The sequence below is a fragment of the Scyliorhinus torazame genome, chromosome 1 (assembly GCF_047496885.1).
Source record: "Scyliorhinus torazame isolate Kashiwa2021f chromosome 1, sScyTor2.1, whole genome shotgun sequence".
Lineage (NCBI taxonomy): Eukaryota > Metazoa > Chordata > Chondrichthyes > Carcharhiniformes > Scyliorhinidae > Scyliorhinus > Scyliorhinus torazame.
Genome location: NC_092707.1, coordinates 66,771,636 through 66,843,724, shown reverse-complemented (window position 1 = coordinate 66,843,724; position 72,089 = coordinate 66,771,636). Strand labels below are relative to the sequence as shown.

The following is a 72,089-nucleotide window of genomic DNA, read 5'->3' as shown; positions in this document are numbered from 1 at the left end:
CAGCTCCAACTGTAGGTAGGCGTGACTCATATCTAATTTCGTGAAGGAGAGTCCGCCTGCAAGCTTCGCGTAGAGATCCTCAATGCGAGGCATTGGATATCGGTCGAGTTGGGAAGCCGTATTCACTGTAAGTTTATAGTCGCCGCACAAGCGAACTGTGGCATCTGGCTTCATTACAGGTACAATTGGTGCTGCCCAGTCAGTGAAACGGACGGGCCTGATAATACCCAAGGTCTCCAAATGAGTGAGCTCCCATTTTACCTTCTCAAGCAAGGCGTAAAGCACCGGGCGTGCCCAGAAATAGCGCGGCGTGGCTCCTGGTTCGACTTGGATACAGGCTACGCCCGCTTTTATTTTCCCCAAACCGGACTGGAATACATCTGGGTACCGTCCTCGCACCTCAGTCAACCCTCCAGAACCTGTTTGGAGGATGTGCTGCCACTGCAGCCGCAAATGACACAACCAGTCCCAACCCAACAGGCTGGGCCCGTGGCCGCGCACCACGATAAGTGGGAAACGCCCCTCCTGGCGTCCATAAACAACAGGGGTCATCGTAGTTCTTCAATGTCCGATGGTTCCCCTGTGTAGGTGGCCAACCTGGCCTGTGTGTCGGTTAATGTAAGGGTCTGTGTACCCTGCTTGATGCGGTCGAATGTCCTCTGGGCGATCACGGAAACCGCTGCGCCAGTGTCCAACTCCATCTCAAGCGGTGACCATTGACCAGTACTGTCACCTTAATGGGGAGCTGCCACACAATGCAGCTGCAGGCAGTCATCCTCCGTCTCCATGTCCTCGAGAGTAGTCGCTGCAGGTTCATCCAAATGGAAGGTACGGTCCCTGGGCTGGCCCTAGTTTCTGTCAGAACGTCGGCGCCTCTAGCACCCCCAGGACTGGCATCCGCGACGGGGTCGGTGCCCACAAGTCCAACACGGTCATGGCTCCTCATCCATTGGTTCTGGAGAAGGCTCCCTTCGCGGTCAAAAGTCTGACGGCCACTGGCGTTGGTCCGGACGTCGCCTCACCCAAGGTACCGCAGGGGTGCGGGGAGACGCTTTTGGACGGAAGGGGTTGCACCCAAAGGCGTGCACTTCCATCCCCTGTAGCTCCTGTACTCCCCGTTCTGCGCTCTTTCGGGACAATACTATTTGAATGGCCTGTTGAAAAGTCAATGTTGGCTCAACTAACAACTTTCTCTTTGTGGCCACATTGTTAATACCGCAAACCCAACAGTCGCGGAACATTTCTGATAAGGTCTCACCATAGTCACAGTACTCCACCATAGTCACAGTACAATCCTGTGTAGCCTGGATGGAAATTCTGCAAGGGATTCTCCTGGGATGCTCTCAGCGGTATTAAACCAGTAAGGCTGGACTATCATGGACGGGGTTGGGTTAAAATGTTGCCCCACTAAGTTCACAAGTTCATCAAATGCCTTGGTGTCCGGCGCACCTGGGTACGTAAGGCTCCTAGGGCGTCATTCTCCGCCGGCGGGAGTCTCCGTTTTGCCGGCGCCCGGGGGTTTCCCGACGGCGTGGGGCTGCCCCACAATGGGAAACCCCATTGACCGGCCGGTGTTACGGAGACTCGCGCCAGCCGGTCGGGGCAGAAATGTGGCGGGGCGGGTTGGAGAATTTCGCCCCTAATCACCCCAAACGTATGCGGGCCGCAGGCGGTGAGCAAAATGACCACCTGCCGCTTGTTTTCGGTGATGTTGTTTGCCCGGAAATAGTAACGCATCCGTTGTGCGTGCTAGTTCCAACTTTCCAGCACAGCATCAAAAACACCCAAACGTCCGTACAGAGGCATGGTGTGACAGAAAAACAACTTCCAACCTGTATCCGCCAAAAATCCAGGGAGGTGGCTTCAGCAGCGTAGACAGCTATCCACTTTAACCCTCGTCGCCAGTTTTGTGAGGGCCACGAAGAATCCAGCATGAGTTGAAGGACAGAAAGAAATAACATTTATTTACAATAACATAGATATACAACAGCAGCAGCAACTCCCTTGAAGAACTAGCTAAGGTAGATTGGGAGCAAAGACTTCATGGTGAAGCAGTTGAGGAACAGTGGAGAACCTTCCGAGCGATCTTTCACAGTGTTCAGAAAAGGTTCATACCGACAAAAAAGAAAGACGGTAGAAAGGGGAAAAATCGGCCGTGGATATCAAAGGAGGTGAGGGAGAGTATCAAATTGAAGGAAAAAACATACAAAGTGGCAAAATGTAGTGGGAGACTAGAAGACTGGAAGGTCTTTAGGGGACAACAGAAAGCTACTAAAACAGCTATAAAGAAGAGTAAGGTAGACTATGAAAGTAAACTGGCTCAGAACATAAATATTGGCCCTTTGGAAGATGAGAAGGGAGATTTAATAATAGGAGACGGGGAAATGGCTGAGGAGCTGAACAGGTTTTTTGGGTCAGTCTTCACAGTGGAAGACACAAATAACATACCAGTGACTGATGGAAATAAAGATATGATAGGTGAGGACCCTGAGATGATTGTTATCACAAAGGAGGCAGTATTGGGCAAGCTAATGGGGCTAAAGGTAGACAAGTCTCCTGGCCCTGATGGGATGCATTCCAGAGTGTTAAAAGAGATGGCTAGGGAAATTGCAAACGCACTAGTGATAATTTATCAAAATTCACTAGGCTCTGGGGTGGTCCCAGAGGATTGGAAAGTAGCAAATGTGACACCACTGTTTAAAAAAGGAGGTCGGCAGAAAGCGGGTAATTATAGGCCGGTAAGCTTAACTTCGGTTGCAGGGAAAATGCTGGAATCTATCATTAAGGAGGAAATAACGGGGCACCTGGAGGGAAATTGTCCCATTGGGCAGGAGCAGCATGGGTTCACAAAGGGAAGGTCGTGTCTGACTAATTTGGTAGAATTTTTTGAGGATGTTCCCAGTGCAGTAGATAACGGGGAGCCAATGGATGTGGTATATCTGGATTTCCAGAAAGCTTTTGACAAGGTGCTACACAAAAGGTTGCTGCATAAACTAAAGATGCATGGCATTGAGGGTAAAGTGGTAGCATGGGTAGAGGATTGGTTAACTAACAGAAAGCAGAGAGTGGGGATAAATGGGTGTTTCTCTGGTTGGCAACCTGTAACTAGTGGGGTCCCTCAAGGATCAGTGTTGGGCCCACAGTTGTTCACAATTTCCATAGATGATTTGGAGTTGGGGACCAAGTGCAATGTGTCAAAGTTTGCAGACGACACTAAGATGAGTGGTAAAGCAAAAAGTGCAGAGGATACCGGAAGTCTGCAGAAGGATTTGGATAGGTTAGGTGAATGGGCTTGGGTCTGGCAGATGGAATTCAATGTTGCCAAGTGTGAGGCTATCCATTTTGGGAGGAATAACAGCAGAATGGATTATTATTTAAACGTTAAGATGTTAAAACATGCTGCTGTGCAGAGGGACCTGGGTGTGCTGGTGCACGAGTCGCAAAACTTGGTGTGCAGGTGCAACAGGTGATTAAGAAGGCTAATCGAGTTTTGTCTTTCATTGCTAGAGAGATGGAGTTCAAGACTAGGGAGGTTATGTTGCAATTGTATAGGGTGTTGGTGAGGCCACATCTGGAGTATTGTGTTCAGTTTTGGTCTCCTTACCTGAGAAAGGACATATTGGCACTGGAGGGAGTGCAGAGCAGATTCACTAGGTTGATCCCAGAGTTAAGGGGATTAGATTGTGACGAGAGGTTGAGTAGACTGGGACTGTACTCATTGGAGTTTAGAAGGATGCGGAGGGATCTTATTGAAACATATAAAATTATATGAAGGGAATAGATAGGATAGATGCAGGCAGGTTGTTTCCACTGGTCGGGGAAAGCAGAACTAGGGGGCATAGTCTCAAAATAAGGGGAAGTAGATTTAAGACCGAGTTTAGGAGGAACTTCTTCACCCAAAGGGTTGTGAATCTCTGGAATTCCTTGCCCAGTGAAGCAGTTGAGGCTCCTTCTTTAAACGTTTTTAAGAAAAAGATAGATACCTTTCTAAAGAATAAAGGGATTCGGGGATATGGTGTTCGGGCCGGAGAGTGGAGCTGAGTCCACAAAGATCAGCCATGATATCATTAAATGGCGGAGCAGGCTCGAGGGGCCAGATGGCCTACTCCTGTTCCTAGTTCTTATGTTCTTATGTTCTTATGCTCACTCCTCTCTCTCACTGGTTCCAAACTGGCCAGGGAATCTGCTAAAGATTTATTTGTCCCCCTCTTGGGGAAGCTCATACTCCCAAAGGATTGTGGGATTGCCATTAGTGCCCAGCCAGTGGTAAGCAGGCAGATTATAACAGTTTCCTCATTCAATTTGCCTTTGAAATTATCCTTTTCCTCTTTTTCCCATTCCTTATCTCTACTTTTAAAAATTCCCTCTCATGCTTGAAATGCAACCGAATTCTCTCCAGATTGCTTTCCCCACCAGACAGGCTTCTGATACTGCACTACCCGGACGACGTGCTCGTGGGCTCTTCTGTGTTTCTCACAGACTGAAGCACTCAACTAATATATCATGTGGGCCGGGATTCTGCGACCCCGTGCCGGGTCGGAGAATCCATGGGGAGACGCGAGAATCATGCCCCGACACCGGCTTACCGATTCTGCCCCGCCGATTCTCGGGATTCCCACTGCGCCGGTCGGGGGCCGTTGTAAGCGCTCCCCCACCCCCCCGGCGATTCTCCGGGCCCCAACGGGCCGAGTTCGGCCGATTTGCGCCGATGTGGGTTACTCAGGTCCCACACCGCGGGACCTGTCTGCGGGAGCCATCTGGAGGGGGGGTGGGGGGATCTGATCCTGGGGGGGCCCCCCATGGTGGCCTGACCCGCGATCGGGGCCTACCAATCGGCGGGCAGGCTGTTTCCGTGGGGGCCTATGTTCCTCTGCGCCGGGCCCCTGTAGGGCTCCGCCATATTGCCCGGGGGCCGGCGTGGAGAAGGGAACCCCTGCGCATGCGCAGAATCACGCCGGCATACCGCGCATGCGCAAACTCGTGCCGGCCATCCAAGCTGGCTGAAGCTGCAGGGACCACTCCGGCGCCAACCTAGCCCCCCAGGAAGGGGAGCATTGCTCATTACCGGGGACTGTTGACGCCGGAGTGGTTAGCGTGTTCCGAGGTACAGTGAAAAGTATTGTTCTGCGTGCAGATCAGACAGATCATTCCTTACATGAAAAGAAAGTACATAATAGGGCAAACATAAAATCCACTGTGTAAATACATAGACACACACATCGGGTGAAGCACACAGGAGTGTAGTTCTACTCGGTAGAGAAGGTGTGTGAAGAGATCAGATCAGTCCACAAGAGGGTCGTTAGGTTGAGTTAAATTAACTACAGTTACTAAGTTTGCAAAATGTAAACACAAGTAACCTTTTATTATTAACAGTAATTATAATTAAATTGACAGGAAAACGTAACTATCTAATACCACTTTGTAATCCTCCCCTTTCTAACTCCCCCACTCTCTACACACACACACACACGCTCACAGCCAAACAACACTGAGAGGAAGGGTGGTTGAGAGGTGAAGAAAATATCAGCAAATGAAAGGATAATGATCAAGGATAATTTGACTTCAGATGGTTTTCTCTGGCAAAGTTGTCTACTTTTTCTATTGATTCAGAATCCTTTCACGTTTACAGCATGATGTGCCAGGCACTCCTTGGTTTAGAACAACAAAGCAGTTCTTTCAGCGAGAGAGAGAACATGCTGTTCTTTCTCCTTCCAAGGTCTAAACACTTCTGCCACGCTCTCTCAAAAAGCATCACACAGGAACCAATCACTGACTGTTGTCAGGTAGAACACTGTCCCTGGCCAACCCACAGGTTGCCAGTTAATCAATCAAATTAACTTTCTCCAAAGCTCGTTCCTAAGATTCACTCGGTGCCAACAAGTCTGTTTCTCTTCTCCAAAGTACAAAACCTGCGAACACCTGTCCTGACTAGCAGGCTGCTTCAGCTTGAGCCCTCTGATTAAAGGCATATTCCGATAATGGTCCACGGACCAAAAATAATAAAATTGAATAAAATACTGTGGGAACAAAGGGGATTAAACAGGAAGAACTCTTTACAGCATTTGGACCAAAAATTAACTTGGTACGTTTCAGTGTCAGCTTTGGCTATGTGGCAGTCCTCTGTCTCAGAAGGGACGTGGGTTCTGGCTGACACTTCAGTGCGGCGCTGAAGAAATGCTCTATTGTTCTAATCGCTATCTTTCAGATGGGACACCAAACCAAGACTCCATCTGCTTTCTCAGATCGATGTTGAAGTTCCCATGGCACTATTTGAAGAAGAGCAGGGGAGCTAATCCGGTGTACTGGCTAACATTCATCCATTGACCGAACCCGAAAACAGATGATCTTGTCATTCATCTCAGTGCTATCATGGGAGTGAGGTTGTGCACTAATTGGCCGCTGCATTTCCTGCAGCAGTGGCCACACTTCAAATGTCCTTGGCTGGAAAGCAATTGTGAAAGGCACTAAATGAATGCCATTTAATTCACTCCGTATGATATCAAGAAATAGCCAATCGCCAGCTGAGCAGGATTCTCCGGCGTGCAATTAGGGAAGCGAAAGCGACGGCGTTGGCCCCCTTCCCCATGTGTAACTCTGGCTGCTCCGATACCCCGAAGATTGCCACTATTGTGCATGGCTTCACCCTCACCCCCACAACCTTGGACATTGCCTCGGAGAAGGCTGTCCAGAACCCAGCAAGCTTGGGGCAAGCCCAAAACATGTGGGTGTGGTTGGCCGAGCCCCTCTGACACGGCTCACATTTGTCCTCCACCTCCGGGAAGAACTTGCTCATTCGGGTTCTGGTCAGGTGCGCTCTGTGCACCACCTTCGAGCTGCATTAGGCTTAGCCTTGTGCAGGAGGAGGTGGAGCTCACCCTGCTCAGTGCTTCGCTCCAGAGTCCCCATCCCACCTCTGTCCCCAGTTTGTCCTCCCATTTTTGTCTGGTCTCCGGGATCTGTCCAGTAGCTGTCCGTATATTTTCCCACATAGCCCCCCCTTCTCGTTGCTTGTGCCTATCAGGTCCTCTAGTAGTGTGGCTTCTGAGACCCCGGGGTACCCTACTGTCTCTTTGCGGAGGAAGTGTTTTATTTGGACGTGTTTCATTTCCTGTCCTTTTGCTAGCCTCCACTTCTTCGTCAGTTCGTCTAGTGTCGCCAGTCTGTGCCCTACGTAGAAGTCCCCGACCGTCAATGTGCCCCCGCCCTGTCTCCATCTTTTGAAGGTGGTATCCAGCATGGCTGGGGGGAATCTGTGATTGCCGCATATGGGAGCCATGGGGGACATTTTGGTTATCCTGAAGTGTTGTCTCAGCTGGGTCCACGTTCTCAACGTGACCGCTACCACTGGGCTTGTTGTGTATCTTGTTGAGGGGGATGGGAGTGCTGCTGTGGCCAGGGCCCGGAGGGTTGTTCCTTTACAGGATGCCTCCTCCATTTGTACCCAATCTGTGTCGGGTTCTTGTACCCATCCCCTCACTCTTTCTGCCTTTGCTGCCCAGTGGTAGTATTGTAGGTTTGGTAAGGCCAAGCCCCCTTTGATTTTCCTTCTTTGCAGTGTCTGTTTGGGAATTCTCGGGTTCTTACCGCCCCCCCCCCCCCCCCCCCCCACACACACACACAAACGCCATGATTAGACTGTCTACGTTTTGGAAAAAGGCCTTGGGGATGAAGATCAGAATGGATCTAAACGGGAAGAGGAACCTTGGCAGTACGTTCATCTTGATCGTCTGCTCTCTTCCCGACAGGGAGAGTGGGAGTGAGCCCAACCTTTGAAGGTCTCTTCTTACTTCTTTCTTTTGCGAAGCATGCGGAATCGACGTGGTGCTAGGAATGAAAAATGCTGAATGATTACATTTCTCTATGACTGGTATTTGTTTTTTTTAATTTATTCGCGGGATGTGGGTGTAGTTGTCAGGCTGGTCAGGTTCCACTTGTGGATCTGTGTCCAGTCTCTGGCTATCTGGATCCCCAGGTAGTGGAATCTGTTCTGGGCCGTTTTGAACAGGCGCCCCTCCAGCTCTGTCCCTCCTCCCCCTTATGAGTTCACTGGGAATGCCTCGCTTTTGCCCAGGTTAAGTTTGTAGCCCGAGAAGGTTCTAAACTCTTTCAGTATTGCCTTCAGTCCCTCCTGTGGCTTCGAGACATAGAGGAGCAGGTCACCTGCAGAGAGTGAGACTCTGTGCTCTCTGTCTCCTCTCCGGATTCCCTTCCAGCTTTTCGCATCCCGCAGGGCTATCGCCCCACATCCAAATTATTGACATGCAGCTCGTTGCTGGGAGGTCAAATTCATAACCTTTTATCCTATTGTTGTAATCACAGAGTTGAGAGATTTACTTTCCAATCTGTCCTTTCTTGTATCTTCTAAGCCGGAATCATAAATTACTGTTATTATGTACAAGCAGAGGAAAGTAAAATGAACATAAATACATTTGCTTTAATTCTAAATGTCCCTGCCTAGTTTTATACTGGCTTAGTTTCAGCCAAAATGCACAGAATTTGTCATTCCAGCAACACCGAATTGTAAATTATTATTTCTCGTAGTTTAATCAAATATGTAAGTACACAGGTAACTGGATAGGAATTTATATTAGAAATCGCATAATGAAGTCACTGAACCAGGTGCAGTTTAGCTATAACTGCTCTTGGGTGTTCCCCTGCTTTGGGCTTTGGGCGCAGCGACCAGTGTCCTCTGTCCATTTCTGGTGGGCTGGGAAAGGTTTTCTTCCCCACTAAGTTGCCCAGCATCTCGGTCACGTATGCCGTGGGGTTTCTACCCTCAATCCCCTCTGGTAAGCTCACTATCCTGACATTTTGCCTCCTCGAGCGGTTTTCCTGGTCGTCCACTCTGCCCTTCAGGCTCCCCTGTGTTGTGCCCAGTCACGCCACCTCCCTCTCCAGGGCTGTGATCCGGTCGCTCACGTCAGTCGCTGCTTTCTCCAGCTCCTTGATGGTCGCCTCTTGGGCTTCCAGTTTCTTCCTTGGGCGTCCAATTTCTCCTCTGCTCTGCCCAGGGCCTGCTGCACCTCCGCCAGGGCCTTGGCCATTGCTGCCTGCACTGCGGCCTCTATGTCTGCCCTAGCCTCTGCCTTGTTTACCTGCTGATGTTCCCTCAGCGCATCGGCAAAGGCTGCCTTCCAGTTCCAGCTCCCCACTGGCCCCGGGGGAGACTGCACCTGTCTGCCCAGCTCTTTTTGATGCGGCGATACTTCCGTTCTGCCGCTTTGCTCGCTAATTGGCTCGTCTGAACTGACTCGCCCAGTGCCCCGTCTGCCTTTGGTGCCCCTTCTCCCTCTGCTTTGGCTCCCTTCTGGCATTTCCCCCCCCCTTTTTTTCCCTCCCTCCCCCCCCCCCCCCTCTTATTTATTTATTTATTTTCTCCCCCCCTTCCCTTTTCTTCTCCCCTCCCTTCTATCGTTTACCACTTTATTTTTCTTCTTTTATAAAATTCTTCTCAGGTGAACTTTGGGTGAGAACAAGAAAAGTGCAAAAATAATTTTTTAAAAAAAGTTTAAAAGTTTTCTTTTCAGAGTTTTGTGTTTGCAAAAGTTCTTTTTTCCTTCCTTTTCCCTCACTCACCCAGGTCGAGAGAGAGGGAGAGTGGCTTCTGGTCCGGAGTTCCTCTTTGTTCCTGCCTCGTCATGTTCGCCGCCGGGGGGGTGGGGTGGGGGGTCGGTCAGTCCCCGCTTCGTTCCCCGCTGCTCGGTCCGAGCCGCCGCTCGTCGCACCCTGTGCTCCCCTGCTGGGGGGGGGGGTGGGGGGTGTCGGTCGCTCCTCCGTTCCTTCCTCCCTGCAGGTTCGGCCACAGTTTCGGCCCTGGCCACCGCTTCGGTCCTGGCCACCACTTCGGTCCTGGCCACCGCTTCGGTCCTGGCCACCACTTCGGTCCTGGCCACCGCTTCGGTCCTGGCCGCCGCTTCGGTCCTGGCCACTCGGTCCTGGCCGCCGCTTCGGTCCTGGCCACCGCTTCGGCCCTGGCCGCCGCTCGGTCCTGGCCACCGCTTCGGTCCTGGCCACCGCTTCGGTCCTGGCCACCGCTTCGGTCCTGGCCGCCGCTTCGGTCCTGGCCGCCGCTTCGGTCCTGGCCACCGTTTCGGCCCTGGCCGCCGCTTCGGTCCTGGCCACTCGGTCCTGGCCGCCGCTTCGGTCCTGGCCACTCGGTCCTGGCCGCCGCTTCGGTCCTGGCCACCGTTTCGGCCCTGGCCGCCGCTTCGGTCCTGGCCACTCGGTCCTGGCCGCCGCTTCGGTCCTGGCCACCGCTTCGGTCCTGGCCACCGCTCGGTCCTGGCCACCGCTTCGGTCCTGGCCACCGCTTCGGTCCTGGCCACCGCTTCGGTCCTGGCCACCGCTTCGGTCCTGGCCGCCGCTCGGTCCTGGCCACCGCTTCGGCCCTGGCCGCCGCTTCGGTCCTGGCCACCGCTCGATCCTGGCCGCTCGGTCCTGGCCGCCGCTTCGGTCCTGGCCACTCGGTCCTGGCCGCCGCTTCGGTCCTGGCCACCGCTTCGGTCCTGGCCACCGCTCGGTCCTGGCCACCGCTTCGGTCCTGGCCACCGCTCGGTCCTGGCCACCGCTTCGGTCCTGGCCACCGCTCGGTCCTGGCCACCGCTTCGGTCCTGGCCACCGCTCGGTCCTGGCCACCGCTTCGGTCCTGGCCACCGCTTCGGTCCTGGCCGCCGCTTCGGTCCTGGCCGCCGCTCGGTCCTGGCCACCGCTTCGGTCCTGGCCGCCGCTCGGTCCTGGCCACCGCTTCGGTCCTGGCCACCGCTTCGGTCCTGGCCGCCGCTCGGTCCTGGCCACCGCTCGGTCCTGGCCGCCGCTCGGTCCTGGCCGCCGCTTCGGTCCTGGCCGCCGCTTCGGTCCTGGCCATCGCTTCGGTCCTGGCCACCGCTTCGGTCCTGGCCATCGCTTCGGTCCTGGCCATCGCTTCGGTCCTGGCCACCGCTTCGGTCCTGGCCATCGCTTCGGTCCTGGCCACCGCTTCGGTCCTGGCCATCGCTTCGGTCCTGGCCATCGCTTCGGTCCTGGCCGCCGCTTCGGTCCTGGCCACTCGGTCCTGGCCACTCGGTCCTGGCCACCGCTCGATCCTGGCCGCTCGGTCCTGGCCACCGCTTCGGCCCTGGCCACCGCTTCGGTCCTGGCCACCGCTTCGGTCCTGGCCACCGCTTCGGTCCTGGCCGCCGCTCGGTCCTGGCCGCCGCTCGGTCCTGGCCGCCGCTCGGTCCTGGCCGCCGCTCGGTCCTGGCCGCCGCTTCGGTCCTGGCCACCGCTTCGGTCCTGGCCACCGCTTCGGTCCTGGCCACCGCTTCGGCCCTGGCCGCCGCTTCGGTCCTGGCCGCCGCTTCGGTCCTGGCCGCCGCTTCGGTCCTGGCCACCGCTTCGGTCCTGGCCGCCGCTTCGGTCCTGGCCGCCGCTTGGTCCTGGCCACCGCTTCGGTCCTGGCCACCGCTTCGGTCCTGGCCACCGCTTCGGTCCTGGCCACCGCTTCGGTCCTGGCCGCCGCTTCGGTCCTGGCCGCCGCTTCGGTCCTGGCCGCCGCTTCGGTCCTGGCCACCGCTTCGGTCCTGGCCGCCGCTTCGGTCCTGGCCGCCGCTTCGGTCCTGGCCGCCGCTTCGGTCCTGGCCACCGCTTCGGTCCTGGCCGCCGCTTCGGTCCTGGCCACCGCTTCGGCCCTGGCCGCCGCTTCGGTCCTGGCCGCCGCTTCGGTCCTGGCCACCGCTTCGGTCCTGGCCGCCGCTTCGGTCCTGGCCACCGCTTCGGCCCTGGCCGCCGCTCGGTCCTGGCCGCTCGGTCCTGGCCGCCGCTTCGGTCCTGGCCGCCGCTCGGTCCTGGCCGCCGCTCGGTCCTGGCCGCCGCTCGGTCCTGGCCGCCGCTCGGTCCTGGCCGCCGCTTCGGTCCTGGCCACCGCTCGATCCTGGCTGCTCGGTCCTGGCCGCTGCTCGGTCCTGGCCACCACTTCGGTCCTGGCCGCCGCTTCGGTCCTGGCCGCCGCTTCGGTCCTGGCCGCCGCTTCGGTCCTGGCCGCCGCTTCGGTCCTGGCCACCGCTCGATCCTGGCCGCTCGGTCCTGGCCGCTTCGGTCCTGGCCGCCGCTCGGTCCTGGCCGCCGCTTCGGTCCTGGCCATCGCTTCGGTCCTGGCCACCGCTCGATCCTGGCCGCTCGGTCCTGGCCGCTGCTCGGTCCTGGCCGCTCGGTCCTGGCCGCTGCTCGGTCCTGGCCGCTCGGTCCTGGCCGCCGCTCGGTCCTGGCCGCTCGGTCCTGGCCGCCGCTTCGGTCCTGGCCATCGCTTCGGTCCTGGCCACCGCTCGATCCTGGCCGCTCGGTCCTGGCCGCTGCTCGGTCCTGGCCGCTCGGTCCTGGCCGCTGCTCGGTCCTGGCCGCTCGGTCCTGGCCGCTGCTCGGTCCTGGCCGCTCGGTCCTGGCCGCTCGATCCTGGCCGCTCGGTCCTGGCCGCCGCTCGGTCCTGGCCGCTGCTCGGTCCTGGCCACCGCTCGATCCTGGCCGCTCGGTCCTGGCCGCCGCTCGGTCCTGGCCGCTGCTCGGTCCTGGCCGCTCGGTCCTGGCCGCCGCTCGGTCCTGGCCGCTCGGTCCTGGCCGCTCGATCCTGGCCGCTCGGTCCTGGCCGCTCGGTCCTGGCCGCTCGATCCTGGCCGCTCGGTCCTGGCCGCCGCTTTGGTCCTGGCCACCGTTGTCCTGCCCTGTGCTCTGGAAAATGCAAAACTAAACATGGAACCCTAACAATTCGACAATTATGTGCCACCCATTCAATCATCCCACCCTCCAATCATCTCCTCTGTCTCCAATCACACCTTTCCAACCCACCCTCACCCCTGATTGATACTCCTGGTCATACCCCCCCCACCCCCACCCCACTCCCACCCCACCCCCAGGGCCAGCTACAACTATCAGTGACCGTCTGCCCACTCAACCAAGGCGCAGTTATCAATTCAGCTGAGCCTCCAGGCGGGGAACAGATCACCGACGGCAATAATATGCTGAAAAGTAAAACCTCCACAGGATGAAGGGGGGTGGGGTGTATTCCTATTCCCCGACTTTCTGACTGGTTCACTCCCTGTAAGACAGGTTAGTGATAGTTCTGCCTCATGCTTCTATGAGATCCCACTGCCCTCTGTCTCAAAGCAGGAGACAACCCACCAGTTCCTTGTTCTCTGCACTCTCAGATTCTACTCATTATTGTTGCTACGTGGCAGAATTAACTATCAAGAAACTCAAAACTGGGGATCCATGAAGTGCTGTCGGCCTTCAGCATCAGCAGAATGGCATTCAATCATAATCTGTAACCTCACGGCGACAGAATATCCCCCACTCTACAATTACCAGCAAGCCATGGGATAAATCCTGGTTCAATGACGAGTGCAGGAAGATGTCAGGTGCTAGGATATCAGCACTCCAATAGCTTCCCTTGGTTCCTGAATCTCTCTAAGGAAAGGCATGTTGTCTAATTTATGGATTTTAACACCTGATTGTGTGTATTTTGTACTTTGTGCTTCTTGCTACATGACCTGTAATTAGCCCATCTTTCTATTTCTTTAGCAGGGCAGTTTTCCCATCTGTATTTTTTTCCTGCCATGCCAATTATAGTTAGCTCGGGCAGTTGATGGACGCTCTTCCTGTCTCCCCTGCTTTTTCACAACAGTTTTTCCTTTTTTATAATCGACATATGCTACTGATGTAGCTGTTTTTAAGATTGGGCTCTCCCTGTCACCTCAAACTATAGACTGATTCTGTTTCCAGACCTCAGTTGACTTGCCTTTGTTAAGGCTACATCACCTCTCGATTTCAGGTGGTCAGACCAGGCATCATTCAGCACTCTCTCGATAATTCTAACTCTGATTAGATTAACTTTCAAGCAGCCATACTCACAGTCCTCTGCATTTATGAATGCATCAATACTTTTCCCTTGACATTGGGCACATCTGTTAAATTTAGCCCACTGAACAATGGTATTCTTTCTCAGATCAAGTTCCATGAGTACTTTTTTGGACGTGGCTTTTTCCTCATCGATACCCTACCTCACGAGGATATCGTTCACACAGCCATCCATTGCATATAGAAAGCAGTGTACTGACCTGCTCACTGTTTGCCTTTTCAGGGAAGCCTGACAAGTGCGGCACAGTGGCCCAGTGATTAGCACTGTTGCCTCATAGCACCAGGGACCCAGGTTCGATTCCCACCTTGAGTAACTGTCTGTGTGAAGTTTGCAGTTTCTCCCCGTGCCTGTGCGGGTTTCCTCCGGGTGCTCCGGTTTCCTGCCATAGTCCAAAGATGTGCAGGTCAGATGGATTGGACATGATAAATTATCCCTTAGGGTGAGGTTACAGGGCTGGGATTGGGCCTAGAAAGGCTGGTCTTTCAAAGGGTCGGTGCAGACTCGATGGGCCGAATGGCCCCTTTCTGTATTCTTGAGATTCTATAAATTCCACAAAAAAATTATTGTTCAATATCTGGCAAATCTCCAATACCAAATCAGCCGTGCTTCTGCTTGGCTGAGGCCCTTTGACCCCCTCGAGGCTTTCTGGCAGTGGTAGAGACTTTTCCATAACTATTCTTTCACTCGCTGTCATGTAATGTTTTTGGTATTGTTCAACTAATACAGAATATTTCCTGAGCCTGCAAACAAATATAAAATATGGGCTTTATTGGGACATATCTTACTGCTCTCGTCACATCTTCCACAAGGCTGCACAAGAAAAAGCAAATGATGTGATGTTACATCACTTCATGATGATGTAGACAATATCTAATTAGCATATTAAATAGTTAGGTTAGTCCATTACACTACATGGCGGGCATTTGGATGGGGGCTAATTCGATGAGCGTGCAAGTGCTGCTGATCCCAGAGGGTGGGGGAGCTCAGGTATTGAGGGGGAGAAGGTTGGAATCCTTTGGTGGGGAGATTGGAGTTCTTGGTGGGGGAAGGGAGATCGGACCTCCAGAGGTCCCCAACATCACAGATGCCAGTCTTCAGCCAATACGATTCACTCCATGTGATGTCAAGAAATGGGTATTCTTTATTTCCAAAAAGCCCTCCCTTTAGTCTGCTTACACGTCCTGAGGCACGAGGAACCTTGCACTCCCACAGGATGGAAGCATCATGGGCAACTTCCTGAGAATCTTGTGCACATGTGCAAAGGTATCTTTTTGTAATTTCACTTTACTTGTACACTGATGGAGTGGGAACCTTTGCAATTTCACAAATACCACTGCTTAATCTGAGGGGTGCAATTTGCCACCTGTGTGCAGTCGATAACATGCTGCATACATGGAAAGCTAACCAAAGCTCCAACCCTGAGTGTCTGCTCATTTTAGCAGGCTGCAGATTATCTTACTCACCTCGTGTGTCAGTGAGCCTCCAAGAGCTCTGTTATTCTGACATATAAACAAACCCTGGGGGGGGGGGGGGGTTAGGGGGGGAGGGGCGGTGCGGGGGGAGGCCAGAAAAACCCACACCAACACATTTCACCTGTCAGATCACAATGCGATTTTACATTGTACCGCAGTATGTCTACAATTATTAACTCCGTTTATAACTTAAAGGGGGGGCTGGCAAAAAACAAATAAATGCATAATCCTGCTGTTATGAAATATTTTGATAAAAATCTGCAATAGCCTGTGGAATGGCGGCTAAGTATTTCCACACAGAAAAAAAACACTGCTGTCAGTCTGTGTTTCTCGAAGCAAGTTACAGGCAGCAGAAGAGTGGGTGTCTTGAGTCTTATCTCATTCTGTTGATTCCGCTCCCTGGGGCATGCTTGTCAGTCGTGGATTATCTTAAATTGTTCTTCTCAGCACAGGCCTGTCAGTGCTCTGTCACAAGGCCATAAGTCGAACTGTGCTATTCAAGCAGCTGGGGAAGGAAGATTTCTGCAAATATCCACCACAAAGGTGCAGTTTCCCACATAAAATGTTGTCCTTTATTCCCCCGGTGGGGTTAATAAAGGTTTGCTGAACATTATTTTTTTGTTTTCTCTCTTCCCGTTGACTGCAAGCTCCTGGCGAGGTGTTATGTTATTCAGAAAGATTGGGACGTTCCACCCCAACGAAATGGGACGTATAGAAAGAATGGTCTGCTGCATATTGTGTGCATGTATGGTACCTTTACCTGTACGATTTCCACATTTTCATGATTGAGAGCAGTTTGTTCTCCTGTGGGGTATAATGAACAAAATGCATCGAGCTTGCCTGTCATGGGAATGCAGCTCACTGTATTTCCAGGACGAACTGAAGAGATAAATGTCTGGGGGCACAGAACACGAACGTGCTAACATTCTGTGCTGTTGAGTTTTAGGGTATGATGGTGTGACGGTAATTGAGGACAGGGATGGGAGGGCAGGCTGCTCTTATGTAACTGTACTCGCCGAGCAACACCTGCTGTAAAGAGGTAAAGAGAATAAATAATTATTCAATTTCAAACTGGAAGCATTAAAAAAAATCAAAGTGCATTATTTCAAGAACAATGTTACACCACCAACTGAAATGCTTGTCTCTGGCTGTGTTTTCGCCGTTTAGTTTTAAGGATGGTGATTTCGTGCTCCCCTTGGCTAAATTCAAAAGGGAACCGCATTGACAGGAACTTCATGATGACTTTGCCCTCAAAAAAGGTGGTTGCAACCGTCCACATTTAAATCACCTTTTTGGAAACAATAACTGACACTAGCTGGGAAATAAATGAAGCGGGGGAAGGGCAGTGTAAGTATCGTTGCCAGCATCACTATTTTTAGCAATTATAAATGCTGTCCTATTTTAGAGGCCTGCGATGTAGTGTTCCCATTGCTGATGTAAATGACACTTTCCAACCATTGGATAAGGTCCACTAGCTAATAATTAGCATTACCCAATAGAGACCCGCTTTCTGCAGCGAGCCCATGAAGGAATCATATTGCAACCTAAATCTGGGTAATGCTTCAGAACACAGATTGACATTTAAATTCAAGACCGCACACACCTTACGTAATGTGTAGCTTCTACAATTATAGCTCCTGTTGAACAACAACTCAAGTTTTGAGTTGTAAATTAAAAAAAATATCTAGCTCCAAAGGCTCTAAAGAACGGTTTTGTAGTGAATACCAAGATTAAAATTTCCCCTATAAATTTCTAGCATGATTAAGGCTACATTTTCAGCCTCGAGGTGGGCAGCGGGTGTCAGGACAATTTCCTGCTCAGCCTGTATGCAGAAGAATACGTAATGAGAACTGAGGACCCGGAAATCCATTAACAGTTCAAACACCTGAGCCTGAGGGAAAATTTGCTTGATTGACAGCTCTGGCTCTGATCTATGTTGCCAATTTCACAATGTTTATTTACACAAGACAAAGAGGTTTCAAGTGCTTGCAGTTTCAGCTATTGGTACTTTAAAGGGTTTGGATGCTTGACACTTTTATTGGGCTGGAGTAAAAAGTTTTTTTTAAGAAAGTGGAAAACTATCAGTGGATGATTTCCTTTTTCTAAAGCTTTTTTAAACATCCTACTGTCCCGCTAGGGTTAATTTATTCTATACAGTGTGCAGTCGGTGAATGGACATGGAAGTACCATAGCTTGGTATGGGGAGCATGAGGGGGCCATAGCGGATGAATGGGGGCATACTATAGCATGGGAACCATAAATGATGATAGGGAGCATACTTTGGCATGGAGGCATGAGGGTCCATAGGGGTGGATGGGGACCATACCTTGGCATTGGTGCATGAGGGGCAAGAGGGGGTGAGTGAGGAACATTCTTTGTCATGAGGGGCATAAATAGTACCTTTCAAATTTACCTTTCAAAAGATCCCTCATGCAGACTATGACTCATGAGGTGCCGTAAACAACAGTTCCTTAACAAGCTGGTCCAACTCCGTGAAAATGGTGAAAGGCTAGGACATGCCTATCTCGACAATAGAGCGAGGCATTTCAGGAGTGCAGGGCACGGGCTCGTAATTCCAACTAGCTCGCACCCTTAAAAGGCACTCCTGAAAATCGGAAGCCCCAGGAATGTGGTTTGGAATTCTGGAATTGGGATCCATCCGCCATTTGGAAAGGGCTCCTGAGTCATCCCAACTCATTGAAAATCCAGGGCAGGTAATATTGATAAAACATAGTTACATCTCCCCCAAGCAAAGTACTGAGTCTGGGATCCTTGTTTCGCGGCAGTCAATCTAATCTAATCTAACCTCATCTCGCACCCTCTCCTCTCTCCCAGAACCAGGACAGAGTTCCCCTTGTCCTTACTTTTCACCCCACCAGCCTCCATATTCAAAGAATCATGCTCCACCAGTTCCACCAAATCCAGCATGATTCTACCACCAAACATATCTTCTCCTCACTCCCCCTGTCAGCATTTCACAGGGATCATTCCCTCCGGGGTTCTCTGGCCCATTCCTCCATCACCCCCAACACCTCACCCTCTTCCCACGGCACCTTCCCATGCAATCCCATAGGGTGTAACAACTCCTCCCTGCTCACCATCTCAGGCCCTAAACACTCTTTTCAGGTGGGGTAGTGCTTCACATGCACCTCCTTCAATCTGGTCTGTTGCATTTGCTGCTCCCAATGTGGTCTACTCTACATTGGAGAGACTAAACACAGACAAGGTGACGACTTTACAGAACATGTTTGGTCCGTCTGCAAGCAGGACTAAGACCTTCCTTGCCATATCAACTCATCGTCCTCCCCTCACGTCCAAGTGTCTGTCCTTGGCCTGCTGCAATGTTCCAGTGAAGCGCAGCGCAAACTGGAGGAACAGCACCTCCTCTTCTGAATAGGCACGTGACAGCCTTCCAGACTTTACATGGAGTTCAACAACTTCAGACTCACCTTTACCCCATTTTTATTTCTGTCAATTTATTTTTATTTTCATTTCTTCCATTGATCTGTTTTTCCCTCACCATTGTTCCCCTCCCCCCGCTCCTCTTGGGCCAACTGTTTTGAGTTGCCCTTTTACACACTACTCACCTTTGTTCTGCATTCACACATTTTAATCTTGTTGTGTGCCACTATCAGCACTCTTATTAGGCTTAATCACCTTTGTTTACATTCCTTTTATCTTCTGGGCACTGCGCTTTGGGAAGGCTTTCGTGAGGGGGCAGGAAAGATTTGCAAGAATGATTCAAGGGATGAGGGACTTTGGTTACAGGGATAAATGGGAGAAGCTGGGATTTTCGCCTTCGGAAAGAGAAGACTTTACAGAACATGTTTGGTCCGTCTGCAAGCAGGACTAAGACCTTCCTTGCCATATCAACTCATCGTCCTCCCCTCACGTCCAAGTGTCTGTCCTTGGCCTGCTGCAATGTTCCAGTGAAGCGCAGCGCAAACTGGAGGAACAGCACTTCCTCTTCTGAATAGGCACGTGACAGCCTTCCAGACTTTACATGGAGTTCAACAAGATTTGGCTGTCCAGAGTAGATGGAGAGAAATTGGTTGGAGTGTCGAGAAGCAAATTACAACAATTTAAGGTGGAATGTGGCAAAAGATCCAATGGCCACATGAGGACAACCCCTTTCATGCGACGAGTGGTTAGGATCTGGAATGCGCTGCCTGAGAATGTGCTCGAGGCAAATACAATCAGGGTTTTCAAAAGGGATTTGGATAATCAGCTGAACAGAAATCTATTCCAGAGCTACAGCGACAGGGCAGGAGAGTGGTACTAGCCGAGTTATTCTTGCAGCGAGCCAGCAGCAGTGACAGGCCGAATGGTCTCCTTCTGTGCTGTCAACATTCTAATATCTGATGATTCAATTTTTGGTTACATGAATTAATTTAACCAACTGATAATGAAATAAAAGCTTGTATGACATCTCAATGTAATGTTTAATAAAATATGAGCACAATAAGATTACTTGCTGAAAAGGTAATAGATTTTTATGTGAATTTTGCATTATTTGTGTTCAGGGTATACATTCAAGTAGCAAGTTTGATAAAATTAGCATAATGTGTTGTAGCATTAATATTAATGTAGGACTTCTTGCAGTACCAATAAAATGTATGCCTTCTCCTTCACACTTACTGATGTACTTTCTGATCCTGGTGCTGAAGAGGCAAGACTGGATCGGGCCACAGCAAGTTTTGCGCTAGTTGAAATCTTGCATGGGCAACCTTACAGAATTTTCTTAGGTGAACTTAGTTAAATATTGATAGTAGTTCCTGGCCTGATTGAGAGTCGGAAAATGGTGTCCCACATCAGGGGCATGGCTAGAATAGGCATGGACGAGAATGTATCATCCAAGGATATGGGCCGGGATTCGCTGAAATCCCGGCCAAGTGTTGATGCCGGCATCAAAAGCGGCGCGAGCGGCGCCGGCATGAAAGGGCCTCCAGGCCCAGACATTCACCCCTTCCTAGGGGGCTAGAATGGTGCCGGAATGCTGTCCGCTGCACTGGCACCGAAAGCTGGTGCGCCACGGCCGGCGTGGGTCCGCGCTTGCGCGGCACGGCCGGCGCGGGTCCGCGCATGCGCACCACAGGTGGCGAGGGTCCGCGCATGCACATGGGTTACCGTCACCGCGCCGGCCCCCAGGCAACATGGCAGATCCCTACAGGGGCCCGGCGCAGAGGAACATAGGCCACCCTGTGGAATGAGCCTGCCCGCCGATCGGTAGGCCCCGATCGCGGGCCTGGCCACCGTGGAGGCCCTCCCCCCAGAGTCGGATTCCCCCCCCCCGCCCCCTCCCCACCAGAACGGCCCCCGCAACCAGAACTCTGAGGTCCCGCCGGCTAGGACCATACATACCCCACGCCGGCATTACTCGGCCGAACTCGGCGAGCACTCGGCCCGTCGAGCGCAGAGAATCGCCGGTGGGGGCTGCTTTCAATGGCCCGCTACCAGCACTGCCGCGACCGCGCAGGTGTGATTGGCGCCGAATCTCGGGTTGCCGGAGAATCGGCAGCCCGGCGCGGGATCGGAGAGTCCCGGCCATGATGTTCCTTTCTGGTGATATTTTTTTCAGATGCACTTTTTTGTCACAAACTGGCCTCCTGCACAGATGACACCCAGGCCTCTGCCTCACCACGCCCTTTCTTGACCTCCCCAATTCCCTCTGGGTTGTCACTCTGCCTGCTCGACCTCCCATCCTGAATCCGCAGCAACAAAAAACAGTTAAATCCTGGGCTGATCAAAGCCACCTTCTTCAGCCATGGCCACAAATGCCAATCCATGGCCATCAGTTCCATTGCCCATTAACCTGAGTTGTAGTTAAACACAAACTTTATGTAAAATTATAGAATTAGTTCAGGCAAAGAGTAACATATTGAACAAACAGAATCTTCAAACACAGTGCAGTGTCTGCCAGTCAATATTAAGGGCTTTGAAGTAAACATAAGCGGTGAAAAGCTACACTATGCAGCAATACGTCTTGGTGAATCACTGATAGAATTTACATTTGCTTGTGGCACTCTCTTGCTAATATATATTTCAACAATAAACCTGTTCTGCACCATAATATCTTTTGGTATGGTTCCAAAATACAATGTAGAAAGCATTTACAGCAGTCATTGTTTAAGAAATATGATTGTCAAGCTGTAAATTTTACTATTTTACACAGCCTTTTTATGTCATGCAGCTAAAGCTATGAATCCTCTATAATGGCCAGATTGGCCTCCAGTGTTCAGCAGCTTAGCCTCAGCTCATTCAACATCCAGGGTTTTGCTACTTTCTTCTCATTAACAGTTATGGTGTGCGGAATTTGCATTGGTGGCACTTATTGTTTGGACGCTTTAGGCACCGTTTGGGGTTGGAAATGACATCCGATGCACACAAGCAATCGCTGCAAATCATGCTGATTGCTAGCCTGATAAAGGACAAACATTGTGTTCAATAGCACATTCAGTTTCAGTGCTATGAGCGCCATTTTGGTACCAAGATTATGTCTGTACTGTGTATGTACAGTTCCAGCACAGTTTGAGCTGAATGGTATCTTGGTGAGGGTGTTACTGTGGGCATTGGGAATATGTACCAGGAGTAAGTATAATAGGTCACTGTGTAAAACTGATTTGACAGCATTGCTGCCATTTTCGACCTCAACATTCCCTCTTTCACAACTAAAATTGCATTCAGCCGCAGGATGGCTCCCCCCCACCCCCACCTATGCTATTTAAATGGACTCTGAACCACTCACAGATTAGTTGCTGTTTGAATTCTACTGACTCAGTGCAAATTTCTAGAAGTCCTTGGCGGTTTCCAGTTTTGTTTAAGGTTGGGGAAGTTTTCAGGGAGGGTGTTGCATTTGGAGAAGGCCTTGGTTCTGATTTTACTGGCACTGGTCAGACCACTTGCTCCCAGTCCTGGGTGTTATGGTTACCATTCCCCTTGGGCAGCAATGAGAGGGATATGGAGCAGAGGCAGCAAAGAAGAGGACAAGCTGCTCAGAGGGAGGAGGAGGAGGGAGGGAGGGAGGGAGGAAGAGCCGGTCTCTTCGCAAGAGGTTCTTATCACCTAGAGCCTCTTGGGGGCATTTCACTTCCCTCTACCGAATGCAGGAACAGTTTGTGTCTCATCTGCGTTTTACAAATGAGGTGATCACAAAACTATGCCACCTCTTGTCACCAAGCCTTCAACATCAAAACAGGGCAAGGATGGCACTGTCGGTGTCTGTGAAGGTCACTAATCCCCTAACCTTTACTGTCTCCCATCCAGACAGACTGCAGCAGGCGTAATACCTAACGGGCACGATTTAACCAGAAAAAAACCTATGTCCGGTTTTGGGCGTGTTTAGCAGGGTGTTTCCCGGTGCTGAGTTATTTAGTACCTTTTTTTTGGCTTTGCGGAGTTTCCTTCTGCTGAGGCTGCACTTCGGGTTATTTCCTGCTTCCAGCTCAGCAGGATATGCTCCTCGCAGGTGGGGGCGCCATTTCATCTGGCTGCCCCCCTACCTCCCCCCCCCCCACCCTCCTTGAGCCACCCCCACATTTGTGACCCTCCCCCCATCTCCCCCACAACCTCATGAGTCCCCTGGGAACTCCTCTTGAGCCCCTGTCCCTTCAACCTGATAAGGCCCCCTGGCCAGAATCCTGGCAGTGCCAACCTGGTACCCTGGCACTGACACTCCACTCTGGAAGTGCCCTGACATCCTGGCAGATCCACCCAGGTACCTTGGAAGTGGCAGGGTGGCACTCCCAGGATGCCAGGCTGCCAGTACCAAGGTTTCCAGGTGGCTGAGGCAGTGCCAGGGTACTACCCTGCCATGTCCCCAACCACCTGGGGTTTCCAATAGCCTAGGAGACCCCCCCCCCCCCTCAGGTGCCATATGACTAGTCCATGTTTGGGGACACCACTTCTAAACGGTGCCCTGACGAGGTCTCCCAGGTGCAGCCATTAGGTCCTGGGCATGTCCAATATGGGTGAGATTCAGGTCGCAAAGACATGTGAGACTCCATTCAATATTGTGAGGCATTTTGAGCATTGCAAATCTCATGCAAGGCCTTCATGAGATTCGACAGCCCCATCCCAACACCAACTTGGATGTGACAAGGCCGTTAAATTGCGCCCAACATCTCCTAATTTACCATTAGAGAGGAGATGGTGACATGTGATAATGTCACTGGGCTAGTAATGCAGAGGCCTAGGCTAATACTCTTGGAACAGGGGTTTAAATCCCACCATGGCAGCTGGTGGAATTTAAATTCAATGAATAAAAATCTGCAATACGTATGGCTACTCTCAATAACGGTGACCATGCAGCTATCATCGGTTGTTGCAAAGGCGGACGCTCCGTCCGGCCACGCCACATTTATGCCTCATCCCGCTGGCGGGATGCTCTGTTACGACGGCCGATCAATGGGGTTTCCCATTGTGGGGCAGCCCCCTGGGCTGCCGGCAAAACGGAGCTTCTCACCGGCAGAGAATCCCACCCCTGGTTTAGTCTGGTCTACATGTGACTCCAGACCCACTTAATCCGTAACAGCCTTCAGATATGGTCCAGCCACTCAGTTCAAGGGCGATGAGCAACAAATACTGGCCTTGCCAGCTATATCCACAAAAATGCTGTCATCCTGAGAGACGACAGCAGGTTCGTTCTCCATGGAGCCACAACCACTTCCATGGGGTGGAGCCTCAGCAATCATAGTAATCAGCTGGAGCACAGATTGCTGGTGTCCTGTGAGAACCTACAGGTTTCTTTGAGCACTGGTTTCCTTGGCTATGATGGCAGCAATCTGAGCCTGTATGGAACCAAGCTGCTCTTGCTTGGCAATAAGATGAGATTTCATGACTGGGCTTCCACAGCAGCACTCAAACACTGACTGCCTTCTGTTGAGCTGCAATGGAAGCTGAGACATTGACCATCAGTGTCTGCAAGTGTTCTCATGGAGTTGACTGCCATTTACCCACTGAAAAAATGGAACTCTAAGCACGGCATAAAGCCCTGTGCCAAGTTGGAGCCAGATTCGCCATGCTCCTTGACATTAGGCATTTTGGAAAGTATGCAAATATACAAAGCTTTTTGGTCTGCATACTCATCAATCTTTTTCAGTACACCACCCCATTGACATTGTCATCTGAGTTCTCTTCAGAAAAACCCGAGTGCCACCTCACCCTGCTGGGTAGCTGGCAAATGTGCTATCTTTTCCCCCTGCCCTTGGCTGGGTGGCATTTCTCGCAGATCTAAAGACACAAGGATAGGGTTAGAGTGACGAAAGGGAGGGAAGGCAAAAGGTAGATGTTTACACCAGCTTGTAACACAAGAGACTGTGAAATGAGGAGTAAGTGAGAGAAATGAAGAGGATTATTTATGGAGATACATTAGATCGTCCTCCATGGATTGAGCCAACTACTGACCACAGCCTCAGTTGTGGCCGTTGCAATTTAACCAAAAGAGAACATAGACATTTCATAGAATTTACAGTGCAGAAGGAGGCCATTTGGCCCATCGAGTCTGCACCGGCTCTTGGAAAGAGCACCCTACCCAAGGTCAACACCTCCACCCTATCCCCATAACCCAGTAACCCCACCCAACACTAAGGGCAATTTTGGACACTAAGGGCAATTTATCATGGCCAATCCACCTAACCGGCACATCTTTGGACTGTGGGAGGAAACCGGAGCACCCGGAGGAAACCCACGCACACACGGGGAGGATGTGCAGACTCCGCACAGACAGTGACCCAAGCCGGAATCGAACCTGGGACCCTGGAGCTGTGAAGCAATTATGCTAACCACTATGCTACCGTGCTGCCCACTTGGTTATTTTTCTATATAAATTGATCAAAGAGATAGAGAGGGTTAAGGACGGAGAGATTTAAAGACGATGATGAAAAAGCATAAGATGTAGCACTACACATAAAAAAAAAAGTTTTGCAAGTCTATGACCTCAAAATTAGGGCACATTTTACAAATGGAGAAGACTCTTCAGTACGTGAAAAGTTTATCATATTTAGCTGTTAAACATTAAAATCCATCATTGTCTCTGCATTGTTTTCTTGTTACTTTCTCTGTTGTGTTTGCCTGTAGGGCCATTCACTCAGTCTTTGCCTGAATGCATAGAATCAGCAATCACAATTTAAACTGAATAACTGATTGTCGGTTGTTTCCTGCATGATTTTAGATAGCTTCCGACATTAATTTATGCAAATTACAAGTGTCTCGCTTACGCAGTGGACTAATGGATGCAGTGTTTCCAACTTCTCCTTAACACACTTTAGAAAAGACATAATTACATATTTAATGGACACAAATAAGTCTCTGTGCACTTTAAGGTGTTTACTTTAATACACTATTGTTCTTGCCCAGCTAAAATTATCTTATTGAAACAAAATGCAACAATATATGAACTATGTGAGGCACAGAGTTGTCCACACCAGAACATTAGTGGGTCAATTGTTTGTCTGCAATTAATTAGCTTTTCAGGGTAATATGTTAATTATACAGTTGTATTTTCTACTGTAGTTTTAGCTGTAACTAAATTTTCAATGGATCATCCGTCAACACGTTTTTTTCCCCTGATTTTGTTTTTGTCAATGAAACTGTGATAATTTCACATAATTATACCCCTATGTAAAGTGACGTTCTTTACAGGAAAATGGTTAATTGCTGTATGAACAAATTAAAAATTATATAAAATCCAATGCAGACATCTCTCCTGTCAAATATGTCTGCCATAGAAATGTTCTCTTTATTGAACAGCTTAGTAATAAACCCCTGCTGAGTCTAATGAGAATATCAGGAACAGAACAATTAATTACAGCGGTTAAATTTTCAGACAGGAACAGAATACTAGGAACAAGCCAATGACCAGAAGCATTTCTGCAAATTGCATATGGCATTTCTTTAGAAACACGCTGGAATTCCTTTTTGATTAAATAATATGACAGTAGCCCTCTAAATAGCCCGAAACATTCTCCTGAAGGATAAGTGCGCTGCATAGGGGGATATTGAGTTGTGTCACTGGTTCAATTGCTGCACTGTATTAAATTAGATCAGCTCTGTCATAGCAGCAGGTGAGCCATTGCAATTGGTCTTGTCAAAGAGAGGATGTTCAGAAGAAAGAAAAATCAGCCAGAGCTCCCTTTCCTGAAGGTCACCCAGAAACCCATATTTGGATGAGGTTCAGCAATATATCCCCAACTGTTGAGCAGCTTGCTGGCACTCGCTTTCCGACAGATAGAGCATGGACATTCTGCTGAGGAGTGGGAGGGGTTGCCAAAACCAAGATTAATTTTTTTATTCGTTCTTCGGGATGTGGGCATCGCTGGTTGGGTCATCATTTGTTGTCCATCCCTAATTGCCCTGGAACTGAGTGGCTTGCTAGGCCATTTCAGTTGGGGGCAGTTAGGTCTGGAGTCACATATAGGCCAGACCGGGTAAGGACGGCAGATTTTCTTCCCTGAAGGACATTACTGAACCAGATAGGCTTTTACGACCACCGCCAATGGTTTCATGGTCATCATTAGACTTTTAATTCCAGATTTTTATTGAATTCAAATTTCACCATCTGCCGTGCTGGTATTCGAAGTGGGGCTTCACCCCAGCAAGTCATCAGCTGCAAATAAATGGATAGAAATGTACAGAAAGGGTCCATAATATTCTCTACTGCCACCAAAATGTTCAACAACATGTAGTTACTTCCATGCTGTTCAAAGAAATCCGCAATTTATTGAAAATACAAAGAATAGGGACACCATTGTATTAGTACATTTAAAGAAAATGCAAAGTGTTCAAAATGGATTCAAATCCTTAACAACTTTTTAAAAAATCCATTCATGGGATGTGGGCTTCGCAGGCAAGACCAGCGTATTTTGTCCATCCCCAATTGCCCTTGAGAAGGTGATGGTGAGCTGCTTTCTTGAACTGCTGTAGACTATGTGGTGCAGGTACACCCACAATGCTGTTAGGGAGGGAGGTCCAAGACCCAGCGACAGTGAAGAAATGGCAATATATTTCCAAGTCAGGATGGTGAGTGGCTTGGAGGGGAATTGCAGGTGCCCTTGTTCTTCCAGATGGTAGCGGTTGTAGGTTTGGAGTCACCTGTCCTTTAAAGGCTAGAATGGAAAGGATGTTCAAAGTTATTCAATGACTTGGGAATATGCACCAACTATTCCTACTTAGCCAGTTATGGGCGTCTGTGAAAGGTATTCCTCAACCAATTAGAATCCATAGAATCCCTACAGTGCAGAAGGAGGCTATTCAGCCCATTGAGTCTACATGGGCCCTCTGAAAGAGCACACTACTAAGGCCCACTCCCCCGTCCTATCCCTGTAATCCCACCTAACCTGCACAGCTTTGGACACTATGGGGTAATTTAGCATCGCCAATCTACTGAACCCGCACACCTTTGAACTGTGGGAGGAAACCGGAGTACCCGGAGAACACCCACGCAAACAAGGAAGATTCCTGACAGTCATCCAAGGCCCAAATTGAATATGGCCCCTGGCACTGTGAGGAAGCAGTGCTAAACACTGTGCCACCATGCTGCCCAATTGAAACAAACAAGCAAGAATGCCAACCGTTTCTACAGGGCTGTCAGCAGGCTTCAATTCAACATTGTACAGATTTTCCCTGAAATGTTATTGTGTGTATAAACATGCACAGTCTACACTAGTCAAAGCCGACAAGCTGACATCATGTAGTTTGTTGGAGCTTGCCCTTGTGTGGAGTCTACACATTTAGGCATTCATGAATTAGGGGCAGCATGGTGGCACAGTGGTAGCACTGCTGCCTCACAGCGCCAGTGAACATGGTTTGATTCTGACCTCGGCTGGCTATGTGGAGTTTTCACATCCTCCCCGTGTGTGCGTGGGTTTCTTCCAGGCACTCCGGTTTCCTCCACAGTACAAAGATGTGCAGGTTAGGTGGATTGGACGTGATAAATTGTCCCAAGGTGGGTTACGCGAATCGGGTGGGAGATTGGGCCTAGTTAAGGTGCTCTTTCAGAGGGTCAGTGCAGACTTGATGGGCTGAATGGCCTCCTTCTGCATTGTAGGGATTCTGTCACTCTATGAATTAGCAAATATGTCTGACAAGTTGGAGAGAGGGAAGAGGGTGCTGGGTTTGGGAGTTTTGAGAACAGTAGCGGTGATTCGGTGGTGGTTTGGTGGTAGACAAGTGGAGTAGGGTAAACCATTTCTTTATTTTTCGCCCTAAAGATAACAGAAATAAATCATGAGGGCACTCCAGTTCCAAATTTACTCATTTCCATCTTCTGGCCGTGGATCTATTTTTGAACTATATTTTCCCAATGCATCCTCGAGCCACCACAAGCCTTTCTAGTTCTCAGAACTTCCATAGATCTTGGAAGTGTTATTCCATGATTAGGTTGATAGGGGGCACACTTGAGCAATGCAAGTTGGATGGTTTTGCAATACTTCCTAGTTTTGGTTACATTTCCTTTCTGATCAAGTGAATCACAAAGGCTTGCAAATGTATCCTTAAGTGAAAGATGAAATACAGACCAAGGCTACTTATTTAGTTTCTAATGATTCTCCAATGATATACTCTGAATTGTTTTGCAAAGTGAGTAGAGAAGTCAGGATTTCATCAACAATAATTTTAAATGGAATTTCTACAATATCAGAAGATCGGTAATAGGAATACATTGTGAAAGAGTTTTGCATAGTTTAGTGAGGAGCAACCTCATCTAGTTCTGGCTGTATCACAAATGGATACATTTTTGGAGAATGTTCACTGCTAGTTGGGTTGCAAGCAGCAAGCACAGGTTGACAAATCCAATTTTAACAAGAATACCAGCTTTGACCAAGACAACAGAAGAATATGTGAAGGAGAGAAGAGTGCCCAGGAGAATGAGGAGAGATGGAGAAAGGATTGTCCAGATAACTTGGCAGGTTTAGTAAAGAAGGCAAAGGGGTAGATGGTGACGTTCATCAAGAGGAAAACTTTGCTTTGTGGAATGACTTTGATGGGAAGGAAAAGTTGGGTGTGTCACATAAAAATGTGATCAGCTAGATAACAATGGGTTGAGCTGTATACCAATGGGGTAGGTGGATAAAATTAGGTGGGGTGTATAACACTGAGGAGGTGTACAACAATGGGATGGACAACAATGGGATGGGGTACAAAACAACAAGGAGCTGTATAACAATGAGGTAGGTTGTATAATAATGAGATGGGTATAACAATGAGGCACGTTGTATAACAATGGGGTGGGTGTATAACAATGGGGTGCGTGTGTAACAATGAGGTGGGGCGTATAACCACGGGGTGGGTGTATAACCATGGGGTGGGTGTGTAACAATGGGGTGGGGTGTGTAACAATGGGGTGGGGTGTGTAACAATGGGGTGGGGTGTATAACCATGAGGTGCGTGTGTAACAATGGGGTGGGGTGTGTAACAATGGGGTGGGGTGTATAACCATGGGGTGGGGTGTATAACAATGGGGTGCGTGTGTAACAATGGGGTGGGGTGTATAACCATGGGGTGGGTGTATAACCATGGGGTAGGGTGTATAACCATGGGGTAGGGTGTGTAACAATGGGGTGGGGTGTGTAACAATGGGGTGGGGTGTATAACCATGGGGTGGGGTGTATAACAATGGGGTGCGTGTGTAACAATGGGGTGGGATGTGTAACAATGGGGTGGGGTGTATAACCATGGGGTGGGGTGTATAACAATGGGGTGCGTGTGTCACAATGGGGTATGTTGTGTAACAATGGGGTGGGGTGTATAACAATGAGGGGCGTGTGTAACAATGGGGTTTGTGTGTAACAATGGGGTGGGGTGTATAACCATGGGGTGGGTGAATAACAATGGGGTGTGTGTGTAACAATGGGGTGGGTGTATAACCATGGGGTGGGTGTATAACCATGGGGTGGGTGTATAACCATGGGGTGGGTGTGTAACAATGGGGTAGGTTGTGTAACAATGGGGTGGGTTGTATAACAATGAGGTGCGTGTGTAACAATGGGGTTTGTGTGTAACAATGGGGTGGGGTGTATAACCATGGGGTGTGGTGTATAACCATGGGGTGGGTGTATAACCATGGGGTGGGTGTGTAACAATGGGGTGAGTGTGTCACAATGGGGTATGTTGTGTAACAATGGGGTGGGGTGTATAACAATGAGGTGCGTGTGTAACAATGGGGTTTGTGTGTAACAATGGGGTGGGGTGTATAACCATGGGGTGGGTGTATAACAATGGGGTGCGTGTGTAACAATGGGGTGGGTGTAACCATGGGGTGGGTGTGTAACAATGCGGTGGGGTGTATAACCATGGGGCGGGTGTATAACAATGGGGTGGGGTGTTTAACCATGGGGTGGGTGTGTAACAATGCGGTGGGGTGTGTAACAATGGGGTGGGTGTATAGCCATGGGGTGGGTGTATAACAATGGGGTGGGGTGTTTAACCATGGGGTGGGTGTGTAACAATGGGGTGGGTGTAACCATGGGGTGGGTGTATAACCATGGGGTGAGTCTATAACCACGGGGTGCGTGTGTAACAATGGGGTGGGTGTATAACCATGGGGTGGGTGTTTAACCATGGGGTGGGTGTTTAACCATGCGGTGGGTGTTTAACCATGGGGTGGGGTGTCTAACCATGGGGTGGGTGTATAACCATAGGGTGGGGTGTATAACAATGAAGTGAGTGTATAACACTGGGGTAGGCTGTGTAACAATTGGGTGGGGTGTGTAACAATGGGGTGGGTGTATAACCATGGGGTGGGTGTTTAACCATGGGGTGGGTGTATAACCATGGGGTGGCGTGTCTAACCATGGGGTGGGTGTATAACAATGGGGTGGGGTGTATAACCATGGGGTGGGTGTATAACCATGGGGTGGGGTGTATAACAATGAAGTGAGTGTATAACAATAGGGTAGGCTGTGTAACAATGGGTGGGGTGTGTAACAATGGGGTTGGGTGTATAACCATGGGGTGGGTGTATAACAATGGGGGTGGGTTGTATAACAATGGGGTGGGGTGTGTAACAATGGGGTGGGGTGTGTAACAATGGGGTGGGGTGTGTAACAATGGGGTGCGTGTGTAACAATGGGGTTGGGTGTATAACCATGGGGTGGGGTGTGTAACAATGGGGTGGGTTGTGTAACAATGGGGCACGTGTGTAACAATGGAGTGCATGTGTAACAATGGGGTTGGGTGTATAACCATGGGGTGGGTGTATAACAATGGGGGTGGGTTGTATAACACTGGGGTAGGCTGTGTAACAATGGGTGGGGTGTGTAACAATGGGGTGGGTGTATAACCATGGGGTGGGGTGTATAACCATGGGGTGGGGTGTGTAACAATGGGGTGCATGTGTAACAATGGGGTTGGGTGTATAACCATGGGGTGGGTGTATAACAATGGGGGTGGGTTGTATAACAATGGGGTAGGCTGTGTAACAATGGGTGGGGTGTGTAACAATGGGGTGGGTGTATAACCATGGGGTGGGTATATAACCATGGGGTGGGTGTATAACAATGGGGGTGGGTTGTATAACAATGGGGTAGGCTGTGTAACAATGTGGTGAGGTGCATAACAATGAAGTGAGTGTATAACAATGGGTGGGGTGTGTAACAATGGGGTAGGCTGTGTAACAATGGTGTGGGGTGTATAACAATGGGGTGGGTGTATAACCAAGGGGAGGGTTGTACAACACTGGGTGGGTGTATACCAGGCACTAATCTGCAAGGCGGGCCTAACCATGATGGTGAATGTTATGATGTACCCGTTTTTGTGAAAGGGTGAAGAGTTTAGAGTTGGAGAGAATTCAGCTGAGATCTACTGCAGAGCATATATAAAGCTTATTTTTTCTCTTCCCTAAGCCAGGGACAATAAAGCTGTTGCTGACATTAGCTAACTCAAATAGACCAGTGATTGTACCTAGCACTATCTTCCTCAGTTCAACACCATGAAGTGACTTATCCACTTAGCTCTTAAGAAAACGTAACAATAATTACTTTAATTAGATCACTTCAATCACTTTGAAAATGAATCACCATAGTGTTACTAGATCTTTCTTTCAACACAATTAAACTGTTTTCTTTTCTGTATGGGCTCAGAATTTCTAGGTGGGATACAAATGATGTTAGCAACAGGTAAGTTTTTTTTCCCACTAAATCGTTGTTCCTTTACATTGCAGTAAATTTTAGTTTCCATTTTAATACTCCTTCAGGACTGTGTTATGTTTCAGTGAACAAAAGGCTTGGATGGGCGCTGGATTTTTCAATCCCTAGGCTCCCGATCCCTCCAACCCTAATAGCCCGGACATACCTGTAACCGGTCGCCATCATTCTCCTTCATGTGCCTCCTTGCAGCCCCAGCAGCGCCCATTACTGACCTCTGACACTGTTGGGACTGCTCGAACTGTCAGCCTATTGAGAGTGAGACTTCCTATCATTGTGGGGTAGGCTTTTTAAAAGTTGGTCCATAGCCTGATCAGCCAAGGTCATACTGAATGGCAGGGAGGACTCGAAGGGTTAAATGGCCTACTCCCACTTCAAATCCTATGTTGCTCTATTCCTATAAGTAGCCATTAATTAACCACATAAGGGTCTCAATAGGGCATGGTGAGTGAGCATCTTTACCCCGTCCCACCACCTTAAAACTTCAGATAAGTTGGGGGCAGGCGGATAGTGGATGGGAAGGCTACCAACTGGATTTGATGTGTCCCCTGTCTTCAAACGCATCAAAAATGTGGGGGAGCATAAAATCTAGCCCATAGAATCATAGTATGGTTACAGGACAGAAGGAGGCTATTTCACCCATTGTAGCTCTGCTGGCTCTTGGCAGGAGCAAGTCACATTTTCCCTTCACCCCTGCACATTATTCTTTTTCAGACAATGTTTAAAATGTCTTTAGCGTGCCTGGCTTGAACCTGCCTCCATCGCAATGCCAGGCTGTGCATTCCCGATCCCTAACCACTCACTGCGTAAGGCGATTTCTCCCCGTGTCGTCATTGCTTCTTTTGTCAATTACCTTCAATCTGTGTCTTCTAGTTCTCGATCCTTCCACCAACAGGAACAGATTCTCACTAGCTGCTCTGTCCAGACCCCTCAGACTTTAGACACCCCTCCCTCAAATCAACTCTCAACCTTCTGCTCTCCAAGGAGCAGTCCCTCATTCTTGGAACCAATCTTGTGAATCTTTACTGCGCCTTCCTTAATGCCTTCACATTCTTCCTACGGAGTGTGTGGCTCACGGTGGAGGCGGGTCAAATGTTGTAGATCCCCATTCCATCACTTTCCCACCACCTCTGGGGCGTCATTCTCCGCCGGCGGGAGTCTCCGTTTTGCCGGCGCCCGGGGGTTTCCCGACGGCGTGGGGCTGCCCCACAATGGGAAACCCCATTGACCGGCCAGTGTTACGGAGACTCCCGCCGGCCGGTCGGGGCAGAAATGTGGCGGGGCGGGTAGGAGAATTTCGCCCAGCTGATCTCCCATAATACGGGAGTGCAGGTGCTGAAATCGGCAACTCACCGCCATAATGAAATGACTATTTAAGTGTCAATTTGGTTTGTTATCAGCTTATTGACCCAAACAATATGCTGCCCACATGTAACATGTTTGGCATGGGCAGCAGGCCAGGAGCAGGAAGCCTGATTTTTAACCTCAAATGGCAAAAGGTGGGGGGTAAGGGCCGGATACTAGTCCAAACTGTTTTTTCTTTCTGGGGGGGATTCGCTATTCAGGGGCTACCCTTTGTTAATCACGGGGCCGCACACCTTAAACTGAACCCCTTTCATCCTTCCTACCTGCTCTCTCTTAAACCCACCCTTTCCCTCCCACTGCCCTCTCCCTAATGCATCCACATTCTCCTGGACCGAGACCCAGAAATTACCTGTTGTGGAGATCCTGCCCTTGGGCTCCTCTCTTCAGCTGCAGTCTCAGCTTGGTCACTGATGCCTTCCTAGTGCTCTTGGGACTAATGGAGCTGGCACCCAATTGGATTGGCTGGCAACTGCCGAGGGCAGGACTTTTTTCCCCCTACGAGTGGTGAAAGACCCCCTTAGCCCTCGTTAATGAGCCCTGCAGCACTTTATTGCTGCCTGTGATGGCATGTATTTGGGGTAGTACAGTACCCAGTGATGCCGAGAGGCTATTGGTGGACAGACACTGGGTCCTGATTGGATCTGCCGCCTGCTGGCTCCACCCCGTAAGGCGGAGTATAAGAACCCGGGTTCTCCCAGCAGCCGCATTCTGTAACCAAGCTGCTGGCGAACAAGTCTGCGTAATAAAGCCATCAATTGACTTTATCTCTTCTCGCCTCGTGAGTGATTGATTGTGCTACACTGCCCAGCGTGTAGTTGGTTGGCTATTCTGAAATGGCTTCCGGGGCTGGAGGGGAGGTGGTGCGATGTCCCCACCGCCCCTCCCCCCATACAACAACATTCTACCCAAAACTCTAGAGGGGTATATTTGGGTTCTTGCAAGCACAATATGGATGGGTTGGATTCTCTGGTTCCCCAGCTGTGTGTTTCTTGGTGGCACACCGTTCGCTGCTGCTGGGATTCTGTCTTCCCGCTGCCTGTCAATGGGATTTCCCATTGGAACTACCCCATGCCGGCGAGTACCCCGCGAGCGGTGGTGCGCTTCCAGCGAGAAAAGCGAATGGCAACGACTGGAGAATTACGGCCAATATTAGACAAACAGTGAGGGATGTTTGTGACCAGTCGTTTGCATGATTGTGTTCTGTAGTCCTGGGGAAATGTTAATTCATTATAGATTTCAATATCGTCACACACGCAACTCAAAATCAAAAAGAATTCTATATGCTTAGCCAACCCCGATACCTTCGTAAGTTATTGGTCATTTTGTTTCCTTAATTCATCTTGTCCAAACAAATTCTGTTTGTGCGTTTTATATATTTCATGAATACATTTTAATGTTTTCCTTCCGTTTAAAGCTCAGGTTGTTTAATTAATAAATGTTCAGGCCATCAATGTTGAATTTAATTTAAACATTTATAGAAATTCTCTTTAAATAAATTGTTTTATTTGATTAAAAATTCATGCTTGCATACTGCGTTAAACAACCCGATACCAATACTATCAAATAACAACTATTTTTATCAAAGTAAGTTGCTTTTACCAAATCCATGGCGTGAAAGAACCAGTGTTAATTGATTTCTATATGTTGGCTGAAACGTCCATTTCGGTGTGTGCTCCTATTTTTATTTAATCAATTCATTTTCTGGTGGCACGGCGGCGCAATGATTAGCACTGCTGCCTCACGGCGCCGAGGATCCGGGTTCGATCCTGGACCCGGGTCACTGTCTGTGTGGAGTTTGCACATTCTCCCTGTGTCTGCGTGGATCTCACCCCCACAACCCAAAGATGTGCAGGGTAGGTGGATTGGCCGCGCTAAATTGCCCCTTAATTGGAATTTTTTAAAAAATCAGCAATTTTCAGGCTTTCCTCCATTTCTTCAACTTTCCAAAGTGAAGGGAAAGCCACCACTAATCTAACGAAACCTCACACAGTGGCAACCATGAATCTTCTGGTAATTGCCAAAGCAAAGAAAATTGGAGGTGAAAGAATATCAGTCTAGAAATGGAATCAAGGCACTGAAACAGAAGAGAAGGGCACATTTGATGAAAAATTGAAACACACTACGCAGAGTTCTAATCCCCTGAGAATTGGCCATCAGCTTGCTATAGGTTTTATAGGAACCCCATTCAAAGAAACAATCCTGGCTTCCTTTGCAAGCTTTCCTGCGGAACTGAAATTGGCAATTTGGTACAGATAAATTTTGCTCAGACAGAATCTACGTCATTTTATAGATACAGGTACAGATCCAGTCACAACAAAATAACTTATCCAGAGAAAAATTTAGATTTGGTTCACAAAGCGAAACAACCCTGTATCAATGGACAGCCAACAACGTGAAGGGAGTGTTCAGAATGACATTTATCACCAATGTAGTTGATAGCGATTGTAAATGTAATCAAAGATTTCCGCATACGTTTATTTTCTGGATTAGCTGTCATCAAAATCGGTTACATTTATAAGCCAACATGAATGATTAGCAATGTTAATGAGTGCTATTGGCCATATCTGTGAGGGGTGAACCTATACTCTGCTTTGGGAAGATGGAATTAAATCTGTACAAGCAATGCCATCTGGAGAAGAAACGATTGGTTTATCTTTTGATAATGGCAATTAAAACTGAAGGAAGATTACTTTTTCCCATTTCGGCAGTAATCACAATCAGTTTGCACAAAGAAGCCCATTTAATTGATAATACCTCGCAGTATGTAGATAGGCCAACGAGAGGCGAGGCCACATTGGATTTGGTACTGGGTAATGAACAAGGACAGGTGTTAGATTCCAGTACCAGCCTCCCCGAACAGGCGCCGGAATGTGGCGACTATGGGCTTTTCACAGTAACTTCATTTGAAGACTACTTGTGACAATAAGCGATTTTCATTTCATTTCATTTCATTTCATTCATTTCATTCAGGTTTGGAGGTAGGTGAGCACTTTGGTGATAGTGACCACAATTCGATTACGTTTACTTTAGTGATGGAAATGGAGAGGTATATACCGCAGGGCAAGAGTTATATCTGGGGGAAAGGCAATTATGATGCGATGAGGCAAGACTTAGGATGCATCGGATGGAGAGGAAAACTGCAGGGGATGGGCACAATGGAAATGTGGAGCTTGTTCAAGGAACAGCTACTGCGTGTCCTTGATAAGTATGTACCTGAGGAAGTGGTCGAGCAAGGGAACCGTGGTTTACTAAAGCAGTCGAAACATTTGTCAAGAGGAAGAAGGAGGCTTATGTAAAGATGAGACATGAAGGTTCAGTTAGGGCGCTCGAGAGTTACAAGTTAGCTAGGAAGGACCTAAAGAGAGAGTTAAGAGGAGCCAGGAGGGGACATGAGTAGTCTTTGGCAGGTAGGATCAAGGATAACCCTAAAGCCTTCTATAGATATGTCAGGAATAAACGGATGACTAGGGTAAGAGTAGGGCCAGTCAAGGACAGTAGTGGGAAGTTGTGCGTGGAGTCCGAGGAGATAGGAGAGGTGCTAAATGAATATTTTTCATCAGTATTCACACAGGAAAAAGACAATGTTGTCTAGGAGAATACTGAGATTCAGGCTACTAGACTAGAAGGGCTTGAGGTTCAGAAGGAGGAGATGTTAGCAGTTCTGGAAAGTGTGAAAATAGATAAGTCCCCTGGGCCAGATGGGATTTATGCTAGGATTCTCTGGGAAGCTAGGGAGGAGATTGCTGAACCTTTGGCTTTGATCTTTAAGTCATCTTTGTCTACAGGAATAGTGTCTGAAGACTGGAGGATAGCAAATGTTGTCCCCTTGTTCAAGAAGGGGAGTAGAGACAACCCCGGTAACTATAGACCAGTGAGACTTACTTCTGTTGTGGGCAAAATCTTCGAAAGGTTTATAAGAGATAGGATGTATAATTATCTGGAAAGGAATAATTTGATTAGAGATAGTCAACACGGTTTTGTGAAGGGTAGGTCGTGCCTCACAAACCTTATTGAGTTCTTTGAGAAGGTGACCAAACAGGTGGATGAGGGTAAAGCAGTTGATGTGGTGTATATGGATTTCAGTAAAGTGATTGATAAGGTTCCCCATGGTAGGCTACTGCAGAAAATACGGAGGCATGGGATTCAGGGTGATTTAGCAATTTGGATCAGAAAATGGCTAGCTGGAAGAAGACAAAGGGTGGTGGTTGATGGGAAATGTTCAGACTGGAGTCCAGTTACTAGTGGTGTACCACAAGGATCTGTTTTGGGGCCACTGCTGTTTGTCATTTTTATAAATGATCTCGAGGAGGGCATAGAAGGTGGGTGAGTAAATTTGCAGATGACACTAAAGTCGGTGGAGTTGTGGATAGTGCGGAAGTATGTTACAAGTTACAGAGGGACATAGATAAGCTGCAGCGCTGGGCTGAGAGGTGGCAAATGGAGTTTAATGCAGAAAAGTGTAAGGTGATTCATTTTGGAAGGAATAACAGGAAGACAGAGTATTGGGCTAATGGTATGATTCTTGGCAGTGTGGATGAGCAGAGAGATCTCGGTGTCCATGTACATAGATCCCTGAAAGTTGCCACCCAGGTTGAGAGGGTTGTTAAGAAGGTGTACGGTGTCTTAGCTTTTATTGGTAGAGGGATTGAGTTTCGGAGCCATGATGTCATGTTGCAGTTGTACAAAACTGGTGCGGCCGCATTTGGAGTATTGCTTGCAATTCTGGTCGCCGCATTATAGGAAGGATGTGGAAGCATTGGAAAGCGTGCAGAGGAGATTTACCAGAATGTTGCCTGGTATGGAGGGAAGATCTTATGAGGAAAGGCTGAGGGACTTGAGGCTGTTTTCGTTCGAGAGAAGAAGGTTAAGAGGTGACTTAATTGAGGCATACAAGATGATCAGAGGATTGGATAGGGTGGACAGTGAGAGCCTTCTTCCTCGGATGGTGATGTCTAGCACGAAGGGACATAGCTTTAAATTGAGGGGAGATAGATATAGGACAGATGTCAGAGGTAGGTTCTTTACTCAGAGAGTAGTAAAGGCGTGGAATGCCCTGCCTGCAACAGTAGTGGACTCGCCAACACTAAGGGCATTGAAATGGTCATTGGATAGACATATGGACGATAAGGGAATAGTATAGATGGGCTTTAGAGTGGTTTCACAGGTCGGCGCAACATCGACGGCCGAAGGGCCTGTATTGCGCTGTAATGTTCTATGTTCTATGTTCATCCAGAAAAATCTAAAGTCTCCTCACATGGACCGCTTCTTCAATTATTCCAAGGTTATCACCTCCATTACTCTACCTCGAAGTCAATTCCAACCATTAATCGCTCTTTCCGTGAAGAAGAACTCGTGCAAACCTTTCGTTTTTACCATCTACCTTGAAGTGATGCACCAGCTTGACCTTTTCTCCACCATAATTTATCTTACATGCTCTATAAGATTCTATCAACAGCTTTATTACAGGGCTGAAGAGCTCAACCATGTCCTACAGTCTTCCTTCATTGGTCACCCCTTTGTTATCAGGGAGGAATTTGGGCATCCTGAAGTTATTCTGAAGTGTAATCAGTTGCAGAATCAAATGTATAAGCCAATTTGTGAATAACATGACTCCCTAAAACAAACAGCAGCTGATCGTTTTTTTTGGTCATTGTGGTTAAGGAGTAAGTAGGACACCTGGAGAACTTAGCTGGCTTTTCTTCAAATCGTACCTTTGGATGTTTTCCAGTCATTTGAGCAGGTAGACGGGGGTCTTAGATTAACGTTGCATCTAAAGATCTGACAATGCGAGGAGATTTGATAGAGATATACAAAATCCTGAGGGGTCCAGACAGAGTAAATAGGGAAAACCGGAGGGGTGCAGAACATGAAGACACCAATTTAAGGTAATTGGCAAAAAGAGCAATGGGGACAGGGGTGGTTGGTGTATGGCATGCACTGCTTGAGAATGGAGGCAGGATCAATTGAGGTATTTAAGAGGGAATTAGATTATTGTCTGAAAAGGAGAGATGCACAGGGCTGGGAGAGAAGGCCTGGGATGGTGGGGGGGGGGGGGGGGGGGGGGGGGGGGGGGGGGGGGGGGGGGGGGGGGGGGGGTGGGGGGGGGGGGGGGGGGGGGCGGGGAATTGCTCCTTCAGAGAGCTAACTCTGAAACGAGGGGCCTAAAAGCCTTCCTTTGTGTTGCAACCATTCTGTGAATCATCACATGCTCAGTAGGGTACTAAAGTGTCTACCTAGATTTGTGCTCATGTTACTGGAATGGGGCTTAAAACTTATGACTGATTCAGAGTGGAGAGTTCTGGGGCGAAATTCTCCGTTATCGGCGGAAAGTCCGCCGATCGGCGCAAAAAACGGCGCAAATCCGACTTGCGTCACGTCGGAAAAATGGGTCGATAGTCTCCGGCCCGAAATGGGCTAGCAGCGACGTAACGGGATCCGCGCTTGCGCAGTGGTTCACGCCGTGCAGCGTCATACGCGCTGCACGGCGTGACGGCTCATAAGGCCGCGCTGCTCCCCCCCACCCGACCGGAACACCCTACCGCAACAACCGACTGGATGGCTGGCCATCGCTCAGCCCTGAGGTTCGAGTCACGCGATGTGGAGGCGCTCCTGGACACGGTGGAGCAGAGGAGGGACGCCCTGTATCCTGGGCACGGCCGCAGAGTTGCCCCACGCCACAGCCGGCGTCTGTGGAGGGAAGTGGCAGAGGCTGTCACCGCTGTGGCCCTGACACCACGGACAGGCACCCAGTGCCACAAGAAGGTGAACGACCTCGTCAGAGCAGGCAGGGTGAGCCTCCCCATATCCCCCCCTCCCCCATATCCCCATATCCCCCCTCCTCATATCACCCCTCCCCCATATCCCCCCTCCCCCCATATCCCCCATATCCCCCCTCCCCCATATCCCCCCTCCCCCATATCCCCCCTCCCCCATATCCCCCATATCCCCCCCTCCTCCATATCCCCCCTCCCCCATATCCCCCCTCCCCATATCCCCCATATCCCCCCTCCCCATATCCCCCTCCCCATATCCCCCTTCCCCATATCCCCCCTCCCCCATATCCACCCTCCCCATATCCCCCATATCCCCCCTCCCCATATCCCCCCTCCCCCATATCCCCCCTCCCCCATATCCCCCATATCCCCCTCCCCATATCCTCCCCATATTCCCCCTCCCCCATATCCCCCCATCCCCCATATCCCCCATATCACCCATATCCCCCCTCCCCCATATCCCCCCTCCCCATATCACCCCCTCCCCATATCCCCCCTCCCCCATATCCCCCCATATCCCCCTCCCCCATATCCCCCCATCCCCAATATCCCCCCCTCCCCATATCCCCCATATCCCCCCTCCCCCATATCCCCCATATCCCCCCTCCCCCATATCCCCCCTTCCCCATATCCCCCCTCCCCCATATCCCCCCTCCCCATATCCCCCCTCCCCATATCTCCCCTCCCCATATCCCCCATATCCCCAAGTGAATCCAGCCCTAACCTTAACCTCTGCAATGCACGCGCAACCGATCGCGTGCATTCATATACCTGCCTAACACTGTTGCCTTTTACCCCTGCCCCCCCCCCCCCCCCACAGGAGAAGCGCGCACACAACAATAGGGAGCATGTGAGGACTGGAGGAGGGCCCGCTGATGAGAGGCCACTGACCGTACACGAGGAAAGGGCCCTGGAACTGACTGGCGGACCTGAGGACCGGGAGGTTGCTGATGCAGAGGTCGGGGGCGTACTAGCGAGTGAGCCACCGACAGCCCGTCCCCATATCCCCCCTCCCCTATATCCCCCTCCCCGTATCACCTGATCACTGCCTGATGTCTAACCATGCATGCTTCATTGTGTATCGCAGGACCAAACGTCCAGGCACCCATCCTGCAGACCGCCCGCAGGATGCCCCTCGGAGACCACGGGAGACGGAGAGACCCGGACCCTCCAGCATGCGACGCCCGCAGGATGCCCCTCGCACACCACGGGAGACGGAGAGACCTGGAGCAACAGGGAGACGACACCCCCGTCACGTGCGGGAGCGACCACCCAGCGACGAGGGGGGCAGCCACAGGCCCCCGTCACATCCGAGCCAGGACACCACTACCCAGGACACCACTACCCAGGACACCACTACCCAGGACACCCCTACCCGGGACACCACTACCCAGGACACCACTACCCAGGACACCCCTACCCGGGACAGCACTACCCAGGAAGATGAAATACCGGACAGTGACTCAGAGTGGATGGGTGGAGACGAACCCCCACCCCAAAGTGCCATGGACTCAGAGTGGGACGAAGAGCACGACACAACGCCACTGCTGTCACCAACACCCTCCACCATCGCAGAAACACTCACCACGGTTGGGCACTTTAGTGATGAGGCATCTGGTACACTCACTGGTGCGCACAACACAGCCGTCCCGGTACAGCAGGTGGAGGTAGGAGCAGCAGAGGGACCGGGCGGTCGGAAGGCAGCCCAGCCCAAGCGAACATCTGCCGCCCAGATGGATCCCGGGTTCCTGCAGTTACCACACCCACACATAGATCCGATGCAACCACCGACCCGGAGACGAGCGAAGAGGGTGACGGGCGGCTTGCGGCAGCTGCGGTCGCAGATGGAGGAGTCCACCCGCGTCCAGGAGCTAGGAGTGGTGCCGGTCATGCGTGCCACCCAGGCTGACACCGCACGGGTGGCGTCCACGGTGGAGGCAATGGGTGCGACGGTGTCAGACATGGGGAACGGTTTGCGAGGCCTGGGGCCTTCCGTGCAGGCGGCGTCTGTGGCCCAGGAAATGGCTGCCCTCTCACAGGAGGCCATGAGCCAGTGCCAGCGCCAGATGGCAGAGGCGCTCAACGCCATAGCCCAGTCTCTGCAGGCCATGGCCCAGTCTCGGCAGGCCATGGCCCAGTCTCTGCAGGCCATCGCTGAGGGCATCGGCGCCAGTGGCCATGTGCGAGCCGGCGTCGCACTGTCACAGACAGGGTTTGCCAACCCCCTGGGCTCCATGGCTGCAAACCTGCAGACCCCTGTCGATACCAGCATGGGCCTCCAGGACTGGCAGCGCCAGATGTCGGGGGGGCGTTGGATGGCCAGTCCGTTCGCATCCCCCACCCATGTAGAGGCCTGGGGGCCATCGGGCACCCCGAGGGAGGAGGAGGTGGTGTGGTCCGTCCCGGCTCCCTCTGTAGGGGAGGTCCCGGTACACCCGCGACACCTCGGACTCCCCCCCTTCCGTCCCAGGTGCATCGGGTGGGCAACGGGCAGGACAGGCTGGCAGCTCGCCATCCCAGTCGCCCGGGCCGCAGCCTGGCCCATCTAGGCCAGGACGCCCCAGGAAACGGCCGCCAAAGGGATCCAGTGTCAGAGGACAGGAATCACAGGAGTCCACCTCCAGTTCTGCTGTACCGTCTGGGGAACCACGTAGACGTAGTCAAAGGGCCCGTAAGGCCAATCAATTAGACACTGAGTAAGTTGGCACGGGTGCAGGGCACAGATGAGTTTTAGGGGCTAGGGCACGTGCATGAACTCCTTTGGTTATTAAAGTCAATGTTACACCTACCGAAGCTGCCTTTGTGCTCTGTCCAAAGTGTGCGGGGGTGTCATGTACATTGAGCGCAAGTGTGTGTGTGAGGGGTAGTCTTACCTCAGCCCCAGGTGAGTCAGCCCCCTTCCCCCTGGGCCGCCATCAACATCCCCCGGGCAGAGGACGGGACCGTGCGCTGCAGTGTCACAGCGGCATGCAGGGATGGTCCGGGTGGATGGTGGTACTGTGGCCATGGGTCAGACATAGTCCAACGATGTAGAGCCAGGAGCTCATCGCAGGGCGGGTTGTCATCATCCTCCATGGCCTGCGATAGACACGCGTCCACCCGCAACTGTGTGAGCCCGGCCCGTTGTGCCGCAGGTGGATCGGCAATGGGGGGGGGGGGGGGGGGGGTGGGGGGGGTGGGGGGGGGTGGGGGGGGGTGGATGGGTGGGGGGGGTGGGTGGTCGGCTGTTGCCATGGTGTGCGGTCTGTGGCCATACTACCCGATTCCCATGCCCATCTAGTCAGTGAAGCGGGCGTCTATCAGTCTGTCCCGTGCCCGCTGGGCCAGCCGGTAAGGGTGGACAGCCACCCGCCTGTGTCTACCCCGTCTGCCCTGACCATTGCCCCCATCCCCCTCATCTGGGGAGGACTGGGCCTCTTCCTGCTGCTCCTCCACTCCGCCCTCCTCTGCCTGCGGCACATCGCCCCTCTGCTGGGCTATGTTGTGCAGGATGCAGCACACCACAATGATGCGGCCGACCCTATCTGACCGATACTGGAGGGCGCCCCCAGAGAGGTCCAGGCACCTGAAACGCATCTTCAGCACACCAAAGCACCCCTCGATCACTCCCCTTGTCGCTACATGGGCATCATTGTAGCGGTTCTCCGCCTCATTGCGTGGCCTCCGTATAGGCGTCATCAGCCACGATCGCAATGGGTAGCCCCTGTCGCCCAGCAGCCAGCCCCTCAGCCGGGGATGGCGTCCCTCGTACATGCCGGGGATGGATGACCGCGACAACACGAATGAGTCGTGTACACTGCCTGGGTGACGGGCGCAGACGTGCAGGATCATCATGCGGTGGTCGCAGACCACCTGTACGTTCATCGAATAGGTCCCCTTCCTATTAGTGAACACGGCCCTGTTATCTGCAGGTGGCCGCACGGCGACGTGCATCCCATCGATCGCGCCCTGGACCATGGGGAACCCGGCAACGGCAGAGAAGCCCACGGCCCGGGCATCTTGGCTGGCCCGGTCCACGGGGAAGCGGATGTAGCGGTGTGCCATGGCATATAGGGCATCTGTCACTGCCCGGATGCACCGGTGCACCGATGTCTGCGATATGCCGGACAGGTCCCCACTCGGTGCCTGGAATGACCCCGTTGCATAAAAGTTCAGGGCCACCGTAACCTTGACGGACACGGGGAGAGGGTGTCCCCCGCCAGTGCCACGCGGTGACAGGTGTGCCAGCAGGTGGCAGATGTATGCCACGGTTTCCCGGTTCATCCGGAGTCTCCTCCTGCATTCCCGGTCCGTGAGGTCCTGGTATGACTGCCGGGGCCGGTACACATGGGGCACCCTCGGGTGCCTCCGTTGCCGTGGGGCCGCGACGTCCTCCTCCCCCTCCTCGTCCTGTCGGTCAGGTGTCCCTCCAGCCTGTGCGGCTGCCACCTGCCCCTCTGCGGCAGCCTGCGCCGCCTCTCTGGCACGCTCCTCCTCCTCCTCCTCCTCCTCCTCATCCAGGGCAACATAGACATGAGCGGCTGCCACCACGGCGGCCAACATCGCTGGATGATCTGAAAACATGACGGCCTGGTGGGGGGGAGGGGAACGACGACATGTCATCATTGCCCATATCCCCTCCTCCCCCCAGCCAGGTGGCATGGACCGCATGGGTCCAACTGTTGGAGGCTGGCACCTGGCCAGGTGGACCAACTCACTTGCCCTCCCATCCCCCTCCTCGGCACGGACCCCCCCCCAACCTCCACCCCAGCACGGACCCCCCCCCCAACCTCGACCCCAGCACGGACCCCCCCCCCAACCTCCACCCCAGCACGGACCCCCCCCAACCTCCACCCCAGCACGGACCCCTCCCCAACCTCCACCCCAGCACGGACCCCCCCCCAACCTCCACCCCAGCACGGACCCCCCCCCCCCCAACCTCCACCCCGGCACGGACCCCCCCCCCCAACCTCCACCCCAGCACGGACCCCCTCCCGGCACTCCCCCGGAGCCCAGCCTACTCTAACCACCCCCCCCCCCCCGCCGCCGCACACACACACACACAAGCCGAGACACACCTCTCCTCATGCAATCAGACTGCGGCCACGCCATCGCCTGCCCAGAGCCAACCCCCGAGGCCGTCACTCACCTCCCCGCTGGTCGGCGTGAGCCTGGAGCACCGGGTCACGCCGATGAAAAGGAGGTTTGATTCACGTCGACGTGAACGGTCATCACGTCGACGGGACTTCGGCCCATCCGGAAGGGAGAATATCGGCAGGCCGAAAATCGGCTGCCTTGCGCAGACCCGTGACATTCTCCGCGGCAGCGGCGCCATTAACGCCCCGCCGACTTTTCTCCCTTTGGAGACTTCGGCAACCGGCGGGGGCGGGATTCACGGCGGCCAAAGGCCATTCTCCGACCCTCTGGGGGGTCGGAGAATGACGCCCCTGATACTGAGCCAATTTGACACTTATAGAAATCCATTTAGTAGCTTTTGTCTACATGACTTCCAAGTCTTAAATATTTCTCCAGTTTTCCCATTGACACTGTATTCAAAGTGCATTCTAGCATTACACAGTTTTAGTTTGACATCCTCTGACCTATACTCTACTGAGCTAACAATATACTGCAGCAATATATTTGCTTAGCTGATTGCTGTTTTATAGTACTGTAGATGGATATGCTAAATCTATTAAGAGTTTTACATTTCTTTCAACTTCAATCTGGGCCAATTAAATGTCATTTATACGATAAGATAAATGAGTACTTCTCCACGTTGAGCACCACTTGGAGGAAGTACTGATGGTGGCAAAGGCACAGAATATTCTCTGGGTGGGAGACTGCAATGTCCACCAGGAGGAGTGGCTCAGTGGCAGCACTACTGACTGAAGAACATTTCTGCCAGACTGGGTCTGCGGCAAGTAATGAGAGAACCAATGAGAGGGAATAACTAACTAGACCCTGTCCTCACCAGTCTACCCTGTCCCAGATGCATCTGTCCATGACACCATGGTCATTGTGAAGATGGAGTTTCATCTTCTCATTGAAGATACCTTGGGGGCACCTTTGTGCTAAATGAGATAAACAAAGAACAGATCTAGCAACCCAAAACTGGGCATCCATGAAACACTGTCAGACATCACCAGTAGCAGAATTGTATTCAACCACAATCTGTGACTTCTTGACCCAGCATCTTCCTCACTTCACCATATCATCACATCAATCCTGGTTCAATGAAGAGTGCAGGAGGGCATGCCAGGAGCACCACAAGGCATACCTAAAAATACCGACAAGACGAGGGATCCCAACGGATCAGCTCTAAACTGTAGTCCCACCACACCCAGTCATGAATGGTGGTGGACAATAAAACAGCTAACAACAGGAGGATGTCATTGACGTGCAGACACACACATAATGATATACGGACAAGCAGCTAATGGACACAGAGAACAGGACATGACCAATAAGCAGGCAGGACACTCAGAGGTGGGATCTGACTATAAAAGACACGAGGCACTCACTCCGCCTCTTTCCACTGATGAACATCTAGAGACTCAGTCAAGGGTGTTGTTACAATCTCACTCCTCCACCACGTGGCTAAGAGCTAGTTTGGTTCAGTCAGACAGAGTAACCACACTTAAGTTAGCAGCGAGTCGAACTCACAGAGAACTGTGCTAACTGTGCTATTAGTTCAATAAACCTGATTGAACTAACTTCAAGGTCTGGAGTATCTTTCTGATCTAAGCTGCATCTAGTTGCAGCCAGTGTTAAACCAGTGTACCTAACATGACTGAGGAGGCTCGACAACGATCTCCATCCTCAATGATGGGGAAGCATAACACATTAGTGCACAAGAGAAAATTGAAACATTGTTACCCATCTTCAGCCAGAACTGCCAAGTGGATAATTCATCCTCCTGAGGTCCATGCATCACAGATGGCAATCATCAGCCAATTTGTGATATCAAGAATTTGCTGAAGGCACTGGATATTACAGAGATAAAGGTCCCTGACAACTTACAGGACAATGGTACTGAAAACCTGTTCCAGAACTAGCTCCACCCCCATCCACACTGTTCCAGTACAGCTACCACACTGGCATCTACCTGGCAATGTAGAAAATTGCCCGGGTATGTCCAATCTACAAAAAGCAGAACAATTCCAATCTGGCCAATTACCGTCCCATGAGTCTACTCCTGATCATTAACAAAGTGATGAAAGGGGTAATTGACAGTGCTATCAAGAGGCACTTACACAGCAATAACCTGCTCACTGATACTCAGCTTTGCTTCTTCCAGTGCTATTTGGCTCCTGAATTCATTGCAGCCTTGGTCCAAACCTGCACAAAAGAGCTGAACTCAAGAGGGGAGGGGAGAATGACTACTCTTGACATCAGCATTTGACCTAGTGTGGTATCAAGGATCCCTGGCAATGGGAATCAGGGGAAAACTCTTTACTGGTTGGAGTCATACCTGGTACAAAGGAAGTTGGTTGTGGTTGTTGGAGGCCAGTCATCTCAGTCCCAAGGTATCACTGCAAGAGTTCTTCCAAGTACATAGAACATAGAACATTACAGCGCAGTACAGGGCCTTCAGCCCTCAATGTTGCGCCGACCTGTTAAACCACTCTAAAGCCCATTTATACTATTCCCTTATCGTCCATATGTCTATCCAATGACCATTTGAATACCCTTAGTGTTGGTGAGTCCACTACTGTTGCAGGCAGGGCATTCCACACCTCTGACGTCTATCTTATATCTATCTCCCCTCAATTTAAAGCTATGTCCCCTCGTGCTAGACACCACCATCCGAGGAAAAGGCTCTCACTGTCCACCCTATCCAATCCTCTGATCACCTTGCATGCCTCAATTAAGTCACCTCTTAACCTTCTTCTCTCTAACGAAAACAGCCTCAAGTCCCTCAGCCTTTCCTCATAAGATCTTCCCTCCATACCAGGCAACATTCTGGTAAATCTCCTCTGCACCCTTTCCAATGCTTCCACATCCTTTCTATAATGCGGTGACCAGAATTGCACGCAATACTCTAAATGCGGCCGCACCAGAGATTTGTACAGCTGCAACATGACATCATGGCTCCGAAACTCAATCCCTCTACCAATAAAAGCTAACACACCGTACGCCTTCTTAACAACCCTCTAAACCTGAGTGGCAACTTTCAGGGATCTATGTACATGGACACCGAGATCTCTCTGCTCATCCACACTGCCAAGAATCTTACCATTAGCCCAGTACACTGTCTTCCTGTTATTCCTTCCAAAATAAATCACCTCACACTTTTCTGCATTAAACTCCATTTGCCACCTCTCAGCCCAGCGTTGCAGCTTATCTATGTCCCTCTGTAACTTGTAACATCCTTCCGCACTGTCCACAACTCCACCGACTTTAGTGTCATCTGCAAATTTACTTACCCATCTTTCTACGCCCTCCTCCAGGTCATTTATAAAAATGACAAACATCAGTGGCTCCAAAACAGATCCTTGTGGTACACCACTAGTAACTGGACTCCAGTCTGAACACTTCCCAACAACCACCACCCTTTGTCTTCTTCCAGCTAGCCAATTTCTGATCCAAACTGCTAAATCTCCCTGAATCCCATGCTTCCGTATTTTCTGCAGTAGCCTACCATGGGGAACCTTATCAAACACTTTACTGAAATCCATATACACCAGATCAACTGCTTTACCTTCATCCACCTGTTTGGTCACCTTCTCAAAGAACTCAATAAGGTTTGTGAGGCACGACCTACCCTTCACAAAACCGTGTTGACTATGTCTAATCAAATTACTCCTTTCCAGATGATTATACATCCTATCTCTTATAAACCTTTCCAAGATTTTGCCCACAACAGAAGTAAGGCTCACTGGTCTATAGTTACTGGGGTTGTCTCTACTCCCCTTCTTGAACAAGGGGACAACATTTGCTATCCTCCAGTCTTCCGGCACTATTCCTGTTGACAAAGATGACTTAAAGATCAAAGCCAAGTAGTGTCCTAGCCCCCGCCATCTTTAGCTGCTTCATCAATGACCTTCCCTCTATCATAAGGTCAGAAGTGGGAATTTTCACTGGTGACTGCACAATGTTCAGCACCATTCACGTCTCCTCAGATACTGAAGACGTCCGTATCCATTTGCAGCAAGACCTGGACATCATTTCAGTCTCACGGTCTGGACATCATTTCAGTCTTGGGCTGATAAGTGGCAAGTAACATTTGCACCACACAAGTGTCAGGCAATGACCATCTCCAACAAGAGATTTTAACCATCTTCCCTTGACATTCAATTACATTACCATTGCTGAACCCCCCACTAACAACATCCTGAACTTAGCATTCACCAGAAACTGAACTTGGTAGGCCATACAGTGGCTACAAGAGAAGGTCAGAGATTGAGAATTTTGTGGCGAGTAACTCACCTCCCGACTCCCCAAAGCCTGTCCACCATCTTCAAGGTACAAGGCAGGAGTGTGATGGTATACTCGCCACTCACCTGGATGAGTCACTAAGTGCTGAACTTGCCAGCAACACTCACATTCTATAAAAGTGTTGCCATTTTTTTCCTTCAATGTGAGCTACCTCACATGTATCCATGTTAAATGTGATCTGTTCTATCCATTTACAGAATTTATCTGGCTTACATGGTAAGTCTTTGTTTGATCAGACTAAGCTATTTACCACTCTCAGTTTGACATTGCACTGAATTCTGAATTTAAGGGGATTGACTCATGTTAGGGTCAGAACATTGATCCTTTTAATAGAGCTAGTTAATCAGTCATTTGCCCCATCGCAGCATTGCTCTTCTACGTGCTCATTACTTCCTTTCTATCAGACAAATTATTTTACAGCTTTTACCTCAAATTTAATTTGCTTTGAGATCATGTGGTTTCCTCTCATAAGGAACTGTCAGAGGCTTCCTGGAACTATAACATCAGACTTCCCCCCTACAATTGGGATGCTACATCCTTGAAAAGTCTCAGGGGTTTGTTCGACAGAATTGTCCTCCAATAAATATATAATGGGTTGAATGGTGCGCCAATCACCATGCAACATCCTTTATACAATCATTATTCGCATTGCTTATTTATATCTGTAGGCATACAATTTACAAATGGCATTCAAATGGGAAACCAATTATTAAATTGCAGAGATTCACCTATTTCTAACATCGCACATTAAGTCGTAAGCCATGCCACAGACTCCTGTAATAATTAGAATGCGCATTTGTAATACTCACATTATGCATCATGGTATTCAATTAGCTAACTCAATGGGGTTGATTTCTTTCTCATTTGTTTCCCGTTTGCATTTGCTCAGTGCTAGTTATGCACAATAAGTTTTCAGTCGGTCATTTAAAACATATCTAATCTTTTCTGGCAAATTATTGTTTCGTGGCATAATTTTTGAGACCTTAAATCTATCTCTCTTAACACCTCCGGATTGTCCATCTTAAAAAATATATTTGGTACATATCCCCTCCATGTTGCTGCACAGCGCAAGTGATGTGCCCTAGTCCTTGCTACAAGTAATTGTTAGATTTACATTTATGAATATCTGTGACAGAGCCATCATAAGGCCTTCAAAATAAACAGTGAAAAATATGAGCATATTAACTCTAGGCTAGATGTTACCGAAACAAAACAAACATCTATTGGTTCAATCGAGATGCCATTAATTTATGCAGCCCTATCATGACAAATTGATTCAGTGTTTATATCCAGAAAGCTCATTTCACCCTCTTGTAACTGCTGAGTAGCCAAAGCTTTATTTACTTCAGACATGCTCTGTAAAATTGAAAATTTATATGTTACTTTATGAAGCACATTTCTGCATCGTGGATGCTGCTAAATTGACAGTTCAATTATAATATGCCATATGTTTGCTTTGATAAAATGTACTTAAAATTTGCGATTACCACCAGTGTGCTTTACATAGCTTCAGATAAAGGCAAAACTGGAAGAATGTGAACAAGTTGTGGCAATAACAGCAAAAACAGACATACATAAATGTTACTTATTGCCAGTTAACCTTCATGCAGCACCTACAATATGAATGAGGATAATGCTGCATTATAAAGTGACACCGTCTGCTGTGCAAATTGAGGATTCTGAACACAGCTCGTTTCATGCTTTCAAAATGAGAAGGTGAAGCTGGAAAGTTTCAGGCATAAACCTGCAGTGAGGATGATTTCTCCAGCCGCTGGCGGCAGTAACATGATAGACAAATACAAGAGGTTTTATACTGTGTGCATCGATGGTCAAGATTTTGTTGTGGCAATGATGTCGAAACAGTCAGTGTTTACCATCATTCCTCCAATTTAAACTGACAGAAAATTCAAGAGTCTACATATGCGTGGGATAACATAGAAATATAAAGGTTTGCAGCCAGTGGTTTTGTGCGGCTCCACAAGGGGCGCTGTTGAGATCCCCTGAGAGTGAAATCTTTAAAAATCAGTGAGTTAACAAAAACTCCCACTTTTGCACTATTAGTCTCACTGTATATTATACCCTGTCGAATGAGGCGCAACTGGGTATTTAACAGCATGCTAACTTCATAATTATCACTGACCCTACCAGGCAAATCTTTTATTTGTGGAATGTCAAATTTCTCCATTAAGATAAAAAAAGTGCACTTTTTTTTAACAAGCAAAACACTGCAGATGCTGTAATCAGAAACAAAAGTACAGAACGCTGGAAAAACTCAACAGGTCTGACAGCATCTCCAGGGAGAGAAAACAGTCCATTTCACTCTTCATCGGAAATAAAGAGAGGGAGAAATGTGTTAGATATTAAACTGTAGCTGGGAGAGATTGCGACAAGTTTCAGAAATCTTAAGAACAAAAGCCAGATGACCTGGTGTGGGAGGGGGAGTGGGGCGGGGGAAGGGAGGATTTTTGTATTAGGACAATAAATGTATGGGATTTTTTTTGTTTTAATAGGGTTTGAGATAGAGGAGAATGGAGAAATACTGGGTGGGATTTACCGGCAGTTTTCGCCGGTGGGAAATTCCGGTCCCACGATGGCGCACGGGTTTCCCAGTGACGAGGGGTGCTATTAACATGAAATCCCATTGACAAGAGCATGATCGGTAGTTCCCGCTGGCTGGCCAAAAAACACGTGCTAAATCCCACCCACTTTTTACTATTTGTTTACCTTTATTTTAGTTTCTTTCTTGGTGCAATCCTATTAGTATTTCTTACACTATCTGAAAATGTTAACTAAATGTAAAGGCATTTAGTGCTTTCAACTTCCTGGCTTGCTGTCGGTGAGAATGCTTTAAGGTGATCAGCTGTTTACCCTGCTTGATGACATCGCTGTAGCTGCATGCCTGGAGATCCATCGACTTTGCACCAGATTTGTATTGGCATTGGGAAAGGAAAAACGCACACCACAGAGGTTGCTAAATATTTGTGGGCAGCTTTCTTTGAGCTCATCAGCATTGCTTCACCACTGACCGCAAAATCTAGCCCAATGTGAAATTTTAAACATGTCTAATAACAAGGTGGGGGAATTTGTATGTGCTGCAAAAAGGGAAGATCACATCCGTCAGCTACCCAGAGGATTAGGCATGGAAACCAATCAATTTTTATGCTCAACCCTCTGTATGATATGGTTGACAAAAACATACTCCCATTAGGCAGTTCACTGATTTGGAGGTTAGCAGTAATTGAAAAATGCTGTTCAATGTACTACACCTACCTGATGATTTTGCGCCGGAACGTGTGATTAGAAAACAATTTCAGTGTGGTCCCCTCTACAGTGTCTCGAGGATCTGTGTCAACTGGGCAAGCAACTGTATAACCCATTAGCCACTCAGATTGAAAAATCCTTACTGCGTTGCGCAGAGTCGGAACCAGGAAGTGTAAAATAAATAATTAATCCAATGTTGAATCATCTACAGAAAGTGAAATAATGAGAGGGAAAGAAAGACAGAATTCAGAGAGAGGGGGATAAAATACAGAAAAGAAAAAATGAAAAAGAAAAAAAGCTTAAATAAACATTTGAATATTTTTCAACCTCTAACATTAATTAAGAACTGTGGTAAAGCAAATTTAAGCAAATTTACACAAGTAAAACTTAATTCTCAATGCCAGAGAGGTTACTTGGCATTAACTAAAACTTATCACACCATTAAATATTTTCCAAGACCAGAATGGATGAGCCCTTACTTGTTCTGGAATGTTCATTGGGTATCTGTAAGTACATCAATGTCACACCATTCCATATCTTTAATTGCCTCTCAGCGCGATACGCTGATAGCAGAGCTACCTGATTTTCATATTCAATTCTGTTTGAGTAGTTGTCGGAGCTTGCTGGCCGATTTACACTTGAATAATTCTGAGCAGAGATAGCCTTACCCTAATTTTACTGCACAATCCAGGTCAGCAGTGACGGTACATCTGTCTGGAAGAACAACCAAAATTCTTAGTTACACTAATGCACTGGCTCTTGGTGGGTTGGCAACAGTGAGTGGGTTGGTGGGGGATGGGTGGGCATCATTGTAATATTATAATTTGATTATAATACAATTATGTGTTTACACAGCACATAGTAGTACCATCTGTCTGGAGCCCTCAGTACTACTAGGCACCTGGAACAATGAGCAACCAAGGCTGAGTAGCATTATGGAAATGTGTGGGTTAGTGGTGAATTACGAATTCATACCCTGTGGTTGATGCAAAGAAGAAGAAATGTATTTTCCTAGGCAACACTGAGGAAGGTCCTGTTTAAATTGACAGGCCTAAAGATTCAGAATGATAGCAATGTGTGCTTTACAAGACACTGCGTGCCCATGCATTTCTGTTGGATTTTGGTTTCACATGCTGGTAAGAGGAACATAAATAGCTCTAAAAGAATGTAGGACTAACCATTAAATTTCTATGTTTCCGAATTTCATGTTGCATATTTGAAGTGTGCCTTTTTAATAGTATGCTAATTGTATCGTCAAGGTTAAGCATATTCAGGTGAAATGCATTGATTGATTAAGTACCTTAAAGACTTCCTTTGGCTTTTGATTTTTGTTCCAATGGAAGTCCATGATTGCCAATACCCTCTTTGGCTTTGGTACCTAAAAGAAGAGGAGCAGTTATTATAGAAAATGACCTCTGAGATACTGGATATTGGTGAGGGAGGTAGTATACAAAATGTTGCATTCTCTAAATAAATTTAGCAATAAGCAAAAGACTGGTATCTGGTTTCCTGCTTCATCATTTGGCTGCTGAAGGACTTAGCATGTCACCATTAATTTTCTTTATTATTGTCATGCAATATAACGGGCGGTTATTTACATCAAACTATTCCTACTTCCTTGTTTAAAAAAAACACCCCAATTAAGATGTTAGCCATTTTACTACTTGCCCTTAAAGGACAGTAAACAAACTATGTGGGTTTTCCACTTACAATGGAAGTAGTTGACCCATTAACCTACAGCTCACTTGTCAATAAATATTAAAATATCCCTAATTACAGAGTTTTCAAATTAAATCACAATCTGTAAAAACTGTACTGTTCAGAAAAAACAGAAATGAGATTGTGTGGCTCATCAGTCTTTGCATCTGGTATTGCAATATTAGTAAACTTTAGTAATAAATTAATTTAAATTGTAATTGGCTCGGATTGGTGTTAGTCAAATATATTCATTCACAAGCAAAGCGTTTCAACAATTAGATAAGTTAAAAAAAAATGTAGTGTACCCAATTCATTTTTTCCAATAAAAGGGCAATTTAGCGTGGCCAATCCATCTACCCTGCACATCTTTGGATTGTGGGGGTGAAACCCACACAAACACGGGAGAATGGGGCTGGTTTAGCACTGGGGCTGGTTTAGCACAGTGGGCTAAATAGCTGGCTTGTAATGCAGAACAAGGCCAGCAGCGCAGGTTCAATTCCCGTACTGGCCTCTCCGAACAGGCGCCGGAATGTGGCGACTAGGGGCTTTTCACAGGAACTTCATTGAAGCCTATTTGTGACAAAAAGCTATTATTATTATTATTATTAGAAAGTGTAAACTCCACACGGACAGTGACCCGGGGCCGGGATCGAACCCGAGACCTCAGCGCCGTAGGCAGCAGTGCTAACCACTGCACCACCGTGCCGCCCCTAGAAAAGAAAGACTTATATTTATATGGCACCTTTCACATCCACCAGTCATTAAATGTTTTATAGCAATGAAGTGATTTGCAAGTATTATGTTACTGTTGTAATGTAGGAAATGCGAAAGCTAATTTGCGCACAAGCTCCCAGAAACAGCTAAGTGGTAATGACCAGGTAATCTGTTTTTTGTGATGCTGATTGTGGGATAACTATTGGTCAGGATACTGGAAATAACTCCTGCTGTTCTTCAAAAAGAGTGCTGTGGGATCTTTTCCATCTACCTGAGAAGGCAGACTCGGCCTCAGTTTACCCATAAAGTGGCACCTCTGGCAGTGTAGCATTCCCTCGCTGCTACAGTGGAATGGCAGCTTAGATTGTTGTGCTCAAGTCTTGGGGATAGATTTGCCAGTGCTGCCCACCGTGGGCATTGTCGCGGCTGAGATGGACAATTTGATGGACAATTGAGAAGTCCGTTGACCTCGGGAGGGAATTTCCAATCCTGGGGTGAGCGGGGCAGGAAAATCCAACCCTTGGCACGGGGCTCAAGCACACAATCTTCTCCCTCAAGAGGTGAAAGTGGTACCCACCAAACCGCAGCTGACACATGAAGCAATCACACACAAATATATGAACCTGATCTGTTCACGGGCTTAATATGGGCTCCACACGTAGCAAAGTATTCTTCTGAAGAAGCAGGAATATTGCGAGGAACAAATCCTGAATTCATGCAGTGTCAGAGTTTCAAATGCTCCTGGGCTGAGGAAGATTGAAATGAACTTGCCTATAATGATGCTGTTGATCATTACGTCCAACAATTCACCAGAAAGAGACACCAATTTATATCTTGTAGTGCCCAAGGATTCTATCTTACACTGTAGCCTAATTGGCGGTGCAACACAAATGAATTATAAAAAGCAAAAAATTGAGCAATTTATAAATGATGACTTAATGATATGAAACTGCTTGAAAAAGGCATAAAGAAAATGAAAAGGCACTCTACGCAGTATGTATCTGCCAATGAGCCACTGAAAACAATCACGGTAACATAAAGGCAGCATTGTCAATAATCTTTCCTCAGTGCTTACTCCTTGAGACAGCAAAGAGAAGGCTGAAGGCCAATTTTAAGGATTATTGGCTCTAGTTGTAATTCCTCAGTGCTCGATAGACTGTAACTTCAATACAGTTGCTTATAATGACTTGCAGTTTTAACCAACGTCACATTAACATCCAATATTGTCAATGAAATCAGCTCTGCTACATAGAAACATACAAATTAGGAGCAGGAGTTGGCCACTCAGCTTCTCGGGCTTGCCCTGCCTTTCAATATGACCGTGGCTGATCAGATTGTAGCCTCAGCTCCACGTTCCCACCTATCCTTTTTTTTTTTGTAAATATTTTATTGAAAATTTTTGGTCGACCAACACAGTACATTGTGCATCCTTTACACAATATTATAACAACACAAATAACAATGACCTATTTTATAAACAAAAAATGAATAAATAATAAATAACAAAAATGAAAACTAACCCTAATTGGCAACTGCCTTATCACAAGTAACACTCTCCAAAAATATAATTTAACAGTCCAATATATAATTATCTGTCGCAACGACCTATACATATTATACAGTATATATTAACAACCCTGAGAGTCCTTCTGGTTCCTCCTCCCCCCCCGCTCCCCCCCCCCCCAACCCCCCCTCCCCTCCCCCCACCCCACCACCCCCCCCCCCCCCGCCTTCTTTTTTCCATTCCATCTATCTTTCTGCGAGGTATTCGACGAACGGTTGCCACCGCCTGGTGAACCCTTGAGCCGACCCCCTTAGAACGAACTTAATCCGCTCTAGCTTTATAAACCCTGCCATGTCATTTATCCAGGTCTCCACCCCCGGGGGCTTGGCTTCTTTCCACATTAACAATATCCTGCGCCGGAATACTAGGGACGCAAAGGCCAAAACATCGGCCTCTCTCGCCTCCTGCACTCCCGGCTCTTGTGCAACCCCAAATATAGCCAACCCCCAGCTTGGTTCGACCCGGACCCCCACTACTTTTGAAAGCACCTTTGTCACCCCCATCCAAAACCCCTGTAGTGTCGGGCATGACCAAAACATATGGGTATGATTCGCTGGGCTTCTTGAGCACCTCGCACACCTATCCTCCACCCCAAAAAATTTACTGAGCCGTGCTCCAGTCATATGCGCCCTGTGTAGTACCTTAAACTGAATCAGGCTTAGCCTGGCACACGAGGACGACGAGTTTACCCTGCTTAGGGCATCTGCCCACAGCCCCTCCTCGATCTCCTCCCCCAGCTCTTCTTCCCATTTCCCTTTTAGTTCATCTACCATAGTCTCCCCTTCGTCCCTCATTTCCCTATATATATCTGACACCTTACCATCCCCCACCCATGTCTTTGAGATCACTCTGTCCTGCACCTCTTGTGTCGGGAGCTGCGGGAATTCCCTCACCTGTTGCCTCGCAAAAGCCCTCAGTTGCATATACCTGAATGCATTCCCTTGGGGCAACCCATATTTCTCGGTCAGCGCTCCCAGACTCGCGAACTTCCCATCCACAAACAGATCTTTCAGTTGCGTTATTCCTACTCTTTGCCGCATTCCATATCCCCCATCCATTCCCCCCGGGGCAAACCTATGGTTGTTTCTTATCGGGGACCCCCCCAAGGCTCCAGTCTTTCCCCTATGCCGTCTCCACTGTCCCCAAATCTTCAGTGTAGCCACCACCACCGGGCTTGTGGTGTAGTTCCTCGGTGAGAACGGCAATGGGGCTGTCACCATAGCCTGTAGGCTAGTCCCCCTACAGGACGCCCTCTCTAATCGCTTCCACGCCGCTCCCTCCTCCTCTCCCATCCACTTAATCACCATTGAAATATTAGCGGCCCAATAATACTCACTTAGGCTCGGTAGTGCCAGCCCCCCCCCTATCCCTGCTACGCTATAAGAATCCCTTCCTCACTCTCGGCGTCTTCCCGGCCCACACAAAACCCATGATGCTCTTTTCAATCCTTTTAAAAAAAGCCTTCGTGATCACCACCGGGAGGCACTGAAACACAAAGAGGAATCTCGGGAGGACCACCATCTTAACCGCCTGCACCCTCCCTGCCAGTGACAGGGATACCATATCCCATCTCTTGAAATCCTCCTCCATTTGTTCCACCAACCGCGTTAAATTTAACCTATGCAATGTGCCCCAATTCTTGGCTATCTGGATCCCCAGGTAACGAAAGTCCCTTGTTACCTTCCTCAACGGTAGGTCCTCTATTTCTCTACTCTGCTCCCCTGGATGCACCACAAACAACTCACTTTTCCCAATGTTCAATTTATACCCTGAAAAATCCCCAAACTCCCCAAGTATCCGCATTATTTCTGGCATCCCCTCCGCCGGGTCTGCCACGTATAGTAGCAAATCGTCCGCATACAAAGATACCCGGTGTTCTTCTCCTCCTCTAAGTACTCCCCTCCACTTCTTGGAACCCCTCAACGCTATCGCCAGGGGCTCAATCGCCAGTGCAAACAATAATGGGGACAGAGGGCATCCCTGCCTTGTCCCTCTATGGAGCCGAAAATATGCAGATCCCCGTCTATTCGTGATCATGTTCGCCATCGGGGCCCTATACAACAGCTGCACCCATCTAACATACCCCTCTCCAAAACCAAATCTCCTCAACACCTCCCACAAATAATCCCACTCCACTCTATCAAATGCTTTCTCGGCATCCATCGCCACTACTATCTCCGTTTCCCCCTCTGGTGGGGCCATCATCATTACCCCTAACAGCCTCCGTATATTCGTGTTCAGCTGTCTCCCCTTCACAAACCCAGTTTGGTCCTCGTGGACCACCCCCGGGACACATTCCTCTATTCTCATTGCCATTACCTTGGCCAGGATCTTGGCATCTACATTTAGGAGGGAAATAGGTCTCTAGGACCCGCAATGTAGCGGGTCCTTTTCCTTCTTTAAGAGAAGCGATATCGTTGCTTCTGACATAGTCGGGGGCAGTTGTCCCCTTTCCTTTGCCTCATTAAAGGTCCTCGTCAATACCGGGGCGAGCAAGTCCACATATTTTCTATAGAATTCGACTGGGAATCCATCTGGTCCCGGGGCCTTTCCCGCCTGCATGCTCCTAATTCCTTTCACCACTTCTTCTACCTCGATCTGTGCTCCCAGTCCCACCCTTTCCTGCTCTTCCACCTTGGGAAATTCCAGCCGATCCAAGAAGCCCATCATTCTCTCCCTCCCATCCGGGGGTTGAGCTTCATATAATTTTTTATAAAATGTCTTGAACACTCCATTCATTCGCTCCGCTCCCCGCTCCATCTCTCCTTCCTCATCCCTCACTCCCCCTATTTCCCTCGCTGCTCCCCTTTTCCTCAATTGGTGTGCCAGCAACCTGCTCGCCTTCTCCCCATATTCGTACTGTACACCCTGTGCCTTCCTCCATTGTGCCTCTGCAGTGCCCGTAGTCAGCAAGTCAAATTCTACATGTAGCCTTTGCCTTTCCCTGTACAGTCCCTCCTCCGGTGCTTCCGCATATTGTCTGTCCACCCTCAAAAGTTCTTGCAGCAACCGCTCCCGTTCCTTACTCTCCTGCTTCCCTTTATGTGCCCTTATTGATATCAGCTCCCCTCTAACCACCGCCTTCAGCGCTTCCCAGACCACTCCCACCTGGACCTCCCATTTATCATTGAGTTCCAAGTACTTTTCAATGCACCCCCTCACCCTTAGACACACCCCCTCATCTGCCATTAGTCCCATGTCCATTCTCCAGGGTGGGCGCCCTCCTGTTTCCTCCCCTATCTCTAAGTCTACCCAGTGTGGAGCGTGATCCGAAATGGCTATAGCCGTATACTCCGTTCCCCTCACCTTCGGGATCAACGCCCTTCCCAGCACAAAAAAGTCTATTCGCGAGTAGACTTTATGGACATAGGAGAAAAACGAGAACTCCTTATTCCTAGGTCTGCTAAATCTCCACGGGTCTACACCTCCCATCTGCTCCATAAAATCTTTAAGCACCTTGGCTGCTGCCGGCCTTCTTCCAGTCCTGGACTTCGACCTATCCAGCCCTGGTTCCAACACCGTATTAAAATCTCCCCCCATTATCAGCTTTCCCATCTCTAGGTCCGGAATGCGTCCTAGCATCCGCCTCATAAAATTGGCATCATCCCAGTTCGGGGCATATACGTTTACCAAAACCACCGTCTCCTCCTGTAGTTTGCCACTCACCATCACGTATCTGCCCCCGTTATCCGCCACTATAGTCTTTGCCTCGAACATTACCCGTTTCCCCACTAATATAGCCACCCCCCTGTTTTTCGCATCTAGCCCCGAATGGAACACCTGCCCCACCCATCCTTTGCGTAGCCTAACCTGGTCTATCAGTTTCAGGTGCGTTTCCTGTAACATAACCACATCTGCCTTAAGTTTCTTAAGGTGTGCGAGTACCCGTGCCCTCTTTATCGGCCCGTTCAGCCCTCTCACGTTCCACGTGATCAGCCGGGTTGGGGGGCTTCCTACCCCCCTCCCCCTTGTCGATTAGCCATCCCCTTTTTCCAGCTCCTCACCCGGTTCCCACGCAGCTGTATCTCCCCCAGGCGGTGCCCCCCCCGCCCATCCCCTCCCATACCAGCTCCCCCCTCTCCCCAGCAGCAGCAACCCAGTAATTCCCCCCTCCCACCCCCCCCCCGCTAGATCCCCCGCTAGCGTAATTACTCCCCCCATGTTGCTCCCAGAAGTCAGCAAACTCTGGCCGACCTCGGCTTCCCCCCGTGACCTCGGCTCGCACCGTGCGACGCCCCCTCCTTCCTGCTTCTCTATTCCCGCCATGGTTATCATAGCGCGGGAACCAAGCCCGCGCTTCTCCTTCGCTTCTCCCTCCGCATGGAAGAGAGAAAAGTTACCACATCGCAGGATTAGTACATAAAACTCCTCTTTCCCCCCTTTTTAACCCCCCTCTTCGCCCCCCACATTCGCCCCGCCACTTTGTTCAAACGTTCTTTTTAATAACCCGCTCATTCCAGTTTTTCTTCCACAATAAAAGTCCACGCTTCATCCGCCGTCTCAAAGTAGTGGTGCCTCCCTCGATATGTGACCCACAGTCTTGCCGGTTGCAGCATTCCAAATTTTATCTTCTTTTTATGAAGCACCGCCTTGGCCCGATTAAAGCTCGCCCTCCTTCTCGCCACCTCCGCACTCCAGTCTTGATAAACGCGGATCACCGCGTTCTCCCATTTACTGCTCCGAGTTTTCTTTGCCCATCTAAGGACCATTTCTCTATCCTTAAAACGGAGGAATCTCACCACTATGGCTCTGGGAATTTCTCCTGCTCTCGGTCCTCGCGCCATCACTCGGTATGCTCCCTCCACCTCCAACGGACCCGCCGGGGCCTCCGCTCCCATTAACGAGTGCAGCATCGTGCTCACATATGCCCCGACGTCCGCTCCCTCCGCACCTTCAGGAAGACCAAGAATCCTCAGGTTGTTCCTCCTAGCGTTGTTCTCCAGTGCCTCCAACCTTTCCACACATCGTTTCTGATGTGCCTCATGCGTCTCCGTCTTCACCACTAGGCCCTGTATGTCGTCCTCATTCACGGCTGCCTTTGCCTTCACGAACCGAAGCTCCCGCTCCTGGGCCTTTTGTTCCTCCTTTAGCCCTTCGATCGCCTGTAGTATCGGGGCCAACAGCTCTTTCTTCATTTCCTTTTTGAGCTCTTCCACACAGCATTTCAAGAACTCTTGTTGTTCAGGGCCCCATGTTAAACTGCCACCTTCTGACGCCATCTTGGTTTTTGCTTGCCTTCCTTGCCGCTGTTCTAAAGGATCCACTGCAATCCGGCCACTTTCTCCTCCTTTTTTCATCCGTATCCAGGGGGGATTCCCTTCTGGTTTACCGCACAGTGTTTTTAGCCGTCAAAATTGCCGTTGGGGCTCCTATCAAGAGCCCAAAAGTCCGTTTCACCGGGAGCTGCCGAAACGTGCAACTCAGCTGGTCATCGCCGCACCCGGAAGTCCCGTTCCCACCTATCCTTGATAACCTATTACCCACCCCCCATGCTTATCAAGAAACTATCTATTCCTGCTCTAGAAATATCCAAAGGCTCACCTTCCACCACTGTTATGATCCCCAAGAGACCCATGGGGACGACCCGACTAATCACCCCCAGAGACTCGTGGAGTACCAGCTCGCCTGCCAAGGGGCAGAGGCTCATCAATGGGCTTGTTAATTCATTGCCACAAAAGTCAACCCAGGTAAGAGCGTAGCTGCAGAGTAGTCCTAACTGGGGCTGGGATTGTTGCTTGTAAATATTTTCCTTTTGGAAATAAACAATTTTTTACTCTCCTTTCCAGACTCCTCCCACAGTTCAAAGATTTGCAGGTTAGGTCGATTGTCCATGCTAAATTGCCCCTTAGTTTCCAAAAAACATTAGGTGGGGTTACTGGGCTATGGGGATAGGGTGGACGCGTAGGGTGCTCTTTCCAAGAGCCAGTGCAGACCCGATGGGCCGAATGACCTCCTTTTGCACTGTAATTTCTATGATTCTCCCCGTGAACTTGGTGGAGTATGAGCTCGCCCGCTGAGGGACGGAGGGTCATTAATTCATTACCAGAAAGGTTAGCCAAGGTAGGAGCCATGCTGCAGAGTAGTCCAACTAGCATTGTTATTTATGGAATAAACCATTTTTTGTCTCTCTTCTCCAGACTCCTCCATGATTACTAAAACCACCTTTTGAGGAAGAGGTGCATGGAGGAGGTGGGGTGTGAAGAGATGCAAATGAGATTCTAACTGTCACAAAGTGGAGCAACACCAGAACAATCCAAAGGTTACAGGAAAACACGGAGCCCCAGAAGCAAATGATGTAAATCACTTACTCCATAAATTTCCTCTTCCTTTCCTGCTGTTCGAGAGTCCTAACGACATCGATGTGTTATTCTAATGGCCACAACCTGTCAGCCTTCCTGGGATGTGCGGACCAGCGCTAGTGGAAAGCCAATATTCAACAGAGCCCTGGGAGGTTGTGTGATCGCGTCAACTTTCTTCACTATCTACCTCACCCTGGTCACAGAAACCATTGGTGACCAACGTCCACTCACCGTGGAGCCTTTCAACCTCAATAAGCTGAGAGCCAGGCAAAGGTGACCCTCCAGCCCATCCGTGAATTACAATATGCCGATGATTGCGTAGTTGTGGCCCACGCTGCAAGTGTCATTCAGACTGTCCTCAGCCCCTTTAATGCGACACACAAAAGGGTTGGTTACTCACTCAATATCAGCAAGACCAAAATCCTCCATCAGCCGTCCCCCGGACAAGCATCTACCTCTCCAACTATGAGCATTGCTGGGGAGATTTTAGAAGGCGTTGAACTCTTTGTATCCCTTGGGTATCTACCTGGCTCAAAAGATCACCGTGAAAATAAATAAATAAAAGTTATTGTCACACGTAGGCTTACATTAACACTGCAATGAAGTTCCTGTGAAAAGCCCCTAGTCGCCCACATTCTGGCGCCTGTTCGGGTACAAGGAGGGAGAATTCAGAATTATCAGCTGGTATGGGAATTGAACCCACGCTGCTGGCCTTGTTCTGTATCACAAACCAGCTGTCTAGCCCACTGAGCTAAATCAGCCCCATATAAAGATGAGATCCAGCACAGGATCAGCTGTGCCAGTGTAGCATTCCAAAATATTCACAACTGGGTCTTTGACAACAGGGATCGCCACCCAAGCAGAACGGGCTATTAGTGAGGCAAAGGCTAGGACATCTCCCCTCATCCCTGTCTGCAGCACCGGTGAGTCCAATACTCCAAAAATGGTCAACAACGGCACCTCTCCAGCTGAACACACCAAATCCCTGACATATCAAAAAAGGAGACCTAGAAACGAACAAGCTTGGCGCAAGACCAAAACATGTGTGTAATTCGCCAGCCCCCTAGAGCACTGCTCACACCTATCATCCACCCCCGAGAAGAGCCCACTCATACGTACTATAGTCAGATGTGCCCTGTGCTCCACCTTGAACTGGATCAGGCTGAATCTTGCACATGAGGATGTGAAGTTGACCCTGTGAAGAGCCTCACTCCACAATTCCACCCTCAAAGACCAAGCCCAGCTGATCCTTCCACTTCCTCCTCCAATGCCTGCTCTGTCACCAACATCTGCCCATAGACATCTGAAATCTTACCCTCCCCCAACTCGGCCAAGAACAGGATCCTGTGCATAAGCAAAGGCAACAGTTTCAGGGCAGATAAAGGAAGTTCCATGAGTAAGAAATCATGCACCTGAATACATTCCCTCTGGGAAGCTAGAACCTCTCTTGGCCGAGGGTAGGTTCATCTAGGCTGGCGAACATAGCCTCCAGAAACATGTCCCTAAACCTCTCCAACACCTCCCACTCCCATGCCCTAAATGATGAACCAAGATAGACAGCACAAACCTATGGTTCCTCAGATCGGAGCAAGCAGTGGCATGGAACCCAGTTTAAAGTGCTGCCTAAACTGATTCCAAATTCTCAAAGTGGCTATCACCACCGGGCTTTAAAAGAATCTAGCAGGGGAAAACGGGAGTGGTGCAGGCTCAACCCTATGAACAAAACCTTCTCCATCCGCCCCCATATAGAGTGGGGATGCTTGTTCATCTCTGCGTGCCGGAGGATTTCCACCAGTAGTGGTTCCACAGGATATTCATAAATCAAGTGGGAAGACAGCCGAACAAACGACCAGCACTTCCCCGAAGCCAGTAGCACAATCATGCTCATTCAAAATCAGCTTGGCATCCAAATGCCGAAGAATCGACTTCTGAAGAAGATATTTGTTTTCACAACCTAAGGATGGCGCCTGTCGTCAAGGTTGCTCTGAAGACTGAATTGAAAAGGGGGCAAACTGACATCAGTTCCTGTGAGGAACTTGCTGTAAACCGTGATTTGTGGGCAGCACCTCATCAACCCAGTTAAAAACTCATCACATTAACTCAAGACCAAATTCAAGACCGTTTTGGAGTAGTTCGAAACAAACGAGAGCTTTGAGCGCTATATCTTCCAGCAACGCCTTCAGGGTAAGGATGAACCTTTCCAATCCTTTCTAACTCATCTCCGTATATTAGCGCAGTCCTGCAATTATGGTGACACTGCTGATTCCATGATCAGGGATCAGATTCTGTTTGGGGTGCACTCCGATTCCTTCCGGGAGCAACTCCTCAAAATTAGGCACAGGACCCTGCCAGTCGCAATCGAGACGTGTAAAGTGCACGAGCATGCGAGAAATCGATACTCCCGTTTCAAATCGGCAGAATACGAAAAACTTGCCTCCCACGAGCCAGAGAGTGTACAGGCCATCGCCCGGATGCAGCATCTCAGTATCGATGAAAGCGGCCATTTCACACACTTTTTCCAGGGCCTCACGCATGCCCAACATGAACGGGAGAACGAAGCGGCCGAAAACCAAACTGCGCAGGTGCGAACGCCGGCTGACCGCACTGCGCATGAGCGACAACGCATGGAGCGTAACGACGTCAACGTCATGTCGTGCCTGAACTGCGGCACCGCCCACTTAAAGCGGCAATGCCCTGCAAAAGGCAGGCGATGTTTAAATTGCGGGAAGCCTGGACATTATGCAGCCTTGTGCAGGTCTGCACCACCAGTCAAGGGCCAGCGATCCCAATTCCAACGCAAGCGCGTTCGATGTGTACAGTAAGGTTTACTGGATTCTGATCCTGGTAGCACTACGGATCCAGAGGACGACTGCCTGGAGTCCCCCTATTGAATGGGCATCATCACTACGTGTGAGTATGCCTCCTCAAATTCAGCAAGACGCCTATCGATCCTCAATGTGGATTCCGCAGACGAATGGCCTGCTGTCATACAAGTTAATCAATGCAGCATCCAGTTCAAGCTGGACACTGGTGCTTCTGCCAATCTCATCTCTCAAGCTGATTTTGACCGCATTCCACAAATTCATTTTCTTGGGATCCACTACCAACCTGATTTTCCCAGTCCACGTGCATATTGAAGTCCCCCATGATTATTGTAATATCGCCTTTTTTACATGCCTTTTTATCTTTGCGGTTCCTCAACTCTACCCACAGAGATTCTATGCCTTTTGATTCAATATCAACTCTTGCTATCGATTTAACTGTATTCCTTACTGACAATGCAATCCCGCCCCCTTTGCCCATCTGCCTGTTCTTTCGTAGGACACATATCCTTGTTTATTTAGACCCCAGCCCTGATCCCCTTGCAGCCACGTCTCTGTGATGCTCACAACATCGTACCGGCCAATTTTAATGTGCGCAACAAGCTCATTTACCTTGTTTTGTATACTGCGCGCATTTAGGTACAACACCCTCAGTCCTGCATTGACCACCTCCATTCTCACACTAGTCACCTTCTTTGCTCTGCCTGAGGGTGATGTTGTTCTCTTATTTTTGTTCTCTATTTACCCTTCAGTTATGACAACTTCTAAGCTAACGCTCTGGTTCCCACCCCCTGCCATACTAGTTTAAATCACAGCAGAATCCCACAAATACAATGCACAATCTGGGGCTGTTTAGCACAGGGCTAAATCGCTGGCTTTGAAAGCAGACCAAGGCAGGCCAGCAGCACGGTTCAATTCCCATAACAGGCGCCGGAATGTGGCGACTAGGGGCTTTTCACAGTAACTTCATTTGAAGCCTACTTGTGACAATAAGCGATTTTCATTTCATTTCATTCAATGAGTGACCAATTTATTTGTTTTTTTGTATTGAGGGAGGAATATTGACCTAGATACTGTGAAATATGCTTTGCCTCTTTGGATAACATAGCATCCATTTAAACCATTGGACCAGGCCTTGGTTTAATGTTTCAGCCAAATCATATTTCTGAGAATTCGGTACTCTTTCAGTTCTGAACTTAAATTGTGTGCTCGAGCCCCATTACGGGGCTCCATCACACACAATCTCCTGCTTCAGTGCTGAGTGCATTACCAACTGAGACACGCTAACACTTACATCTGACCACAAGAGAAAGGAATGAATTATTACATTACTCGCAGCTTGCAAACCAAATAAGGCAAGCCTGCTTTGGGGAAAGTGTCATCAGCCTGAGTATCCTCACTGTCCTTCACTAAGGTTCCTGCTCACATAGGAAATCTTTTGTTTATATTGTGAAGGACATATTGATTAAATAGCTTTCACATTACAGTAACATGCCAGATGGCAGACAGAGGAAGGCAGGCAACACAACCTGTTCACAAATATTTAAGAGTCAAGATCATATTACGTACCTTGTGCGTAGGTAAAGGCTGCCACGCACAATTCAAAAAGCAATATAAAGCATATCATACTCTACTCACCCTGTGCAATTTCTATTTTCTTAAATTACAAGAAAAAAATCCTTGAAAGGCACAACAGCTACTGAGAAATCCCACCCGAAATATTGCTCTCTCTTTCAAATCTTGACTGACCTGTTTGCATTTTTATTTCGGATTTCCAGCGTTTGTAGTTGTCACTTTATGTAATCAGTCCTGAGAACACTTACTCTATTCCCTGTTCCAGCCCACCCCAGTTTCTGAACATCCAACTGCACCAACACAGCCTGGTTAAAGTTGCTATTGACCTGGGATCCATGTCTCTGGTGGGATGGCTCGAACGGCCAGTTCCAGCTGTTGCAACATTTTTCTTCAGGAATTCACTGATCTCCCAGTCAGAATCACGCAGGTGACTGAGAGAACCATCTCGCTTGTGTCCATGCGACCATACAACCTCACACTCTGACATCTGACACCTCTGCCACCCCCCCCCCCCCCCCCCCCACCAGCTCTGGCTACAAGCCACTCGCACCCAGTGTCTCACAACTCGCAGATCCTGCCTGTAAACCTTCCTCTAAATTACACACAGTGTCAGCTTCTGAACTGGCGGTTGGGAGTAATGAAGTTAGGTTTTGTGAATGATCACAGCTCCAGCGCTACAAAAAATGTTAATTAAGACAAGTTGATGCTCTATGTTGTAATTATAGCGGTAAACCTGTTTGGCAAGCTTGGTTTTAAACTTGAAGACCCCACTGAAGCAATCAATGACATTGAATATGCCCAACAGTATTCTTCCTTATTTACCACATATGGGAAAGTGTACAGTGTACTCCTCGCATTGACAGGTCAGTTCTGCCAATTTCGGAAATTTTAAGATAATTACCATTTCAATCCATGTCAAAGTGTCGCAGGGGTTGAAATGACTTGCAGCAGACGGTATCATTGAGCAAATCAACTCACCCCCATGGCTGTCGAACCCAGCTATTGCACAACAAACAAATGGTGAACACAGACTATGCATCACCATGTTTATTAACAAAATCAACACGTGGAAAGATAATTGACTCTGATACAAATGGTAATGAAATAAAGGAATTCACTGAATTCTCCTGGAGCAACTTTTAGTGCAACTATCCTTTTGCATGACTTACTACCAACTGTAAGAAGTCTTACAACACCAGGTTAAAGTCCAACAGGTTTGTTTCGATGTCACTAGCTTTTGGAGCGCTGCTCCTTCCTCAGTTGAATGAAGAGGTCTGTTCCAGAAACACATATATAGACAAATTCAAAGATGCCAAACAATGCTTGGAATGCGACCATTAGCAGGTGATTAAATCTTTACAGATCCAGAGATGGGGTGACCCCAGGTTAAAGAGGTGTGAATTGCATCAAGCCAGGACAGTTGGTAGGATTTCGCAGGCCAGATTGTGGGGGATGAATGTAATGCAACATGAATCCCAGGTCCCGGTTGAGGCCGCACTCATGTGTGCGGAACTTGGCTATAAGTTTCTGCTCGGCGATTCTGCGTTGTCGCGCGTCCTGAAGGCCGCCTTGGAGAACGCTTACCCGGAGATCAGAGGCTGAATGCCCTTGACTGCTGAAGTGTTCCCCGACTGGAAGGGAACATTCCTGCCTGGTGATTGTTGCGCGATGTCCGTTCATTCGTTGTCGCAGCGTCTGCATGGTCTCGCCAATGTACCACGCTTCGGGACATCCTTTCCTGCAGCGTATGAGGTAGACAACGTTGGCCGAGTCGCACGAGTATGTACCGCGTACCTGGTGGGTGGTGTTCTCACGTGTAATATTGGTACCCATGTCGATGATCTGGCACGTCTTGCAGAGATTGCCATGGCAGGGTTGTGTGGTGTCGTGGTCACTGTTCTGAAGACTGGGTAGTTTGCTGCAAACAATGGTTCGTTTGAGGTTGCGCGGTTGTTTGAAGGCAAGTAGTGGGGGTGTGGGGATGACCTTGGCAAGATGTTCATCGTCATCAATGACGTGTTGAAGGCTGTGAAGAAGATGACGTAGTTTCTCCGCTCCGGGGAAGTACTGGAGGTGGTGGTGGTGGTACTTGTACCGGTGTTGTCGTCTCCGGGAGCCTTACGGTTTCAGCTTGGGCTTTATTCTTGGTCAGGCCTGAGGGGAGGGGAACCGATCCTCCTGGGAAGGGAGCGGTCGCGGGGTGCGGCGGTGGCAGGAAGGGGGGGGGTTGGGTGAATGGTGTCGGGGGGGGGTGTGTGTGTTGCCGGCGGGCGCCAGATCCCGCAGGGAGACCGTGTCCTGTCGGCCGTCGGGGTACTCCACGTAAGCGTACTGCGGGTTCGCGTGGAGGAGGTGAACCCTTTCGACCAACGGGTCCGCCTTGTGTGCCCGCACATGCTTTCAGAGCAAGATGGGTCCTGGGGCCGCCAGCCAGGTCGGCAGCGACGTTCCAGAGGAGGACCTCCTAGGGAAGACAAGGAGCCGCTCATGAGGCGTTTGATTAGTGCTCGTACATAATAGCGACCGGATGGAGTGGAGAGCGTCCGGGAGGACCTCCTGCCACCGTGAAACAGGGAGGTCCCTGGACCATAGGGCCAGTAGGACGGTCTTCCAGACCGTGCCGTTCTCCCTCTCTACTTGCCCGTTCCCCCGGGGGTTGTAGCTGGTCGTCCTGCTTGAGGCTATGCCCTTGCTGAGCAGGAACTGGCACAGCTCGTCACTCATGAAAGAGGACCCCCTGTCGCTGTGGACGTATGCGGGGCAACCGAACAGTGTGAAGATGGTGTTCAGGGCTTTAATGACTGTGGCCGCGGTCATGTCAGAGCAGGGAATGGCGAATGGGAAGCGGGAGTATTCGTCCACCACATTAAGGAAGTATGTATTGCGGTCGGTGGAGGGGAGGGGCCCTTTGAAATCGAGACTAAGGCGTTTCAAAGGGGCGGGAAGCCTTAATCAGGTGCGCACCATCCGGCCTGAAAAAATGCGGCTTGCATTCCGCGCAGATGTGGCAGTCCCTTGTGACTGTACGGACCTCCTCTAAAGAGTATGGGAGGTTGCGGGACTTGATAAAGTGGAAAAACCGAGTGACCCCCGGGTGGCAGAGGTCCTCGTGGAGGGTTTGGAGGCGGTTAATTTGTGCGTTGGCACATGTGCCGCGGGATAGGGCATCGGACGGCTCGTTCAGCTTTCCGGGACGATACAAGATCTCGTAGTTGAAGGTGGAGAGCTCGATCCTCCACCTTAAGAACTTGTCGTTTTTGATTTTGCCCCGCAGTGCATTATCGAACATGAAGGCTACCGACCGTTGGTCGGTGAGGAGAGTGAATCTCCTGCCGGCCAGGTAATGCCTCCAATGTCGCACAGCTTCCACTATGGCTTGGGCTTCCTTTTCCACTGAGGAGTGGCGGATTTCTGAAGCGTGAAGGGTTCGGGAGAAAAAGGCCACGGGTCTGCCCGCTTGGTTAAGGGTGGCCGCTAGAGCTATGTCGGAGGCGTCGCTCTCGTCCTGGAAAGGGAGGGACTCGTCGATGGCGCGCATCGTGGCCTTTGCGATATCCGCTTTGATGCGGCTGAAGGCCTGGCAAGCCTCTGTCGACAGAGGGAAGGTCGTGGTCTGTATTAGGGGGCGGGCCTTGTCTGCGTACTGGGGGACCCACTGGGCGTAGTATGAAAAAAACCCCAGGCAGCGTTTCAGGGCTTTTGATCAGTGCGGGAGGGGAAATTCCATGAGGGCGCGTGTACGTTCGGGGTCGGGGCCTATTATCCCATTGCGCACTACGTAGCCCAGAATGGCTAGCCGGTTGGTGCTAAAAACGCACTTGTCCTCGTTGTACGTGAGGTTCAAGGCTTTGGCGGTCTGGAGGAATGTTTGGAGGTTGGCGTCATGGTCCTGCTGGTCGTGGCCGCAGATGGTTACATTGTCGAAATACGGGAACGTGGCCCGCAACCCATGTTGATCAACCATTCGGTCCATCTCCCGTTGGAAGACCGAGACCCCGTTTGTGACGCCAAATGGGACCCTTAGGAAATGGTATAATCGCCCGTCTGCCTCGAAGGCTATGTACTTGCGGTCACTTGGGCGGATGGGGAGCTGATGGTAGGCGGACTTG

At 49.6% G+C, this 72,089-nt stretch overlaps 1 long non-coding RNA gene across 2 annotated transcripts; it reads right to left on the bottom strand.

The window, feature by feature from the left end:
* Positions 1-25,710: 25,710 nt before the first annotated feature.
* Positions 25,711-68,404, bottom strand: LOC140429487 (uncharacterized). Of its 2 annotated transcripts, XR_011949099.1 has the most exons (5): positions 68,155-68,404; positions 54,609-54,686; positions 53,977-54,022; positions 53,318-53,513; positions 25,711-27,458 (listed from the first exon to the last, which is right to left on the bottom strand). It is a non-coding gene; the product is annotated as an uncharacterized lncRNA (long non-coding RNA). The 2 variants fall into 2 exon arrangements; XR_011949098.1 differs by lacking the exon at positions 53,318-53,513.
* Positions 68,405-72,089: the final 3,685 nt, after the last annotated feature.